General features: G+C 37.5%; 3 protein-coding genes across 4 annotated transcripts; 1 reads left to right on the top strand and 2 right to left on the bottom strand.

The window, feature by feature from the left end:
- Positions 1-29,106: 29,106 nt before the first annotated feature.
- On the bottom strand, positions 29,107-32,027 carry LOC146572066 (ras-related C3 botulinum toxin substrate 2-like). Its single transcript, XM_085278447.1, has 5 exons — positions 31,941-32,027; positions 31,662-31,724; positions 31,104-31,263; positions 30,664-30,797; positions 29,107-29,457 (listed from the first exon to the last, which is right to left on the bottom strand). Exons 1-4 carry the CDS (start codon positions 32,025-32,027, stop codon positions 30,667-30,669), a joined length of 441 nt encoding a protein of 146 aa, XP_085134573.1. The 3' UTR covers positions 29,107-29,457; positions 30,664-30,666.
- On the bottom strand, positions 31,873-35,656 carry LOC146572065 (somatostatin receptor type 3-like). Its single transcript, XM_085276084.1, has 3 exons — positions 34,880-35,656; positions 32,407-32,522; positions 31,873-31,983 (listed from the first exon to the last, which is right to left on the bottom strand). The coding sequence occupies exons 1-2, from the start codon at positions 35,654-35,656 to the stop codon at positions 32,502-32,504; spliced, it is 798 nt and encodes a 265-aa protein (XP_085132210.1). The 3' UTR covers positions 31,873-31,983; positions 32,407-32,501.
- Positions 35,657-50,489: 14,833 nt separating this feature from the next.
- On the top strand, positions 50,490-54,282 carry LOC146572064 (serine protease 1-like). 2 transcript variants are annotated; one of them, XM_085278578.1, is made up of 6 exons: positions 50,490-50,566; positions 50,924-51,110; positions 51,366-51,545; positions 53,279-53,340; positions 53,628-53,767; positions 53,861-54,274. In XM_085278578.1, exons 1-6 carry the CDS (start codon positions 50,527-50,529, stop codon positions 54,002-54,004), a joined length of 753 nt encoding a protein of 250 aa, XP_085134704.1. In that variant the 5' UTR covers positions 50,490-50,526; the 3' UTR covers positions 54,005-54,274. The 2 variants fall into 2 exon arrangements, with proteins under 2 accessions (XP_085134704.1, XP_085134705.1); XM_085278579.1 differs by lacking the exon at positions 51,366-51,545 and having other exon boundaries at positions 53,861-54,282.
- The last annotated feature ends 16,142 nt before the right edge of the window (positions 54,283-70,424 follow it).

Below are 70,424 nucleotides of genomic sequence, written 5' to 3'. Positions count from 1 at the left end.
ATTTGCAATAAACAGACCTCAGTGCAAGAAAGTTACTTAACAGCAATTGAAGACATACATACAGACATAAACATTATAAGACATAAAAACAAGTCAAAGATATTTGCAACAAACAGACCTAAGTGCAAGAAAGTTACTTACCAGCAATACAAGACATAAATACACATATAAACATTATAAGACATAAAAACAAGTCAAAGATATTTCCAATAAACAGACCTCAGTGCAAGAAAGTTACTTACCAGCAATGCAACACATAAGTACAAATATAAACATTAGAAGGCATAAAAACAGGTCAAAGATATTTGCAACAAACAGACCTCAGTGCAAGAAAGTTACTTAACAGCAATTGAAGACATACATACACACATAAACATTAAAAGACATAAAAACAAGTCAAAGATATTTGCAATAAACAGACCTCAGTGCAAGAAAGTTACTTACCAGCAATACAAGACATAAATACACACATAAACATTAGAAGACATAAAAACAAGTCAAAGATATTTGCAACAAACAGACCTCAGTGCAAGAAAGTTACTTACCAGCAATTGAAGACATACATACAAATATAAACATTATAAAACATAAAAGCAAGTCAAAGATATTTGCAACAAACAGACCTCAGTGCAAGAAAGTTACTTACCAGCAATTGAAGACATAAGTACAAATATAAACATTACAAGACATAAAAACAGGTCAAAGATATTTGCAACAAACAGACCTCAGTGCAAGAAAGTTACTTACCAGCAATACAAGACATAAGTACAAATATAAACATTATAAGACATAAAAACAGGTCAAAGATATTTGCAACAAACAGACCTAAGTGCAAGAAAGTTACTTACCAGCAATACAAGACATAAGTACAAATATAAACATTATAAGACATAAAAACAGGTCAAAGATATTTGCAACAAACAGACCTCAGTGCAAGAAAGTTACTTACCAGCAATACAAGACATAAGTACAAATATAAACATTATAAGACATAAAAACAGGTCAAAGATATTTCCAATAAACAGACCTAAGTGCAAGAAAGTTACTTACCAGCAATACAAGACATAAGTACAAATATAAACATTATAAGACATAAAAACAGGTCAAAGATATTTGCAACAAACAGACCTCAGTGCAAGAAAGTTACTTAAGAGCAATTGAAGACATACATACAGACATAAACATTATAAGACATAAAAACAAGTCAAAGATATTTGCAACAAACAGACCTCAGTGCAAGAAAGTTACTTACCAGCAATTGAAGACATACATACACACATAAACATTAAAAGACATAAAAAAAGGTCAAAGATATTTGCAATAAACAGACCTCAGTGCAAGAAAGTTACTTAACAGCAATTGAAGACATACATACAGACATAAACATTATAAGACATAAAAACAAGTCAAAGATATTTGCAACAAACAGACCTAAGTGCAAGAAAGTTACTTACCAGCAATACAAGACATAAGTACAAATATAAACATTAGAAGACATAAAAACAGGTCAAACATATTTGCAACAAGCAGACCTCAGTGCAAGAAAGTTACTTAAGAGCAATTGAAGACATACATACACACATAAACATTAAAAGACATAAAAACAAGTCAAAGATATTTGCAACAAACAGACCTCAGTGCAAGAAAGTTACTTACCAGCAATACAAGACATAAGTACAAATATAAACATTATAAGACATAAAAACAGGTCAAAGATATTTGCAACAAACAGACCTCAGTGCAAGAAAGTTACTTACCAGCAATACAAGACATAAGTACAAATATAAACATTATAAGACATAAAAACAGGTCAAAGATATTTGCAACAAACAGACCTAAGTGCAAGAAAGTTACTTACCAGCAATACAAGACATAAGTACAAATATAAACATTATAAGACATAAAAACAGGTCAAAGATATTTGCAACAAACAGACCTCAGTGCAAGAAAGTTACTTACCAGCAATACAAGACATAAATACAGACATAAACATTACAAGACATAAAAACAGGTCAAAGATATTTGCAACAAACAGACCTCAGTGCAAGAAAGTTACTTACCAGCAATACAAGACATAAATAGACACATAAACATTATAAAACATAAAAGCAAGTCAAAGATATTTGCAACAAACAGACCTCAGTGCAAGAAAGTTACTTAACAGCAATTGAAGACATAAATACACACATAAACATTATAAGACATAAAAGCAAGTCAAAGATATTTGCAACAAACAGTCCTCAGTGCAAGAAAGTTACTTACCAGCAATACAAGACATAAGTACAAATATAAACATTATAAGACATAAAAACAGGTCAAAGATATTTGCAACAAACAGACCTCAGTGCAAGAAAGTTACTTACCAGCAATGCAACACATAAGTACAAATATAAACATTATAAGACATAAAAACAAGTCAAAGATATTTGCAACAAACAGACCTCAGTGCAAGAAAGTTACTTACCAGCAATACAAGACATAAATACACATTTAACAGCAATACCAGACATAAATACACACATAAACATTATAAGACATAAAAGCACGTCAAAGATATTTCCAACAAACAGACCTCAGTGCAAGAAAGTTACTTACCAGCAATGCAACACATAAGTACAAATATAAACATTATAAGACATAAAAACAGGTCAAAGATATTTGCAACAAACAGACCTCAGTGCAAGAAAGTTACTTACCAGCAATGCAACACATAAGTACAAATATAAACATTATAAGACATAAAAACAAGTCAAAGATATTTGCAACAAACAGACCTCAGTGCAAGAAAGTTACTTACCAGCAATACAAGACATAAATACACATTTAACAGCAATACCAGACATAAATACACACATAAACATTATAAGACATAAAAGCACGTCAAAGATATTTCCAACAAACAGACCTCAGTGCAAGAAAGTTACTTACCAGCAATGCAACACATAAGTACAAATATAAACATTAAAAGACATAAAAACAGGTCAAAGATATGTGCAACAAACAGACCTCAGTGCAAGAAAGTTACTTAACAGCAATTGAAGACATAAATACACACATAAACATTATAAGACATAAAAGCAAGTCAAAGATATTTGCAACAAACAGACCTAAGTGCAAGAAAGTTACTTACCAGCAATGCAACACATAAGTACAAATATAAACATTATAAGACATAAAAACAGGTCAAAGATATTTCCAATAAACAGACCTAAGTGCAAGAAAGTTACTTACCAGCAATACAAGACATAAGTACAAATATAAACATTATAAGACATAAAAACAGGTCAAAGATATTTGCAATAAACAGACCTCAGTGCAAGAAAGTTACTTAAGAGCAATTGAAGACATACATACAGACATAAACATTATAAGACATAAAAACAGGTCAAAGATATTTGCAACAAACAGACCTCAGTGCAATAAAGTTACTTACCAGCAATGCAACACATAAGTACAAATATAAACATTATAAGACATAAAAACAAGTCAAAGATATTTGCAACAAACAGACCTCAGTGCAAGAAAGTTACTTAACAGCAATACAACACATAAGTACAAATATAAACATTATAAGACATAAAAACAAGTCAAAGATATTTGCAACAAACAGACCTCAGTGCAAGAAAGTTACTTAACAGCAATACAACACATAAGTACAAATATAAACATTATAAGACATAAAAACAAGTCAAAGATATTTGCAACAAACAGACCTCAGTGCAAGAAAGTTACTTAACAGCAATTGAAGACATAAATACACACATAAACATTATAAGACATAAAAGCAAGTCAAAGATATTTGCAACAAACAGACCTCAGTGCAAGAAAGTTACTTACCAGCAATGCAACACATAAGTACAAATATAAACATTATAAGACATAAAAACAGGTCAAAGATATTTCCAATAAACAGACCTAAGTGCAAGAAAGTTACTTACCAGCAATACAAGACATAAGTACAAATATAAACATTATAAGACATAAAAACAAGTCAAAGATATTTGCAACAAACAGACCTCAGTGCAAGAAAGTTACTTAACAGCAATTGAAGACATAAATACACAGATAAACATTATAAGACATAAAAACAGGTCAAAGATATTTGCAACAAACAGACCTCAGTGCAAGAAAGTTACTTAACAGCAATACAAAACATAAATACACACATAAACATTATAAAACATAAAAGCAAGTCAAAGATATTTGCAACAAACAGTCCTCAGTGCAAGAAAGTTACTTACCAGCAATACAAGACATAAGTACAAATATAAACATTATAAGACATAAAAACAGGTCAAAGATATTTGCAATAAACAGACCGAAGTGCAAGAAAGTTACTTAACAGCAATTGAAGACATACATACAGACATAAATATTATAAGACATAAAAACAAGTCAAAGATATTTGCAACAAACAGACCTCAGTGCAAGAAAGTTACTTAACAGCAATTGAAGACATACATACAGACATAAACATTAAAAGACATAAAAACAAGTCAAAGATATTCGCAATAAACAGACCTCAGTGCAAGAAAGTTACTTACCAGCAATACAAGACATAAATACAGACATAAACATTACAAGACATAAAAACAGGTCAAAGATATTTGCAACAAACAGACCTCAGTGCAAGAAAGTTACTTACCAGCAATACAACACATAAGTACAAATATAAACATTATAAGACATAAAAACAGGTCAAAGATATTTGCAACAAACAGACCTCAGTGCAAGAAAGTTACTTACCAGCAATACAAGACATACATACAGACATAAACATTATAAGACATAAAAGCAAGTCAAAGATATTTGCAACAAACAGACCTCAGTGCAAGAAAGTTACTTAACAGCAATTGAAGACATAAATACACACATAAACATTATAAGACATAAAAGCAAGTCAAAGATATTTGCAACAAACAGACCTCAGTGCAAGAAAGTTACTTAACAGCAATTGAAGACATAAATACACACATAAACATTATAAGACATAAAAGCAAGTCAAAGATATTTGCAACAAACAGACCTCAGTGCAAGAAAGTTACTTACCAGCAATACAAGACATAAATACACATTTAACAGCAATACCAGACATAAATACACACATAAACATTATAAGACATAAAAGCACGTCAAAGATATTTCCAACAAACAGACCTCAGTGCAAGAAAGTTACTTACCAGCAATGCAACACATAAGTACAAATATAAACATTATAAGACATAAAAGCAAGTCAAAGATATTTCCAACAAACAGACCTCAGTGCAAGAAAGTTACTTACCAGCAATGCAACACATAAGTACAAATATAAACATTATAAGACATAAAAACAAGTCAAAGATATTTGCAACAAACAGACCTCAGTGCAAGAAAGTTACTTACCAGCAATACAAGACATAAGTACAAATATAAACATTATAAGACATAAAAACAGGTCAAAGATATTTGCAACAAACAGACCTCAGTGCAAGAAATTTACTTAAGAGCAATTGAAGACATACATACACACATAAACATTAAAAGACATAAAAACAGGTCAAAGATATTTGCAACAAACAGACCTCAGTGCAAGAAAGTTACTTACCAGCAATACAAGACATAAGTACAAATATAAACATTATAAGACATAAAAACAGGTCAAAGATATTTGCAACAAACAGACCTAAGTGCAAGAAAGTTACTTACCAGCAATACAAGACATAAGTACAAATATAAACATTATAAGACATAAAAACAAGTCAAAGATATTTGCAATAAACAGACCTAAGTGCAAGAAAGTTACTTACCAGCAATACAAGACATAAGTACAAATATAAACATTATAAGACATAAAAACAGGTCAAAGATATTTGCAACAAACAGACCTAAGTGCAAGAAAGTTACTTACCAGCAATACAAGACATAAGTACAAATATAAACATTATAAGACATAAAAACAAGTCAAAGATATTTGCAATAAACAGACCTAAGTGCAAGAAAGTTACTTAAGAGCAATTGAAGATATACATACAGACATAAACATTATAAGACATAAAAACAAGTCAAAGATATTTGCAACAAACAGACCTCAGTGCAAGAAAGTTACTTAACAGCAATACAACACATAAGTACAAATATAAACATTATAAGACATAAAAAGAGGTCAAAGATATTTGCAACAAACAGACCTAAGTGCAAGAAAGTTACTTACCAGCAATACAAGACATAAGTACAAATATAAACATTATAAGACATAAAAACAAGTCAAAGATATTTGCAACAAACAGACCTCAGTGCAAGAAAGTTACTTAACAGCAATTGAAGACATACATACAGACATAAACATTATAAGACATAAAAACAAGTCAAAGATATTTGCAACAAACAGACCTCAGTGCAAGAAAGTTACTTAACAGCAATTGAAGACATACATACAGACATAAACATTATAAGACATAAAAACAAGTCAAAGATATTTGCAACAAACAGACCTCAGTGCAAGAAAGTTACTTACCAGCAATACAAGACATAAGTACAAATATAAACATTATAAGACATAAAAACAGGTCAAAGATATTTGCAACAAACAAACCTCAGTGCAAGAAAGTTACTTAACAGCAATTGAAGACATAAATACACACATAAACATTATAAGACATAAAAGCAAGTCAAAGATATTTGCAACAAACAGACCTCAGTGCAAGAAAGTTACTTAACAGCAATACAACACATAAGTACAAATATAAACATTATAAGACATAAAAAGAGGTCAAAGATATTTGCAACAAACAGACCTAAGTGCAAGAAAGTTACTTACCAGCAATACAAGACATAAGTACAAATATAAACATTATAAGACATAAAAACAAGTCAAAGATATTTGCAACAAACAGACCTCAGTGCAAGAAAGTTACTTAACAGCAATTGAAGACATACATACAGACATAAACATTATAAGACATAAAAACAAGTCAAAGATATTTGCAACAAACAGACCTCAGTGCAAGAAAGTTACTTAACAGCAATTGAAGACATACATACAGACATAAACATTATAAGACATAAAAACAAGTCAAAGATATTTGCAACAAACAGACCTCAGTGCAAGAAAGTTACTTACCAGCAATACAAGACATAAATACACATATAAACATTATAAGACATAAAAACAGGTCAAAGATATTTGCAATAAACAGACCTAAGTGCAAGAAAGTTACTTACCAGCAATACAAGACATAAGTACAAATATAAACATTATAAGACATAAAAACAGGTCAAAGATATTTGCAATAAACAGACCTAAGTGCAAGAAAGTTACTTAAGAGCAATTGAAGACATACATACAGACATAAACATTATAAGACATAAAAACAAGTCAAAGATATTTGCAACAAACAGACCTCAGTGCAAGAAAGTTACTTAACAGCAATACAACACATAAGTACAAATATAAACATTATAAGACATAAAAACAGGTCAAAGATATTTGCAACAAACAGACCTAAGTGCAAGAAAGTTACTTACCAGCAATACAAGACATAAGTACAAATATAAACATTATAAGACATAAAAACAAGTCAAAGATATTTGCAACAAACAGACCTCAGTGCAAGAAAGTTACTTAACAGCAATTGAAGACATACATACAGACATAAACATTATAAGACATAAAAACAAGTCAAAGATATTTGCAACAAACAGACCTCAGTGCAAGAAAGTTACTTACCAGCAATACAAGACATAAATACACATATAAACATGATAAGACATAAAAACAAGTCAAAGATATTTGCAACAAACAGACCTCAGTGCAAGAAAGTTACTTACCAGCAATACAAGACATAAGTACAAATATAAACATTATAAGACATAAAAACAGGTCAAAGATATTTGCAACAAACAAACCTCAGTGCAAGAAAGTTACTTAAGAGCAATTGAAGACATACATACACACATAAACATTATAAGACATAAAAACAAGTCAAAGATATTTGCAACAAACAGACCTCAGTGCAAGAAAGTTACTTAACAGCAATTGAAGACATACATACAGACATAAACATTATAAGACATAAAAACAAGTCAAAGATATTTGCAACAAACAGACCTCAGTGCAAGAAAGTTACTTAACAGCAATTGAAGACATACATACAGACATAAACATTATAAGACATAAAAACAAGTCAAAGATATTTGCAACAAACAGACCTCAGTGCAAGAAAGTTACTTACCAGCAATACAAGACATAAATACACACATAAACATTATAAGACATAAAAACAGGTCAAAGATATTTGCAACAAACAGACCTCAGTGCAAGAAAGTTACTTACCAGCAATTGAAGACATACATACAGACATAAACATTATAAGACATAAAAACAAGTCAAAGATATTTGCAACAAACAGACCTCAGTGCAAGAAAGTTACTTACCAGCAATACAAGACATAAATACACACATAAACATTATAAGACATAAAACAGGTCAAAGATATTTGCAACAAACAGACCTCAGTGCAAGAAAGTTACTTACCAGCAATACAAGACATAAGTACAAATATAAACATTATAAGACATAAAAACAGGTCAAAGATATTTCCAATAAACAGACCTAAGTGCAAGAAAGTTACTTACCAGCAATACAAGACATAAGTACAAATATAAACATTATAAGACATAAAAACAGGTCAAAGATATTTGCAATAAACAGACCTCAGTGCAAGAAAGTTACTTAAGAGCAATTGAAGACATACATACAGACATAAACATTATAAGACATAAAAACAAGTCAAAGATATTTGCAACAAACAGACCTCAGTGCAAGAAAGTTACTTAACAGCAATACAACACATAAGTACAAATATAAACATTATAAGACATAAAAACAGGTCAAAGATATTTGCAACAAACAGACCTCAGTGCAATAAAGTTACTTACCAGCAATACAACACATAAGTACAAATATAAACATTATAAGACATAAAAACAAGTCAAAGATATTTGCAACAAACAGACCTCAGTGCAAGAAAGTTACTTAACAGCAATACAACACATAAGTACAAATATAAACATTATAAGACATAAAAACAAGTCAAAGATATTTGCAACAAACAGACCTCAGTGCAAGAAAGTTACTTAACAGCAATTGAAGACATAAATACACACATAAACATTATAAGACATAAAAGCAAGTCAAAGATATTTGCAACAAACAGACCTCAGTGCAAGAAAGTTACTTACCAGCAATGCAACACATAAGTACAAATATAAACATTATAAGACATAAAAACAGGTCAAAGATATTTCCAATAAACAGACCTAAGTGCAAGAAAGTTACTTACCAGCAATACAAGACATAAGTACAAATATAAACATTATAAGACATAAAAACAAGTCAAAGATATTTGCAACAAACAGACCTCAGTGCAAGAAAGTTACTTAACAGCAATTGAAGACATAAATACACACATAAACATTATAAGACATAAAAACAGGTCAAAGATATTTGCAACAAACAGACCTCAGTGCAAGAAAGTTACTTAACAGCAATACAAAACATAAATACACACATAAACATTATAAAACATAAAAGCAAGTCAAAGATATTTGCAACAAACAGTCCTCAGTGCAAGAAAGTTACTTACCAGCAATACAACACATAAGTACAAATATAAACATTATAAGACATAAAAACAGGTCAAAGATATTTGCAATAAACAGACCGAAGTGCAAGAAAGTTACTTAACAGCAATTGAAGACATACATACAGACATAAACATTATAAGACATAAAAACAAGTCAAAGATATTTGCAACAAACAGACCTCAGTGCAAGAAAGTTACTTAACAGCAATTGAAGACATACATACAGACATAAACATTAAAAGACATAAAAACAAGTCAAAGATATTCGCAATAAACAGACCTCAGTGCAAGAAAGTTACTTACCAGCAATACAAGACATAAATACAGACATAAACATTACAAGACATAAAAACAGGTCAAAGATATTTGCAACAAATAGACCTCAGTGCAAGAAAGTTACTTACCAGTAATACAAGACACAATTACAAATATAAACATTATAAGACATAAAAACAGGTCAAAGATATTTGCAACAAACAGACCTCAGTGCAAGAAAGTTACTTACCAGCAATACAACACATAAGTACAAATATAAACATTATAAGACATAAAAACAGGTCAAAGATATTTGCAACAAACAGACCTCAGTGCAAGAAAGTTACTTACCAGCAATACAAGACACAAGTACAAATATAAACATTATAAGACATAAAAACAGGTCAAAGATATTTGCAACAAACAGACCTCAGTGCAAGAAAGTTACTTACCAGCAATACAAGACATACATACAGACATAAACATTATAAGACATAAAAGCAAGTCAAAGATATTTGCAACAAACAGACCTCAGTGCAAGAAAGTTACTTAACAGCAATTGAAGACATAAATACACACATAAACATTATAAGACATAAAAGCAAGTCAAAGATATTTGCAACAAACAGACCTCAGTGCAAGAAAGTTACTTAACAGCAATTGAAGACATAAATACACACATAAACATTATAAGACATAAAAGCAAGTCAAAGATATTTGCAACAAACAGTCCTCAGTGCAAGAAAGTTACTTACCAGCAATACAAGACATAAGTACAAATATAAACATTATAAGACATAAAAACAGGTCAAAGATATTTGCAACAAACAGACCTCAGTGCAATAAAGTTACTTACCAGCAATACAAGACATAAATACACACATAAAGATTACAAGACATAAAAACAAGTCAAAGATATTTGCAACAAACAAAACTCAGTGCAAGAAAGTTACTTACCAGCAATACAAGACATAAATACACATATAAACATTACAAGACATAAAAACAAGTCAAAGATATTTGCAACAAACAGACCTCAGTGCAATAAAGTTACTTACCAGCAATACAAGACATAAATACACACATAAAGATTACAAGACATAAAAACAAGTCAAAGATATTTGCAACAAACAAAACTCAGTGCAAGAAAGTTACTTACCAGCAATACAAGACATAAATACACATATAAACATGATAAGACATAAAAACAAGTCAAAGATATTTGCAACAAAAAGACCTCAGTGCAATAAAGTTACTTACCAGCAATACAAGACATAAATACACACATAAAGATTACAAGACATAAAAACAAATCAAAGATATTTGCAACAAACAAAACTCAGTGCAAGAAAGTTACTTACCAGCAATACAAGACATAAATACACATATAAACATGATAAGACATAAAAACAAGTCAAAGATATTTGCAACAAAAAGACCTCAGTGCAATAAAGTTACTTACCAGCAATACAAGACATAAATACACACATAAAGATTACAAGACATAAAAACAAATCAAAGATATTTGCAACAAACAAAACTCAGTGCAAGAAAGTTACTTACCAGCAATACAAGACATAAATACACACATAAACATTATAAGACATAAAAACAAGTCAAAGATATTTGCAACAAACAGACCTCAGTGCAAGAAAGTTACTTACCAGCAATACAAGACATAAGTACAAATATAAACATTATAAGACATAAAAACAAGTCAAAGATATTTGCAACAAACAGACCTCAGTGCAAGAAAGTTACTTAACAGCAATTGAAGACATAAATACACACATAAACATTATAAGACATAAAAACAGGTCAAAGATATTTGCAACAAACAGACCTCAGTGCAAGAAAGTTACTTAACAGCAATACAAAACATAAATACACACATAAACATTATAAAACATAAAAGCAAGTCAAAGATATTTGCAACAAACAGTCCTCAGTGCAAGAAAGTTACTTACCAGCAATACAACACATAAGTACAAATATAAACATTATAAGACATAAAAACAGGTCAAAGATATTTGCAATAAACAGACCGAAGTGCAAGAAAGTTACTTAACAGCAATTGAAGACATACATACAGACATAAACATTATAAGACATAAAAACAAGTCAAAGATATTTGCAACAAACAGACCTCAGTGCAAGAAAGTTACTTAACAGCAATTGAAGACATACATACAGACATAAACATTAAAAGACATAAAAACAAGTCAAAGATATTCGCAATAAACAGACCTCAGTGCAAGAAAGTTACTTACCAGCAATACAAGACATAAATACAGACATAAACATTACAAGACATAAAAACAGGTCAAAGATATTTGCAACAAATAGACCTCAGTGCAAGAAAGTTACTTACCAGTAATACAAGACACAATTACAAATATAAACATTATAAGACATAAAAACAGGTCAAAGATATTTGCAATAAACAGACCTAAGTGCAAGAAAGTTACTTACCAGCAATACAACACATAAGTACAAATATAAACATTATAAGACATAAAAACAGGTCAAAGATATTTGCAACAAACAGACCTCAGTGCAAGAAAGTTACTTACCAGCAATACAAGACATACATACAGACATAAACATTATAAGACATAAAAGCAAGTCAAAGATATTTGCAACAAACAGACCTCAGTGCAAGAAAGTTACTTACCAGCAATTGAAGACATAAATACACACATAAACATTATAAGACATAAAAGCAAGTCAAAGATATTTGCAACAAACAGACCTCAGTGCAAGAAAGTTACTTAACAGCAATTGAAGACATAAATACACACATAAACATTATAAGACATAAAAGCAAGTCAAAGATATTTGCAACAAACAGACCTCAGTGCAAGAAAGTTACTTAACAGCAATTGAAGACATAAATACACACATAAACATTATAAGACATAAAAGCAAGTCAAACATATTTGCAACAAACAGTCCTCAGTGCAAGAAAGTTACTTACCAGCAATACAAGACATAAGTACAAATATAAACATTATAAGACATAAAAACAGGTCAAAGATATTTGCAACAAACAGACCTCAGTGCAATAAAGTTACTTACCAGCAATACAAGACATAAATACACACATAAAGATTACAAGACATAAAAACAAGTCAAAGATATTTGCAACAAACAAAACTCAGTGCAAGAAAGTTACTTACCAGCAATACAAGACATAAATACACATATAAACATTACAAGACATAAAAACAAGTCAAAGATATTTGCAACAAACAGACCTCAGTGCAATAAAGTTACTTACCAGCAATACAAGACATAAATACACACATAAAGATTACAAGACATAAAAACAAGTCAAAGATATTTGCAACAAAAAGACCTCAGTGCAATAAAGTTACTTACCAGCAATACAAGACATAAATACACACATAAAGATTACAAGACATAAAAACAAATCAAAGATATTTGCAACAAACAAAACTCAGTGCAAGAAAGTTACTTACCAGCAATACAAGACATAAATACACACATAAACATTATAAGACATAAAAACAAGTCAAAGATATTTGCAACAAACAGACCTCAGTGCAAGAAAGTTACTTAACAGCAATTGAAGACATACATACAGACATAAACATTATAAGACATAAAAACAAGTCAAAGATATTTGCAACAAACAGACCTCAGTGCAAGAAAGTTACTTACCAGCAATACAAGACATAAATACACACATAAACATTACAAGACATAAAAACAGGTCAAAGATATTTGCAACAAACAGACCTCAGTGCAAGAAAGTTACTTAACAGCAATTGAAGACATAAATACACACATAAACATTATAAGACATAAAAGCAAGTCAAAGATATTTGCAACAAACAGTCCTCAGTGCAAGAAAGTTACTTACCAGCAATACAAGACATAAGTACAAATATAAACATTATAAGACATAAAAACAGGTCAAAGATATTTGCAACAAACAGACCTCAGTGCAATAAAGTTACTTACCAGCAATACAAGACATAAATACACACATAAAGATTACAAGACATAAAAACAAGTCAAAGATATTTGCAACAAACAAAACTCAGTGCAAGAAAGTTACTTACCAGCAATACAAGACATAAATACACATATAAACATTACAAGACATAAAAACAAGTCAAAGATATTTGCAACAAACAGACCTCAGTGCAATAAAGTTACTTACCAGCAATACAAGACATAAATACACACATAAAGATTACAAGACATAAAAACAAGTCAAAGATATTTGCAACAAACAGACCTCAGTGCAAGAAAGTTACTTAACAGCAATTGAAGACATACATACAGACATAAACATTATAAGACATAAAAACAAGTCAAAGATATTTGCAACAAACAGACCTCAGTGCAAGAAAGTTACTTACCAGCAATACAAGACATAAATACACACATAAACATTACAAGACATAAAAACAGGTCAAAGATATTTGCAATAAACAGACCTCAGTGCAAGAAAGTTACTTACCAGCAATACAAGACATAAATACACACATAAACATTATAAAACATAAAAGCAAGTCAAAGATATTTGCAACAAACAGACCTCAGTGCAAGAAAGTTACTTACCAGCAATACAAGACATAAATACACACATAAACATTACAAGACATAAAAACAAGTCAAAGATATTTGCAACAAACAGACCTCAGTGCAAGAAAGTTACTTACCAGCAATACAAGACATAAATACACACATAAACATTAGAAGACATAAAAACAAGTCAAAGATATTTGCAACAAACAGACCTCAGTGCAAGAAAGTTACTTAACAGCAATTGAAGACATAAATACACACATAAACATTATAAGACATAAAAGCAAGTCAAAGATATTTGCAACAAACAGTCCTCAGTGCAAGAAAGTTACTTACCAGCAATACAAGACATAAGTACAAATATAAACATTATAAGACATAAAAACAGGTCAAAGATATTTGCAACAAACAGACCTCAGTGCAATAAAGTTACTTACCAGCAATACAAGACATAAATACACACATAAAGATTACAAGACATAAAAACAAGTCAAAGATATTTGCAACAAACAAAACTCAGTGCAAGAAAGTTACTTACCAGCAATACAAGACATAAATACACATATAAACATTACAAGACATAAAAACAAGTCAAAGATATTTGCAACAAACAGACCTCAGTGCAATAAAGTTACTTACCAGCAATACAAGACATAAATACACACATAAAGATTACAAGACATAAAAACAAGTCAAAGATATTTGCAACAAACAGACCTCAGTGCAAGAAAGTTACTTAACAGCAATTGAAGACATACATACAGACATAAACATTATAAGACATAAAAACAAGTCAAAGATATTTGCAACAAACAGACCTCAGTGCAAGAAAGTTACTTACCAGCAATACAAGACATAAATACACACATAAACATTACAAGACATAAAAACAGGTCAAAGATATTTGCAATAAACAGACCTCAGTGGAAGAAAGTTACTTACCAGCAATACAAGACATAAATACACACATAAACATTATAAAACATAAAAGCAAGTCAAAGATATTTGCAACAAACAGACCTCAGTGCAAGAAAGTTACTTACCAGCAATACAAGACATAAATACACACATAAACATTACAAGACATAAAAACAAGTCAAAGATATTTGCAACAAACAGACCTCAGTGCAAGAAAGTTACTTACCAGCAATACAAGACATAAATACACACATAAACATTAGAAGACATAAAAACAAGTCAAAGATATTTGCAACAAACAGACCTCAGTGCAAGAAAGTTACTTACCAGCAATGCAACACATAAGTACAAATATAAACATTATAAGACATAAAAACAGGTCAAAGATATTTGCAACAAACAGACCTCAGTGCAAGAAAGTTACTTAACAGCAATTGAAGACATACATACAGACATAAACATTACAAGACATAAAAACAGGTCAAAGATATTTGCAATAAACAGACCTCAGTGCAAGAAAGTTACTTAGCAGCAATACAAGACATAAATACACATTTAACAGCAATACCAGACATAAATACACACATAAACATTATAAGACATAAAAACAGGTCAAAGATATTTGCAATAAACAGACCTCAGTGCAAGAAAGTTTCTTACCAGCAATACAAGACATAAATACACATATAAACATTACAAGACATAAGAACAAATCAAAGATATTTGCAACAAAAAAAACTCAGTGCAAGAAAGTTACTTACCTGCAATACAAGACATAAATACACATATAAACATTACAAGACATAAATACACATATAAACATGATAAGACATAAAAACAAGTCAAAGATATTTGCAACAAACAGACCTCAGTGCAAGAAAGTTACTTACCAGCAATACAAGACATAAATACACATATAAACATGATAAGACATAAAAACAAATCAAAGATATTTGCAACAAAAAAAACTCAGTGCAAGAAAGTTACTTACCAGCAATACAAGACATAAATACACATATAAACATTAAAAGACATAAAAACAAGTCAAAGATATTTGCAACAAACAGACCTCAGTGCAATAAAGTTACTTACCAGCAATACAAGACATAAATACACACATAAAGATTACAAGACATAAAAACAAGTCAAAGATATTTGCAACAAACAAAACTCAGTGCAATAAAGTTACTTACCAGCAATACAAGACATAAATACACATATAAACATGATAAGACATAAAAACAAGTCAAAGATATTTGCAACAAACAGACCTCAGTGCAATAAAGTTACTTACCAGCAATACAAGACATAAATACACACATAAAGATTACAAGACATAAAAACAAATCAAAGATATTTGCAACAAAAAGACCTCAGTGCAAGAAAGTTACTTACCAGCAATACAAGACATAAATACACATATAAACATTACAAGACATAAAAACAAGTGAAAAATATTTGCAACAAACAGACCTCAGTGCAATAAAGTTACTTACCAGCAATACAAGACATAAATACACATATAAACATGATAAGACATAAAAACAAGTCAAAGATATTTGCAACAAAAAGACCTCAGTGCAAGAAAGTTACTTACCAGCAATACAAGACATAAATACACATATAAACATTACAAGACATAAAAACAAGTGAAAAATATTTGCAACAAACAGACCTCAGTGCAATAAAGTTACTTACCAGCAATACAAGACATAAATACACACATAAAGATTACAAGACATAAAAACAAGTCAAAGATATTTGCAACAAACAAAACTCAGTGCAAGAAAGTTACTTACCAGCAATACAAGACATAAATACACACGTAAACATTACAAGACATAAAAACAAGTCAAAGATATTTGCAACAAACAGACCTCAGTGCAAGAAAGTTACTTACCAGCAATACAAGACATAAATACACATATAAACATTACAAGACATAAAAACAAGTGAAAAATATTTGCAACAAACAGACCTCAGTGCAAGAAAGTTACTTACCAGCAATACAAGACATAAATACACATATAAACATTACAAGACATAAAAACAAGTGCAAAATATTTGCAACAAACAGACCTCAGTGCAAGAAAGTTACTTACCAGCAATACAAGACATAAATACACACATAAAGATTACAAGACATAAAAACAAGTCAAAGATATTTGCAACAAACAGACCTCAGTGCAATAAAGTTACTTACCAGCAATACAAGACATAAATACACACATAAAGATTACAAGACATAAAAACAAATCAAAGATATTTGCAACAAACAAAACTCAGCGCAAGAAAGTTACTTACCAGCAATACAAGACATAAATACACACATAAAGATTACAAGACATAAAAACAAGTCAAAGATATTTGCAACAAACAAAACTCAGCGCAATAAAGTTACTTACCAGCAATACAAGACATAAATACACACATAAAGATTACAAGACATAAAAACAAATCAAAGATATTTGCAACAAACAGACCTCAGTGCAATAAAGTTACTTACCAGCAATACAAGACATAAATACACACATAAAGATTACAAGACATAAAAACAAGTCAAAGATATTTGCAACAAACAGACCTCAGTGCAATAAAGTTACTTACCAGCAATACAAGACATAAATACACACATAAAGATTACAAGACATAAAAACAAATCAAAGATATTTGCAACAAACAGACCTCAGTGCAATAAAGTTACTTACCAGCAATACAAGACATAAATACACACATAAAGATTACAAGACATAAAAACAAGTCAAAGATATTTGCAACAAACAGACCTCAGTGCAATAAAGTTACTTACCAGCAATACAAGACATAAATACACACATAAAGATTACAAGACATAAAAACAAATCAAAGATATTTGCAACAAACAAAACTCAGCGCAAGAAAGTTACTTACCAGCAATACAAGACATAAATACACACATAAAGATTACAAGACATAAAAACAAGTCAAAGATATTTGCAACAAACAAAACTCAGCGCAATAAAGTTACTTACCAGCAATACAAGACATAAATACACACATAAAGATTACAAGACATAAAAACAAGTCAAAGATATTTGCAACAAACAGACCTCAGTGCAATAAAGTTACTTACCAGCAATACAAGACATAAATACACATATAAACATGATAAGACATAAAAACAAGTCAAAGATATTTGCAACAAACAGACCTCAGTGCAAGAAAGTTACTTACCAGCAATACAAGACATAAATACACACATAAAGATTACAAGACATAAAAACAAATCAAAGATATTTGCAACAAACAAAACTCAGTGCAAGAAAGTTACTTACCAGCAATACAAGACATAAATACACACATAAAGATTACAAGACATAAAAACAAGTCAAAGATATTTGCAACAAACAGACCTCAGTGCAAGAAAGTTACTTACCAGCAATACAAGACATAAATACACATATAAACATTACAAGACATAAAAACAAGTGAAAAATATTTGCAACAAACAGACCTCAGTGCAAGAAAGTTACTTAGCAGCAATACAAGACATAAATACACATATAAACATTACAAGACATAAAAACAAGTGCAAAATATTTGCAACAAACAGACCTCAGTGCAAGAAAGTTACTTACCAGCAATACAAGACATAAATACACACATAAAGATTACAAGACATAAAAACAAGTCAAAGATATTTGCAACAAACAGACCTCAGTGCAATAAAGTTACTTACCAGCAATACAAGACATAAATACACACATAAAGATTACAAGACATAAAAACAAATCAAAGATATTTGCAACAAACAAAACTCAGCGCAAGAAAGTTACTTACCAGCAATACAAGACATAAATACACACATAAAGATTACAAGACATAAAAACAAGTCAAAGATATTTGCAACAAACAAAACTCAGCGCAATAAAGTTACTTACCAGCAATACAAGACATAAATACACACATAAAGATTACAAGACATAAAAACAAATCAAAGATATTTGCAACAAACAGACCTCAGTGCAATAAAGTTACTTACCAGCAATACAAGACATAAATACACACATAAAGATTACAAGACATAAAAACAAGTCAAAGATATTTGCAACAAACAGACCTCAGTGCAATAAAGTTACTTACCAGCAATACAAGACATAAATACACACATAAAGATTACAAGACATAAAAACAAGTCAAAGATATTTGCAACAAACAAAACTCAGTGCAAGAAAGTTACTTACCAGCAATACAAGACATAAATACACATATAAACATGATAAGACATAAAAACAAGTCAAAGATATTTGCAACAAAAAGACCTCAGTGCAATAAAGTTACTTACCAGCAATACAAGACATAAATACACACATAAAGATTACAAGACATAAAAACAAATCAAAGATATTTGCAACAAACAAAACTCAGTGCAAGAAAGTTACTTACCAGCAATACAAGACATAAATACACACATAAACATTATAAGACATAAAAACAAGTCAAAGATATTTGCAACAAACAGACCTCAGTGCAAGAAAGTTACTTAACAGCAATTGAAGACATACATACAGATATAAACATTATAAGACATAAAAACAAGTCAAAGATATTTGCAATAAACAGACCTCAGTGCAAGAAAGTTACTTACCAGCAATACAAGACATAAATACACACATAAACATTATAAAACATAAAAGCAAGTCAAAGATATTTGCAACAAACAGACCTCAGTGCAAGAAAGTTACTTACCAGCAATACAAGACATAAATACACACATAAACATTACAAGACATAAAAACAGGTCAAAGATATTTGCAATAAACAGACCTCAGTGCAAGAAAGTTACTTACCAGCAATACAAGACATAAATACACACATAAACATTATAAAACATAAAAGCAAGTCAAAGATATTTGCAACAAACAGACCTCAGTGCAAGAAAGTTACTTACCAGCAATACAAGACATAAATACACACATAAACATTACAAGACATAAAAACAAGTCAAAGATATTTGCAACAAACAGACCTCAGTGCAAGAAAGTTACTTACCAGCAATGCAACACATAAGTACAAATATAAACATTATAAAACATAAAAGCAAGTCAAAGATATTTGCAACAAACAGACCTCAGTGCAAGAAAGTTACTTACCAGCAATACAAGACATAAATACACATTTAACAGCAATACCAGACATAAATACACACATAAACATTATAAGACATAAAAACAGGTCAAAGATATTTGCAATAAACAGACCTCAGTGCAAGAAAGTTTCTTACCAGCAATACAAGACATAAATACACATATAAACATTACAAGACATAAATACACATATAAACATGATAAGACATAAAAACAAGTCAAAGATATTTGCAACAAACAGACCTCAGTGCAAGAAAGTTACTTACCAGCAATACAAGACATAAATACACACATAAACATTACAAGACATAAGAACAAATCAAAGATATTTGCAACAAAAAAAACTCAGTGCAAGAAAGTTACTTACCTGCAATACAAGACATAAATACACATATAAACATTACAAGACATAAATACACATATAAACATGATAAGACATAAAAACAAGTCAAAGATATTTGCAACAAACAGACCTCAGTGCAAGAAAGTTACTTACCAGCAATACAAGACATAAATACACATATAAACATTATAAGACATAAAAACAAGTCAAAGATATTTGCAACAAACAGACCTCAGTGCAAGAAAGTTACTTACCAGCAATACAAGACATAAATACACACATAAAGATTACAAGACATAAAAACAAATCAAAGATATTTGCAACAAACAAAACTCAGCGCAAGAAAGTTACTTACCAGCAATACAAGACATAAATACACACATAAAGATTACAAGACATAAAAACAAGTCAAAGATATTTGCAACAAACAGACCTCAGTGCAAGAAAGTTACTTACCAGCAATACAAGACATAAATACACATATAAACATGATAAGACATAAAAACAAATCAAAGATATTTGCAACAAAAAAAACTCAGTGCATGAAAGTTACTTACCAGCAATACAAGACATAAATACACATATAAACATTACAAGACATAAAAACAAGTCAAAGATATTTGCAACAAACAGACCTCAGTGCAATAAAGTTACTTACCAGCAATACAAGACATAAATACACACATAAAGATTACAAGACATAAAAACAAGTCAAAGATATTTGCAACAAACAAAACTCAGTGCAATAAAGTTACTTACCAGCAATACAAGACATAAATACACATATAAACATGATAAGACATAAAAACAAGTCAAAGATATTTGCAACAAACAGACCTCAGTGCAATAAAGTTACTTACCAGCAATACAAGACATAAATACACATATAAACATGATAAGACATAAAAACAAGTCAAAGATATTTGCAACAAACAGACCTCAGTGCAAGAAAGTTACTTACCAGCAATACAAGACATAAATACACACATAAAGATTACAAGACATAAAAACAAATCAAAGATATTTGCAACAAACAGACCTCAGTGCAAGAAAGTTACTTACCAGCAATACAAGACATAAATACACACGTAAACATTACAAGACATAAAAACAAGTCAAAGATATTTGCAACAAACAGACCTCAGTGCAAGAAAGTTACTTACCAGCAATACAAGACATAAATACACATATAAACATGATAAGACATAAAAACAAGTGCAAAATATTTGTAACAAACAGACCTCAGTGCAAGAAAGTTACTTACCAGCAATACAAGACATAAATACACATATAAACATTACAAGACATAAAAACAAGTGCAAAATATTTGCAACAAACAGACCTCAGTGCAAGAAAGTTACTTACCAGCAATACAAGACATAAATACACATATAAACATTACAAGACATAAAAACAAGTGCAAAATATTTGCAACAAACAGACCTCAGTGCAAGAAAGTTACTTACCAGCAATACAAGACATAAATACACACATAAAGATTACAAGACATAAAAACAAGTCAAAGATATTTGCAACAAACAGACCTCAGTGCAATAAAGTTACTTACCAGCAATACAAGACATAAATACACATATAAACATGATAAGACATAAAAACAAGTCAAAGATATTTGCAACAAAAAGACCTCAGTGCAATAAAGTTACTTACCAGCAATACAAGACATAAATACACATATAAACATGATAAGACATAAAAACAAGTCAAAGATATTTGCAACAAACAGACCTCAGTGCAATAAAGTTACTTACCAGCAATACAAGACATAAATACACATATAAACATTATAAGACATAAAAACAAGTCAAAGATATTTGCAACAAACAGACCTCAGTGCAAGAAAGTTACTTACCAGCAATACAAGACATAAATACACACATAAACATTACAAGACATAAAAACAAGTCAAAGATATTTGCAACAAACAGACCTCAGTGCAATAAAGTTACTTACCAGCAATACAAGACATAAATACACATATAAACATGATAAGACATAAAAACAAGTCAAAGATATTTGCAACAAACAGACCTCAGTGCAATAAAGTTACTTACCAGCAATACAAGACATAAATACACATATAAACATTATAAGACATAAAAACAAGTCAAAGATATTTGCAACAAACAGACCTCAGTGCAAGAAAGTTACTTACCAGCAATACAAGACATAAATACACACATAAACATTACAAGACATAAAAACAAGTCAAAGATATTTGCAACAAACAGACCTCAGTGCAAGAAAGTTACTTACCAGCAATACAAGACATAAATACACATATAAACATTACAAGACATAAAAACAAGTGAAAAATATTTGCAACAAACAGACCTCAGTGCAAGAAAGTTACATACCAGCAATACAAGACATAAATACACATATAAACATTACAAGACATAAAAACAAGTCAAAGATATTTGCAACAAACAGACCTTAGTGCAAGAAAGTTACTTACCTGCAATACAAGACATAAGTACACATATAAACATTACAAGACATAAATACACATATAAACATGATAAGACATAAAAACAAGTCAAAGATATTTGCAACAAACAGACCTCAGTGCAAGAAAGTTACTTACCAGCAATACAAGACATAAATACACACATAAACATTACAAGACATAAAAACAAGTCAAAGATATTTGCAACAAACAGACCTCAGTGCAAGAAAGTTACTTACCAGCAATACAAGACATAAATACACATATAAACATGATAAGACATAAAAACAAGTTATTAGATTATTCTGTTATTATATGTTACCTTATATATGTAATCAAAGTAGTTGAATTAGAATACTGCTGTAGATCACATTATACCCTTTAATATAGAGTGTGTGAGCTGTATGTAGTTTAGTTCTCATTATACTTTTGAGTTAACAGAACATATTCACATATTAGTTCATTAGATAAATGTGCATCACTCTGTATCCTTGATCTGCTGGGAATGTGTTACACTGTTTTCTTGACATGCTTAATTGTTGAATCATGAAGAGAAGGTTGTAAGCAGGAGACTCTGTGTCTAAAGACAGGGGAGATAGACAGACCACATTCCACACCCCCACCTTACAGAAAGCAGAGAAACAACTGCCGAGGTCATAACTTAGGCGCTGTAACAGAGAAAAAATGTGATGTTTTGGCTTTTACGACTAGCTGGGGGCCACTAGAGACTATAAAAAGCTGAGCAACCCGTCACCATTCTGAGACATGTGCCTGACCCTCTGGTAGCATCTCTCCCGTCCGGACGTTGTAATGCTCTTATTGTTGAATTGTATGGAAATAAATGATTGTTGATTGAGCATTGATACACCGAGTATTGTCCTTCCTTCAGCCCAAAGATTCAAAGAATTGGGAGAATTCAACAAAGTGAAAAATATTTGCAACAAACAGACCTCAGTGCAAGAAAGTGGGGACGGGGGACTGTGCCTCACTGCCCTCCCCTTCTCCAAGAAACCCGTCTTCAACCGAGTCGAGAGAGCCGGGAACTTGTGAGGTGTGCATGTCCTGGTGAGCCTCCACCGTTTTATGGGTGGGTGCAGCCTCGACTGTACAGAGACAGACCAGACCAGCTGCACCACACAGACACTTCAAACCTCATCTGTGGACAAAAAACATATACATATATATATATATATATTTACACACACACACACACACACACACACACACACACACACATATATTCAAACCTCAAGGACAAAAACCAGAGGACAAAAACTACAAGAACAATATAAATATGGAGAAAACTAACCTTAGAAACATGCAGGGTGACAGGAGACATGAGGACAGACAGACAGTTAAGGCTGTGTGAGAGTCAAGTTCACTCCTATATATGACCTCCTATCGCAGAATGCGTTACTGTGACAACGCAGGCTTTGTGCTTTGAAGTGTGGTGATTGGTGACGTCATTGGAACGGCCTGTGATCTTACGTCACACTAGGCCGGATCAATTTGAAAAAGGTGTTTTTGTCTGAAAATGCTCGTGTCCAAACTACCGTTTTGACAGAGTTGTTCCAGCACTGCGCATGCGTGAAACGCAAGGTGACTCGACCTGCCTCATTTCTGTCTGCCGTTTATTTACTTTCCGGCTCTTTGAAACATGCAGCAAAATGAAAAGGAAAAGCGACTAGTTTTTTAAATGGACTAACAATGAGGTGGAGTTGTTGCTGCAAGTAATACAAAAGTACAAAGTTACAAAAGCGATTGAGAATTAAAGAATTTGAAGAAAAGCTATCTGGAGGATGTACAAACTGATATTAATCTTTAACGGGGCTGTCACAATTTATCACATGATTGCATCACTTGACTAGGCTATGTCCACATGTATGGGTATTTTTGAAAACGTAGATTTATCTATGCGTTTGTACCTTTCGTCCACTGAAAACGGAGAGTTTAAAAAATTCCTGCCTGGGTGGAGATTTTCAAGAACTCCGTTTTTGCGTTTACTATGGACAAGGAAAACGGAGAAAACGCAGGGTCAAAGGTGTGCGCCTTTTTTGACGTCACACTGTGCGCCAAGTTATTGTTTCGGTGAAATTAATTTCTACAATGGCGGACTTAGACAAAATACTGTTAATTTTACTCTCTGTAGTGTTTAAATGCTTACATACACAGACAGTTACGGTCCCTCCACACATAGTACTCGGTTCTGCTTCTTTGCGCCGCCATCTTTGTTTACTCTTTCCCGCCCAGGCGTCTAGACATCTGATTGGCCAACATTTCTACACGGTTAGGAATATAGCGCCACCTGTTGCTTTGGCATGCTCCTGGCAGCATTTTCCTTCGTTTTTGGTGTTGAGGTGTGAATGGGATTTTAAAAAAAAACGAAAAATCTCAGTTTTCAGAAATACCCGTGTATGTGTGGACGTAGTTTACAATGTGTCATTGTTTTTAAAAAGGCTCCAGTTCGCTTTCCACAATGCTATGCGAAAACGGCGTCAAATGTATACGCTTTGGAGAGCGTTTTCAAAACGCTGCGCTTTCCTTGACCGAAAACGCTGTCTCAGTGTGGACGGAAGGCCAAAACGGAGAGAAAAAGATGCGTTTGAGTGATGAGTCATGATAGCATTATAGGCTGTTCACTTTTAAGTGTGGTAATTAGAAATATTGCAAAATAAAATACACACAAATATACTGTAAGAAAAGGCTTTATTTTTTAGTATATGCTGAATTATCAGTTTCAAAGCTACTCTACCAGAGTTTCACTAAAAAATGAAACAAAGGATATGTTTTAACCCTTTCATGCATGAATTATGACGACCTCTCAGCGAATAGCTTCTCTAAAATCAATAGAAACCCAACATTAAGTTCAGCTGAAGGTCAAACTGCAACAAAAAACTCTATAATCAACAGTTTACGTTAAAAACAGCTTCTTCTTTTGGAAAATAAAAACAAAAACGAACAGAAATCCCAGTACAGTACAGTTCCTTTGTATCGTGCTGCTGCCACCTGCTGCTCTGGGGTGGGAACAACAACACTTTGGATTTGCGTTCGTTATCAGCAACAAATGAGTTTTACTTTTGAGGCTGCAGTTTTTAGTTATGTTTATTTGTTGGATTCCATCAGTTTTTCTTCGAAGAGCCGAAAGACTTTCAGTTACTTATGATAAACTGTTTGTCTTATACAAACAGATAAATACAGAAAACAAGGAAGAAAACAAAGCTTGTATTCTATTTGATTTTCAAGATATTGAACTTTATTTTTTCCATTTCACCGAGTTCTTTTTTCCATGTACTTTTTGTCCAATAATTTTTTTTAATAATCAGATTAATGTTTATTTTAAAATTAAGAATTATTTATATTTTTTCTATTTGCTATATACTGAGCTGAAACATCCTTCTGTGTAGTCATGTAACACATTATTTTAAAATAATATATTTTAAACAGGTGGATGCAGGAATTAAGTGTTAAAACAGAGTCTTGTTCCATTTAAGCTATCTTTATTTCACATTTATTTGTACGCAATAAATACAGTTAAACATCCATGGGTGTGTAAATACGACGCCTGGCAGCCTCCGCATAGCCGACGCTGTAAAACGTGGGAGTTTTTACGTCCTTTTTTAAAAAAATGAATTTCAGATTCTGACTTGATGCATAATCAAGACCAGTAAACAGGTTAACAAAAAATTCTCTAATGGAAAAGAAACTTTAGGTATTCTTTTAATACAACAGGGTAAATGCAAACTTCAAAAATAAGTTTGATGTCATTCAGATCTCAAGGAGATCAACGAGAACGCAGCGTCACAGCTGACGGATACCTCTTTTCCTCTGATCAGATTCAGCTACGGTTTAATTGTTTTTCTTTTCTTAAAATCTTAATTCTAAAAACAAAAAAGGGGAAAAAAGCTGTGCCATTACTTACACAGATATCCATCTCTAAGCTCTCCGTAAATTATCAATACGATCGATAAGTCATATCTCAATCAAAGACACTACAATGGCTATTTACGGCTAAATAACAGGAAGTATTGATACCAATATGGCTGGTAAACAAACATCAAAAAGGAAATATTGAACAAAACATCCACAATACTGAAAAGGAATAAGAAGACATCAGAAAGTGCTTCACTATAGATTTTAAACTGGACAGCTAGCAGCTCAGGATGGTTTCCTCCTTAAAAATAAAAGGCATCTTTAAACTGCACATGCTCAGTGTAAACTGTCCTCCCCAACAGCGACTGTTACTGGCATCATTAGTGTCGTAAAAACAGTTTTTCTCTGTATTATGCAACATAAAAACAAAAGAGTTAGACTGTGTGTTGCCTCTTTCATATCAGATTTTGTATGTTAACTGAATTTTTTTGTGTCCTTTCTTAAACTGATGGTGATTTGCTAATAGGGTCATTTTGTCTCAACTCAAACAATTTTTAGAATTTTTCCTGGTCCTTCCAACCATGAAATTAAATCAGGATCTGTCATCAGGGAAATGTACCACAAAAAAATTCTAGGTATGGTCTAGTTAAATTATATTATTAAAAAAAAATTATTTAAGGTCCCATATTTGAGCAAACACCAAAAAGAATTTGAAAAGTACTCTACATGCTTTATTTTGTCCATTCGTCCATTGTCTTCTGTGTATCCTTAATAGGGTCATAACTATAAACCATTCAGAAAAGATTACCAAATGTTTTGCAGTGTGGCGGTCCACGTCCATGTTGATTTCTTGTCTATGGAATTAATTTCTGTTACTGTCAGTCTCCTGAAAATTACAATACCACTACAATACAATACTAACTGGCAAGAGAAAATATTTTGTGAATGAAACATAATTCATGTTCATTATTATTATTATTATTATTATTATTATTATTATTATTATTATTATTATTATTACATGAATGCCTATACTTTCATTGATATTTGGAAAGTAGTAAAATATTTTTTACTACTACTGTATAGTTAAGAGTTTAATGATAATGTATTATCATATATCATTGCTTATTTATTTTTACAGTATCCACTAGAACAGCGGCATATGGAGCCTCTTGCAGAAAGGCAGAGAGGATGACAGTCATCATCCTGGCAAACTAACCACAAAATATCAAAGTTAACCTAATAATTCAAGAGGAAAATATTCCACATCAGTTTTATATGGACTAACATTACTGTTCTGTTATGAGTTTAAGATTGAGCTTCTTTTAAATGCTTTATATTCAGTTTAATCTTCAGTCGCACTGGGGATTAATAAAGTAAACAATCTCTCTGTATGCCTGTGTAGCTATCTATATTATAAGACATTAAACTGTATTAATTAAATAACAAATAAAATCACAGCTGAAGACTTGAGCACCATGTGACATGATTAACTGTTCGCAGGATTACTAAAATGATTGAAACATGAAGGTGTTTTGGCAAAAAAGCTGGTCAAACATTAAACTGCAAAACTGAAAGTGCTGTTTGAGTCTGAACATTTTCAACCCACCACCAGAAAAAGATGCTGTTCTCCACAATATGTAAATAAGGATAGAGTATAGGCGATATCAGCAGCTGTATCAAAATGAGAATTTTATATCCCCCATAGTTGAGTATAGGCATTCAATCCAAAAGGTCACATGTTGTGGAGAAATAATGTGAATCTTTTGTGCAATCAAATGTTTTATTTTTATTTTAATAGCACAACAAATAATACATTTGTTAATAAATCTTATTCAGACACAAGTTTGCTTGTTGCTTGCTTCCTCACAAACGACCATTTCTGCTCCTTACATTCATCACCCTGAAAACAGCACAGTGAACAAATCATACTGAAACACTGTGTTTATTTCAGTTACAAAAGTTATTTTTATTTTAGGTTTCATGAAACACATATATATTGTTGGCAGTACTTTAGATGAAGGCAGCATGCTGCTCTCAGACTTACACTTAAACTCAAAGGGTCTATAATCTCTAAACTGATATATTTTACAAAGAAATCCTGTCTGGGCAGCGTCTGGATTTGGACTGAAGAGCTCGTTGGCATTTCTAAAACAATAGCAAACCTGCACACCATACATTGTTTTGTTTTTTGTTTTGTTTAAAGTTGTAGATATACATTAGAGACATGGCAGATTTGCATATATTCTTCAGGGTCTGCAGTCCTTTTCTCTTCTTCTGTGCTCCTGTGAGAATCTAAAACAAAGGTCACATAAATCATGGGGTTAAATTGATGCCTGTGGGACAAAATTACTCCAACAATATTCAGGACAAATTTATTTTTCCTCTGCAAAAAAATGAAATTGAGTACAAAGCATGTGAAACTTTTCTGTCTTGTGTTGTGTTCATTTATGTCTTTTCTTTTCTCTTTAATGTTTCTGTCCATTATATGTGCAAGAACAAACTTCTGAATCACCTCTTAGTGATAAGTGTCTACAGTTTCCTTTCTCGTTTGGCTCTGGACGAAGGCAGTCGCACTTTTCTCCTCTCCCTCTTCCTTCTCTTTCCTGCTTGGCTTCTCAATGTCCTTGTCTAGTCTCGTCTACTTTTCTACTTTTGCCCTGGATGACTCTCACGGTCTGTTACAACCTAAAAGAGGAATTATGGATTTGAACAACTGGTCCCTGAATGCAATTGACACGCTCTTCTCAACGAGAAGCCTGGGCTTGAGTAAGTCCGAGTGTCCTAGAGGGACGTTCCCCTCTGGATACACAATGGACGGGTGGAGGAACTGGAGGGTCGTGTGCCTGGCGGGACTGTCAATCGAGGACATTGTAGACATCTACCTTTTCGGAACCATGATAACAGGGTTCTTGCTGTTCGGAGTTGGCTTGGCCCTGGCTTATCAAGGAAGGCGGAATTGGCTTTCCAAAACCCCACAAGGCTGCCCGCTATGATGGAAATGATGGGACGGGTCGTGACTTCTCAAAATGGGCTCATTGAACGCAGCACGGATAAGATCTTGGAGAAGCTCACGGCAGTCTCTGCTCTCTGAGCACAAGATTGATAACATCTCAGAGAAGCTCTCCAACGGGAGACTGAGAGACCAGTGACGGACTGTTAGACCAACTGTGAAATTGACATGCAGTTGTTCGCACTAAAGGAAAACCACCATCATTTCATGCAGCTACCGTATCGGTGTCAGCTGTGGTCTCAAGGCTGGAGCTGATACGTATGTATGTTCGGGGGGTCCAATTTCACTGCAGATGTAAACATTGCATGTGACAAATAAAAGGCTTGATTGAATAGCTTCAGACTTATGTTCAAAGAAAAGAAAAGAAGCCCTCAAACCTCTACTCTACTTTATGTGTTGATTTAATGAGCGAGTTCACTTTGTTTCTCTCTTCTCTCAAACGTCTAATCTCTCTTCCTCCTCTTCCTCTGCGTTTTATTCAGTCGTACCGTTTACAGCAGCGAGCAGGGCTTCTTCTTGACCTTGGCGGGCTGAGGGCAGAGGACGGCACGAATGGCCTCATCAAACACAGTCTTCAGACCACGCTGGGTCAAGGCTGAGCACTCCAGGTATTTGACTGCATCTATACATGCGAAGACACATATATGTTAATAAAAGAAGAGAAAGAACTACAAAGACAAAGTAAGAGAAGAAAGGTTTGCTGGTAGTGGAGAAGAATAAGTTCAACTTTCAAAGAACACTATAGTCAACTACAGCTACTATACTTTTACTGTGATGCCAGGAAATGAGGGGAATAACAAAAATTTGCAGAGGCAGTCAGGCTACAAAGTTCTCTAGCATCTTCATCTGCTAGTTTCATATCTTCACTGGTGAGGAGAGCTTCAAATCTTAAAGTGCTTTTCAAGCAAATAAAGTAAGAGTGACTGACCTATCTCCTTAGCCAGAGCTAGGCCCTGTGGATAGGTGATAGGCGCCAGCTTCTTGTCCTTCAGTTTCTCAATGGTATCCTTTTCATCCCTCAGATCCAGCTTAGTGCCAACCAGGATGATGGGCGTGGAGGGGCAGTGGTGACGGACCTCAGGGTACCACTGGCAGAATACAGAGTAAAGGAAAACTAAATAAGAGGCAAGAAAGGGGAACACGCAAAATCAAGGAACGTGTTAGAGGCAAAAAACAGAATCAAAGGTGGAGGGAGATGAAGCTCTGATGCCAGGTGTTACAGAAAGGTGGATGAAGGCATGAAAAACAAATGATATGCTGTAGCTATTAAAGATGAGAGAAATACATCATCCAACTTTCACCCACAGCATCAATCATTCATTCACATCAATTATTAGACCTGTTTAGGCTTTTTCTCCATTTTGTAATCCAAGTACCTATTTTTTTTCTCTATAATAAATTCCTGCTTTTGTTCCGTTTGTTCTTTTTTACATTTTGTTCCTCGGCAGCTGAGAGACAGGCCTCATAAAAAACAGCCAAAACTCACCTTAGCTCTGACGTTCTCATAGGATGCCGGGCTAACCAGGGAGAAGCAGATTAGGAAAACATCCTGGATGGAGAGACAAGGAGACAAAGAATTAGAATAGCTGCTGCAGTTTTAATTAGCTGACATGTTATATAAGTTCTGTCTGTGTAACTTTATGTCCATTAGTTACTGTGTGTGCCTGTGTGTGTATGTGTGATTCTGTACCGTCTGTGGCTAGGACAGTGGGCGGAGCCTGTCATAATCTTCCTGTCCAGCTGTATCCCAGAGGCCCAGGTTGACCGGCTTGCTGTCCACCATCACATTAGCTGAATATTTGTCGAATCTGTGGGGAGAGTAGAGAAGGTCAGCGATCAGCCAACAAGTCATAGGCAACCTTTCATTTCATTGGTTATTCATTCATTCAACAATCTTTCAATTCACTGATTGTTTAACCAGTGAAACTCCTGTAATGGAGAAAAAAACAGGACCATACTTGAAATACCACTGTTCACAAAAACATTAACCAACAACATTACTTTGGTTAGTTTGACACAAAAGCCATCCTAACCATGTCTAGTAAGAGAGAATAATACATAATAAGGCAGGGCTGCCCCCGTGTGGTCTCATAGTAGAATAACAGTTTAATTTCTCATTTTTAAAAACTTGAGAAATTTCATCCAAAATGTATTCAGGCTCAAATGAAACTGATAACACAAATGTTTGCAGACACAGATGTTTTTTTACAGAAAGAAAGAGACTAGTGTACCAGATTAATCCTGTTTTATGGCCTGTCCGAGGTCTACCCCGCCCTTTGCCTAATGACAGCTGGGATGGGCTTCAGTCTCCTTAATGACCCAGTAGTTAAAAAGATGGATGGATTTCCTGAAATAGAAAAGTCACTGAAATAACGTAAACTGTCAAACATAGAACAACTATGACAAACAGTCAACACTATCTGAGATCCTGCTGGTGGTTAGGGAGGATATACGTGATTCTGTTTGTTGTTTAAACATATTTATAGAGTTAAGAGTTCAGATTGCTGGAAGAACAACATTCACGCAGTCTGATTGCTGTTTTTCTCCCAAAATGTAGAAACACCTGCTAACCATGGCACACTCTGCTTTTCCATTAGGTCTGTGCAAATACTACTTAAGTACACTCATCCTCCTGTGCCATTAGTGATATTAACAGAGTGTAGTCCATTTACGTTGGGCTTCAGCATCTACGCACATGTTGGCAGATTTTCTGAGTAATGTAAGTTTAGGAGGACGTCACTGTGGAGAGGAGTGAGGTTCTTTTTTTTAAACAAAAATAACCGAGACAGAGTTTTAGTGTGGAAGGAGCCATTATGTTCCCAAAGTTCATTTATGTTTCCCACAGATGCAGCAACATGATTCACAATGAGTCAACATGAGCAATGTTAATCATGACTGCAAAAAGATTAGCAACTGTGAAAGTGGAAGATGAAAAGTTATAACCTTGTTTACATATAAACAAGTTACAGTAACAGTGTACACACACACTCATGCAGATACCGATCAGGGATAACATTATGACCACAGGTCCCCCTTTTGATACCAAAACAGCCCTGAAGCATGGACTCCACTGGAGCCCTGAAGGTGTGCTGTATCTGCAACAAGATTCTAGCAACAGATCCTTTAAGTTCTGGAAGTTGCGAGGTGGGGCCTCGGAGCTTCTCAACCTTAAACATGTTGTTGTACTCTTTAAACCAGTCCTGAAACATGTTTGCGTTGCTGAAAGAGGGCACAGCTTTAGAGGCCATGTATTTCTGTTGCTCCGTGGTTCAGTTCTGATGCTCATGTGCCCATTTTTGGTGCTTTCATGAATGGACAGAGGTCAGCACGGGCACCCTGACTGGTCTGCAGCTATGCAGCCTCATGCGCTGCACATGACCCTGTTGCTGGTTCACCACTGCGCCTTCCTTGGACCACTTTTGATAGATACTACTGCAAGCCGGGAACCCCCCACAAGAGCTGCAGTTTGGAGATGATCCAGCCATCACAATATTAATATTATTAATATTGCAGACTTACTCAAATCCCTGTGCTCGCCCATTTTTCTGCTTTTAACTCATAAACTTTGACTACAAAATGTTCAGTTGCTCTGTAATATATCCCACCCACTAACAGGTGCCCCGATAAAGAAATAATCAGTGTTATTCACTTCACCTATCAGTGATCATAATATTAAGCCTCATTGGTGTATACTGTTAAAATTAGATACTCATGTTAAACATGGCCCAAATTTGTAAACCTTGTGGCCAATGCATGTGCAAGTAATCGCTGTGCACAGTGAGGTTTAGGACAGTGTTTACTGCTTGTTTATCTGTGTAATATGTGGGGACATCGTTAATATGGTCATCTCACAGCTCTGGCTGTGAACACAGCCACCGCCTGCTCTTTCAACCTGTTTATAATGAACAGAAGAAAGCTGGCTTAAAGTGAGGGTGGCTGTTATAACCCTAGCAGGCTCCCACAGGTTCAGCTGCCGCCCATTTCTCCTGAGGAGCCAGTGTATAGCTGGATACAAGCTTGTGAAGAGCTCCTTGGTGTACGCCAGTGTCAGTACTGTGGTGACCTTAGGTGTTTGTTTCCCAGCCTGCAGAGGCTTGTGTAGTGATGTGCTTTGACGTATTTGACGATGAGTTTAGCGCTGTGTTTGAGCTAGTAGTGAGCAGCCAGTGCCCTATGTGAGAGTGAAGTTTTTCTTTGATTACCCATTTCTTGTCTTTTCAGCAGATTCTAGTCTGTTGACATCCTTTGTTGGAGTGATATAACAGTATAGTTGACTCGTTATCTGTCCCCTGAGCTTATCATTGTTAATCCCCTCATCCCCTAGCCCTTTCCTGAGGGTGTAAGAGTGGCCTTAAAGGAAATGGCTTTTTTTAGACAGTGGATGAACAGTTAAATGTCAATCATAAAATGTCAATCAAGTACATCAACATTAGTTGACTGAAGCCACAATACTCTTAAAACAGTTTGCAGCTGAAATCGGTTTACTTGTGGACTCTAGTTTGATTTAAGGTGACCACGACACTAATGCTGCGGTGTTTTAATCAACAATAAAAGGCTCCTACTTCACTATTGCTCATCTGAGTCAGACTATGTAATATTTTTAGAAAAGAGTATTGAATAGACTACACTTTTTCAAAAATGTCTCCAACTTCCTCCTCTATCTTAAAAACTCAAATTATTTCAGTGTTACTCTAAAAGTCATACCTTGATGACGATCAGCGGGTAGCACAAGCAGATGACCAGCAGGGGGCAGAAGAATCCAACAGTGCACGTGTAGACAATAAACGATGTCTTCCACACTTCTGCTGGTTCAGGCCACACGATGCTGCAGTTCCCATCATCCTTCAGCACATCCGCGAACACCACTACCGGCAGCACCACCACAAAGGACACCGCCCAAACGGTGCCACTGATAGCCTTAGCCACGTGGGGGCGCCGCCACCAAGAAGAGCGGATGGGATGCACCACAGCCAGGTATCGGTCCACTGACATCACAGTTAGACAAAAGATGCTGGTAAACTGGTTGATGGCATCCACTGTCATAACCACTCGGCACATCAGAGAGCCGAAAGGCCACGAGAGCAAAGCGTTCTGTACCGCCAAGAAGGGTAGGCCCAGCATGAAAAGCTCATCTGCAATGGCTAGATTGAGTATGTAGATGTTTGTGACTGACTCGTGTTTTGTGTAGTTGACGACAACATGGATGACCAGAGTGTTTCCCACCAAGCCAACGACACAAACGATGCCATAAATGAGTGGGATGAAGATTCCAGCCAAGCCAGGGAGGGATCCTGGTTTACTTTTGGTGCAATTTTGACAGGAGCTGTTAAGGAGAAATGAAGTGTCATCTTGGTTGAAGCTGTGAAGCGGTTCGGAGGGAGTAGAAAGGAGCAGGAAATGAGAGTAGGAGGGGGCAGAGGTGTTGCTCCAGGTAGCTGTAGGGACTTCCTGAGGCAGCAAAGCAAACTGGATGAGCTCCATCGAGGCGTTAACGACTATCAGGCAACAGTTGTTGGTAAGCTCACATCAGTAGAAGATCAGCAGCCCTACAGAAAGCAAAGTTAATTAATTTAGCACACTTCATGTGGACATGAAATATAAAGCAATTAATGCATTAAAGGTGTATTCTAACATTTCGGAGATGTCCAGTTAATCAACTCTTCCAACAAATCAGCCGTGTTGGTTGTTTGTCCACTGAAATGTGTCTGTAAAGCTATAAAGTTTCTTCTGGGACCTTTTCTGAGTTCTGTTTTCAGTTTCTGTTCGAGCAGATCTGTTGTTGGAGAAAATGCGTCATCCTTTGTAACATCCTTTACATCAGGGGTCCCCAATCCCAGTCCACGAGGGCCGGTGTCCCTGCAGGTTTTAGATGTGTCCTTGATCCATCACAGCTGATTTAAATGGATAAATTACCTTCTTAACATGTCTTGAAGTTCTCCAGAGGCCTGGTAATGAACTAATCATGTGATTCAGGTGTGTTGACCCAGGGTGAGATCTAAAACCTGCAGGGACACCGGCCCACGTGGACTGGGATTGGGGAACCCTGCTTTACATGGTGGAATAAATCAAATCAAATCACTTTTTTTTTATTGTCACATCACATGTGCAGGTACATTGGTACAGCACATGTGAGTGAAATTCTTGTGTGCGAGCTTCACAAGCAACAGAGTTGTGCAAAATACAATAATGTAAACAAGCAAAATACAAGAATGGCTACATCTGAAACTAATAAATATATGTACAATATATAATAGTATATGCATTTCTGGATGTGTATACTAAATATTTTTCTACGTGTGTGTGTGTGTGTGTGTGTGTGTGTGTGTGTGTACACATATTTTACAAATTAAATAGAGTAAACAATAAATAAAATATATAAAATAAAATATACAGAGTTGAATATGTGCAAAACAGTGGCATTACTGTACAGTATGGAGTGCATAATGTTAAAGTTCCAGTTGTGAAGCTGAGGTGTCTATGACGTGTTCAGCAGTCTGATGGCCTGATGGAAAAAGCTGTCTCTCAGTCTGCTGGTTCGGGACCGGATGCTGCAGAACCTCCTTCCTGATGGAAGCAGTCTGAACAGTTTATGGCTGGGGTGAATGGAGTCCTTGATGATCCTCCCCGCTTTCCTCAGGCAGCGCTTCCTGTAGATGTCTTGGAGGGAGGGAAGCTCACCTCCAATTATCCGTTCAGAGCACCGCACTACTCGCTGGAGAGCTTTGCAGTTGTAGGCGGTGCTGTTGCCATACCAGGTGGTGATGCATCCAGTGAGGATGCTCTCAATGGCACAGTGATAGAAGGTCCTGAGGATGCGGGGGCTCATGCCGAATCTTTTCAGTCTCCTGAGAAAGAAGAGGCGCTGCTGCGCCTTCTTCACTGTTTTGTTTGTGTGTACTGACCACGTAAGATCCTCAGCCAGATGTACTCCAAGGAACCGGAAGCCGCTCACTCTCTCCACAGCAGCGCCGCTGATGGTGATGGGGGTGTGTACTTCTCTGCACCTCCGGAAGTCCACTATCAACTCCTTTGTCTTTGCGACGTTGAGTGTGAGATGGTTGTCTTGACACCAGTGGGTCAGGGCGCTGACCTCCTCCCTGTAAGCCGTCTCATCACCGTTGGTGATAAGACCCACCACTGTAGTGTCGTCCGCAAACTTCACAATGATGTTGGAGTTGTTAGTGGCTGTGCAGTCGTAGGTATAGAGTGAGTACAGGAGAGGGCTCAGTACACACCCCTGTGGAGCACCAGTGTTCAGTGTGACGGGGGATGAGGTGATGCTGCCCAGTCTGACCACTTGGCGTCTGTCAGACAGGAAACTAAGGATCCAGCTGCAGAGGGAGCTGCTCAGTCCTAGATCCTGCAGTTTCCTATCCAGCTTCGAGGGAACGATGGTATTGAATGCTGAGCTGTAATCTACAAACAGCATCCTCACATACGTGTCTCTCTTCTCCAGGTGTGACAGGGCAGTGTGTAGTGTCAGGGCTATGGCATCATCAGTGGACCTGTTGTGGTGGTATGCAAACTGTAGAGGGTCCAGTGAGTCGGGTAGTGCAGAGCAGATGAAGTCCCTGACCAGCTTCTCGAAGCATTTGCTTACGATGGGGGTCAGGGCTACAGGTCGCCAGTCGTTCAATGAGGAGATGGTGGAGGATTTGGGTACAGGGACGATGGTGGCCATTTTGAAGCAGGCTGGGACTACAGACAGAGAGAGGGAAAGGTTGAAGATGTGCGTGAACACTCCAGCCAGCTGAGCCGCGCATGACCTGAGGACGCGGCCGGGAATCCCGTCCGGACCAGTAGCTTTGCGTGTGTTCACCTTCCTGAAGCACCTCCGCACATCCTCCTCAGACACAGTGTGCGCACTGACGTCATCCGCTGTGCGTACACTGTCCGGTCTCATGGTGTTCGCTGTGTCGAATCTAGCGTAGAATACGTTTAGATCCTCACACAGAGAGGCCGTGGTCTGCGGTGTGCTGGTTTTCCCTCTAAAGTCTGTGATCGTGTTTAGTCCCTGCCACATACTCCGAGGGTTGTCAAACTGTTGTTCCACCCTGTCCCTGTACTCACGTTTGGCTGCTTTGATCATCTTCCGGAGTTGGTAATGTGTGTGTTTGTAGTCCGATGTGTTCGCGGAGGCAAAGGCGGTGCTCCGTGCCGCGCGAACATCTCCGTTAATCCAGGGTTTTTGATTTGGGAAGGATTTAACTGTTCTGGATGGGACGACATCTTCCACGCATTTCCTGATAAATCCGCAGACTGAGTCTGTGTATTCATCAATGTCCCTAGCAGCCACGTGAAACATTTCCCAGTCCGTGTGATCAAAACAGTCCCGCAGCGCAGACTCCGATTGGTCCGTCCAACAGTGCACCGCCCTCCGGGTTGGAGCTTCCTGTTTCAGCTTCTGCCTGTAGGCGGGCAGGAGCAGGATGGAGCGGTGATCTGATTGGCCGAATGGGGCGCGGGGGAGGGCTTTGTACGCATCCCGGAAAGAGGTGTAGCAGTGGTCGAGTAGCCGATCTCCACGGGTGTTAAAATGGATGTGTTGGTGGAGTTTGGGTGAGACTTTCTTCAGGTTTCCCTTATTAAAGTCTCCGGCTGTGATAAACGCTGCCTCTGGGTGTGCGGTTTCCTCGCTGCTGATCGCGCTGTACAGTTCCCTGAGTGCACGGTCAGTGTCGGCTTGTGGGGGAATGTAAACAGCCGTAATAATCACTGCTGTAAATTCCCTCGGTAGCCAGAATGGCCGGCACTTAATCATCAGGTACTCCAGGTCCGGTGAGCAGAAGGATTTGACCGAGTGCACGTTCGCATAATCACACCAGCTGTTGTTGATCATGAAACACGCACCACCGCCTCTGCTTTTCCCAGTAAGATCCTGTGACCTGTCCGCGCGATGCATGGAGAACCCCGGTAGTTGTATTGCGGAGTCCGGTACCTTGTCCGATAGCCAGGTTTCTGTGAGGCAGATCACGCAGCAGTCCCGCATCTCTCGCTGGAATGAGATCCGTGCCCGAAGCTCGCACAGCTTGTTCTCCAGAGACTGCACATTAGCCAGTAATAAACTGGGTAACGGTGGTCTGTTAGTGCGCCGTCTCAGTCGAACCAGAACGCCAGATCTTCTCCCTCTGCGTCGGCGTTTGCGGCCTCCAGGGCCAGAGAACAAAGGCGTCTCAGGTGAGATGAATGGGGGGTCTGCAAACGGAGCGTCCGTGTTGCAAAACTTGAACTCCGGAAAGTTATAAGAAAGACCGTCTTTTATGTCCAGTAAGGTTTGTCGGTCGTACACAAGGAGACATGTGCTACTCGCGAAAAAATGAAGGAAAAGTAAAATTAAACACAGAAAAAAGCTGTTGCTTGGGGGAGCTCGCGACAAGGCTGCCATACTCTAACTAAATGCGACGATGGGTTCCACTATCAGCAAAGAAAGAAAGAAAGAAAGAATGAATGAATGAATGAATGAATGGAAATAAAAAACAAACTGACTGACTGGTAAAAGCTGACAAGACTTGACCACGACTCAAGGTTAACCCCCACCTGACAAAGGTGCAGACGAATTTATGTGCTTGTTTTTACAGGAGCAGAAAGATGACAGCAACATTCGAGGTTGCATGACGATTTAACCTTTTAAATGCCACTTTCTGTGTCTGTGCATCTTCCAGGGGGTGTTATTCACTATCTTGTGTTGCTTACAGAGGTAACTGTGACAAAGTATGCATACGCCTGCGCAGCGCTAACATTTGCATTTTCTTTTCTACATCATTACAGTTTTTCATGTGTTTGATCATGTGATTTATAAGAGGACTAGTTAATCTTTTTCTACTACAGGATTTCTGGGTTTATGTGTGAAGAAAACTGTGTTTAGAGGTTATGAATTGGTGATGCTGTTACACTGTGTTGTTGGGAAAATGTGAAGGTTACTTTGATGATGTGAATAACATTCTTTCCACAGCTATGGATGGCTAACTTTAGGGGTTTTTTATGGCACCTCTGGAACCTGTCGACCTGCATCTGAACACGGTCAATGTGTATTGCTAATGTTTGTTTTTCTAAGAGTACATGTAGAGGATTCAGCAGAAGCGGACAAGTGACATGAGAAAAACAGATAAGAGATGCAGTGTTTATGGAATAGTTTAATATGGGGCTCATTAGCTGGCCACTTTTGAACTCATAGTGATTGATGAGTGGAGTAACTGCTTAAGAGAAGTCACCGATTACATTAATGTTGACTGAGTACATGGGATGATCCATGTCTGAGGCAAATTATGGAAATAATTGTAGTTTACTGAGAAAACCTGCGCATGACACTTGTCTTGCTGATGCTGAATGCTTATTACTCTTATGATATAATTGTTTATAGGTGTGAAGTTTGATTTCACTTCCAACTGATCTTGCTTTCCAGGCCATGATGGTGTGTATGCAGGCTCCTGGCGGAGCCAGTTTTTAAGCAAACTTAATATGCAAAGCACACTGACATCTTTTATTGCAGGATTATAGGTCCAGGGTGGTGCTGCTCCAGAGGAGGAGATGCCCTGATGTTGCCTGGGACATGATCTAGCTAACCTTTTTCTTTAAGACAGGAATCTGGTTTTGATGAGTTGACTCATGGGAGTGTCCATGTGTCAAGAGGAGGGATCCAGGATTAACATGAAACAATGAATTAACATTAAATTTTGTTTTATATGATTTTTAGGATTTTGCAGCGATTTATGAGATTAACAGTTCATTCAACGGGTATTAAACCTATGCAAGTGGTGCATCCATGTTCAGATGAGGCTTTGATGGCCTATAAGTGAAGTTCACTGAACAAAAGAATGTGGTTTGATGATTGTTGACATGCTCTCCAAATAGAAGTTTTTCCTCCTAGCAAGGAAATACAGGTGCAGCAGTAATCTCCTGAGAAATCTTCAGAGGCCCAGTGAGAAGCGAGAACCATTCCAGGCATAGCTGACAGCCCAGGCAGTGGTTGAGGTCAAAGGTCGAGCTGGTTGGGGCCCATCATGAGATCAGACTTTGGAGCCACAGCAAGGACCATGAAACTGCGTTGGAATGAGAGCCGTGCCAAGGGGGATTTCCAATAATAATAATAATAATAATAATGGATTAGATTTATATAGCGCTTTTCAAGGCACCCGAAGCGCTTTACAATGCCACTATTCATTCACTCTCACATTCACACACTGGTGGAGGCAGCTACAGTTGTAGCCACAGCTGCCCTGGGGCAGACTGACGGAAGCGAGGCTGACATATCGCGCCATCGGCCCCTCTGGCCAACACCAGTAGGCGGTAGGGTAAAGTGTCTTGCCCAAGGACACAACGACCAGGACAGAGAGCCCGCGGATCGAACCGGCGACCTTCCGGTTACAGATACGCTTCCCAACCCCCTGAGCCACGGTCGCCTTTCCAGAGGCCAATAGAGGAGATTGTGGACAACGGATGGGCACATGAAGGATGAGGGGAGCGTGCCAAGCTCCATCGACAACGCAGAGGGAGTCTAAGGATGGCATCATGATTCTGTGAAAGCACAGGAACCAGAAGCCATGGTGGTGATGACAGCAGTTTCCTATGAACATCACTTAATGCTGTGTCACTATACTGTGCATACGATGGCACACTGAAGACTGCTGGGATCATAACAGCAGTAAGATAACTGGACCCAGCACCCTTTCCACAGAGGGGTTTTTCTGCAGAGCATGGACAATGGAGGAGTCATAAGTATCCCCCTCGCAGGATGAAGGCCTAAAGTGAGGTGATGGGGGTTGATAGAGGCCAATTCAAGTGCTTCTGACCACTCCAACTGCCTGCAAAATAGCGGAGAGATGTATCCTCCTGGATACATCAGAGCCACTGCAAAAAGGTTGAGGTCCCAGGAAACCCCGGCACCCCCAAGACAGCACATTAGGGAAATCTCACACTTGGTTGTTTCAGTGGTGAGGGGGGAGTGCTGATTGAGCCCCCGTAGTGTAAGCTCGCACTTCAACCTCCAGCCTCTGATCAACTCTAGGGCAACCAAGTGCGAGGTGTGACGGACCTGTGTGCAACCATGGGAAGGTGGACCCTCCTGGTTACCTTGACTACGACGCTCACCTTTACAGGACAAAGACAGAATCGGCAAATACAGACTATTATGTCTGTTCTCATATGCCAGTACGTCAACACACCCCACACTATATGTTCCTGGACCAACTCCCAGGGAAGAATTACTCCATGATACTAGCAGAGAAAGGGGACTTTGCGTCCTCTTCAATAACACATGCTGCACTTACATACTGGACGATGTACACTCATTAAACATGACTGACGCCCTGAATGTTTTGAGACAGATCCAGCAGGCCCAAAATCAGGACTATGTAAGTGATACAAGTGACTGGTTTTCGTGGCTCTACACTGGCTCCTGGTTACAGGTGCTAAAAAGACTACTCATCGGAGTTGGGATATTTTTACTTTTATTTTGTGTCTTTGTAACGTGTATATTGCCATGTCTAAAACTCATGATTAACCGCATAATATTTTCTACTGTTGCTGCATACATAGCCATGACAAGTGATGATGATAATGACCCCGACCTGTTGGAACATGAAGACTTTGTGTGATTAATGGCGATGTGACAGAAAATGTACAACAAGATGTTACATACTGATATCTCATTTAAATTTTTTACTGACAACAGAAGGGAATGTTAATAGGAAAATTGTACTTAGTAGTCAGTCTATAATCTTTTAACGATATGAGTTTGCATATGGTAGAATGCTGCATGTAATCATTTGTGTGTAGAAGTATATAGTTGGTGGCATATTGAAAGAATGTCTCATCCTAGGAGATCTGTAACATTCCAGGGTGTTCACCCCCACATCCTAGGAGCATGAGAGAGGTCGTACCTTGTCTTATTGTTTTACGGTAGGATTAACGTAGCTATGTCAGTTTTAGTTTAAGTGCCTTCTTTACATATAGATGAACTGTTGGATTTTCCAGACCAGCAGGTTAAGGGAAGTTGTTTATGGGGCCACACTCTGACCACACACACACACACGCGCGCGCACACAGACACACGTACGTACACCTCCACATTCCAATGTAAGGAACAAACGCTCACTGAAGTATAAATAAAGACCGGGGCAGTTTCTCAGCACGAGTCTCAGTTCTGGAGGCTGCCCTTGCTAGCTAGAAGTTCTGTGTGTTTCTCTTCTCTGAGTCTTTACTGAAGAAGTGTTTTAGAGTATATTTCTTGACACTTCTGTTTCAAAATATTGTATAAAGTCAGCAGAGCAGAGAATAGACAGCACACAATTATGAGAAGAAAAGTGTATGAATACACATTGATATCTCTGATTTGCTTTCCTCGGCTGTGGTTTGCACTGTGTACAAAGATCACATTTCTATTGATAAGATAATGACAAGAGCAAATTTTTTACTGTGGAACTGATACTGATATTTCCAAGAGCACATCAGCAATATAACATCATGAAGACAAAAATGCTCCTTTGTCCTGATATCAGCCTATAAGGTCGATTTGACTTGCAAATGGCATTAAGGAGTTCTGTCTAAGTAGCAGCTGCTTCAGTACTTACTTATCTTTCACCACTATCAGGAACTGTGGGCACAGCAACATTAACTGCTAAAAAAAAGAAGACTGTCTTTTCTCTTCCACCTCGTGCTGTTACTGGTTGAACTTTGATCTTTTAAAGAAACATGTTTTTCCAATTCAGTTCCAAATTTTAATCAGTTAAGCAACATCTCAAAATTAAAAACACTTCTGGAGGAGAAGAAGGCACATCTGGCTGCCCAAAATATATCAACACACCAGAACCTGTATGACAGTGAATGACCTGGACAAAGTGCTTTTAATAAGTAAATACTGATCATTCATATGAAATAAAATAAAAATCAACCAAATTTAATTAATTAAAGTCAACAAGTAAAGGACCTTTGAACTTAATTGGAGAGAAAGAGGGAGAAACAAATGTTTTTTTCCACTTTAACCCATTTCTCAAATTAATGTATTTGCACTATTTCCTGATTTCTAATTATGTCGCACATTTGTTATGATTAAATTTGTCAGATCAAATAAAGGTTGATAAAAGTCAAAGGTAACAGAAGTAAATAGAAACAGCAGTTTTTAAATGATGAATTCATTCATTAATGGAATAAAGTTATCCAAACGTGCCTGGCCTACTGTGAGAAAGAGGCTCAGGTTAACTGGCTTGTTGTCAGCGGCCACTTTAGCTGGTTGTTGTAAAATCTGTGGGGAGCAGAAAACATCAGCCGTTAATCAGTCTTTCATTTTATAAAAACGAATCAGTTGATTTCTCAGTGCCACAGACACTATCATACTGTACAGGCACTCATAATAAGACTTCAGTCCTCTGAGATCTGAGAGGAGACGGTTTGTATGAACTAAACCATGAGAAACAAAGTTTATCTGGACAAACTGACAGACAAAAGATTAACAAGCAACCTGACAATTAATAACAATATGAGACAATATAAGTTCTAGTCACTCGTTTTCTTTATTATATATTTAAAAAGAGGAGATGTTGAGTAATACATTTGTACATTTATGCAGCACAGCTTGTGTTATCACACCAAAACACAACAGGTTTGAACTTTGATCATTTCCTGAACTTTGACCTCAGTACTTGTTGCTGAAAGTTTCCCCTGAGGGTTTAAATGCAGAGTCATTTTAAATTTTAAATTTATTTTCAGTGAAATATTTACTAACACATGTTACCTGTTATTACTCATCATACAGTTTTACAGATGTTAGGATTTTGCATCTTAATAAAAAACATTTTAGTATAATTTGTGTAATACGTCATTTTAAAGCCTGACATAGAATAGATTATATGTTTTATGTCCTGATACGTTAAACTTTAGAAAGAAGGTATCTTCAATTTTTCCTTAATTAAATGCCGGATACAGGGTACAACCTGGACAGGTCGCCAGTCTGTCGCAAGGCTCCTAATAATAATAGCCTATGCAAAATAAATGACTAAAAATCTGCTTCCCAGATTGTTAGTGACTTAAATTGCAGTATTAATTTCCAGTATCTATATTTATGTATTATGTTAGCTAGTAAAGTAGCACTACACTGAGAATACCAAGATTAGAGCAACCAAAAGTCAAACATAATGCTGAAACCCTTTATGCAAACAAGCAAAAAAGTACAGATTTACACAGGGACATCTTTTCACCAGATTTTCATTGAATGCATCCTTTCTGTATCTCAGCCACACTGCTGCTGTCTCCACATTTCTTACTATAAAACAAACACTTGCAGACTGGCAAGTCGGAACAACACTCTTACAAACTCATCATGTGGATCAAGTCACAGAACATTTGCTTGTTATCTGAGTCTTTGCACATATGCAAAGACTCAGATAACAACACAATGAAGCGCTCGCTTGCATGCAAAAGTCACTCAGATCCAGGTGAGAGATTAGAGTTTGGAGGGAAGCGAAAACCCCCACCTGCATACACACAGTAGGGAACTTTAGAGTGCATTTATGCTGATTTACATTCCCACAGTTCTGCTCAAACAATATTAGACAGAAAAAGGCCCTTTGACCAGAAGAAGAGAGGATAACAAGTTTTACAGCTAAAGAGGCCAATTAAAAAAAATAAATTAATACATGTTAAAAAAAACTTTTTTCACAGAGAGCGTAGAAGCAGACAGAGAAGTTTGATGATAAAATGAAAGCACTGAATGAATGAATGAATGTGTTTTTTGTTATTGTATGTAGAACTGAATTACAGTGTCCCTCCTTTAAAAATTGCAAACAACCATGCATACATATATATTTGCATATTTACTCATTTACTTATAATTCACCAAATAAATAGATTAAATACACAGTATAAACAGAGAGATAGATGTCAGAACAAAAGAGCTGTTGGTGTTTCAGGTGGGACTGGAGGAAACTTATTCACCTCTTTTTTCCTTCTGTCCTCTTTCTATCATTTTTCCTGTGACATCTTTACATCTTTTCTCATTTCTTCATCTCATGTCTCTGTTATCCACCTACTTTCTTACTGGTGTCACATCTTCCCTCTCTGCTCTGAGTCATCCCTCTTTATATTCTCTCCTTTTCCCCATGTCCTTCTCTATTCCTTTTTCATTTTCCTTGTCCAATTCCATCTTATAATATTCTCAGTCAAACTCACAGCCTCTCGGAACAATCAGTCAATATGATCTGTCATCAAACATTAAAGCCTGAAGGTTAATATTACAACAACTTCTGAAATACCTTATATAATATTTTTAAAGATAATACTGATATTAAAAACATTTTAAAAAATAATAAAAACAAAGTGGGCTGAATGAAATGTTTAAATGTTTGTGGTCAAAGTAAATTATTGTATTTGTGTGTAAAATCCCAGTCATAAAAAGAGCAGCCCACAATAGTCCACTGTTACTATAATGTATCTTTCATCAAACACGCACTGATGTTAAAGCACAATGCCAGTTTGACTCTCTTTGATAAGCCAACAGCAGGAGAACCCATTATACTAACAGAGATAGAGATAAGCACCTGCTAATCATCTGCAGGCAGACTGGAAGTAAAACAGCTGCTGCAAACTCAAGTTTGGTCAATGATCACAAAAAATACTCTACAGCTTTTGCCATGACATTGAAAATTGAGCACAGGTGCTTCCTGTTTCCACTGATCATCTTTCAGTTAAAATGTCTTGATGCATGTAGAATCATCCAGTAAACCCCAAAAGGTTGATTCTGTTCATCTGGACATAGCGTTTTCAGTGGGAGAAACATTTCATCACTCATCCAAATGACTTCTTCAGTCTCAGCTGACTGCAGGTTTCCCCAGTCTTATAAACAGTACATGAAACTAGCACCACTGAAAGAATGAACATTCAGTGGTGCTAGTTACCCTGTTATCAGGATAAGACATTGCATATACAGTAACTATGAGACTTTAGTAATATCACACAGCATTAGTCCTGGCTTACATCTGGAATTGGGCACCAACTTTGCAGTGTCCACCCACTGCTCGTCTGCCACTGTGAAATTCATGGATGTTCCATCTTTTCAAAATATTGTAAATAAACAGCAGAGCAGAGAAGAGATAGCACACAATGGGCACCGGGAAGTTTTTAATTTGTCTTCCTGTCTTACTGCTGTGTTTTACACTGAGTACGAATGACCACATTTACACTGATAAATTGGGTTAGGGTACATTTTTTTACCTTAACCCAATGAAAGGAGTACAATGTTTACAGTGAAACTGATACTAATATTTCCATCAGCAATATAGCAAACATCATGAAGAGGAAAATGCTCATTTGACCTCTTACCAGCCGTATCAAAATTAAGGAGTCGCATTTGGCTGCTGGGTGTATATTAACATGCCAGATCCTTATTGATAGGGAATGATCTGGACATAGTGCTATAATTACTGATCAATCACACTAAATAAATTTGAAATGAACCAAACTGAATTAATATAAATAAAGTACAAGATCTCTTAGTCAATATACTGAACTGTGCCTGACAGAGCCACACTGGTCTCCAGCTCTTAAACAAAGCCAAATCTCCCTTTTTAGGGTGAAGAGGGAGAACAGCATGTTTGCATGTTGAAATGAGCGGGAGTTACGTCAAAGTGGGAAAGTCAACATCCACAGAATCCATTTTCATTAGAAGACATTAATGCCAAATGTGAGACTAACAGGCCACACCTCCGCAGGAGGACAAAGTATTCATTTTGTGTGTTAACATTTTTTCAAGCCGATAAAAAAAGGTATCATAACAGTAACAGTAATAAAAATATCAAACACTTTATTAAAAAGTAATAATGATTTCAATCAAGATTATAAGATGTACTAAACAGTAAAACAGTCTCGGCCGTTGTGTCCTTGGGCAAGACACTTCACCCGTTGCCTACTGGTGGTGGTCAGAGGGCCCGGTGGCGCCAGTGTCCGGCAGCCTCGCCTCTGTCAGTGCGTCCCAGGGAAGCTGTGGCTACAATGTAGCTTGCCATCACTTGTGTGTGAATGTGTGTGTGTGTGAATGGGTGGATGACTGAACAGCGGCAGCAGTGTAGCATCCCAGCCACACTGCTGCCTTCATCCACATTTCTTATTAGAAAATTAACAGGAGGTAAATGTGGTCACAGAATGTCTTTTCCAAGCCACACATATGCATAGACTCAGATAAACATCCAGTACAATGGGCTGCTCATGTGCACAAGTCATGTAGCACCAACAAACTGATGCAACAATAGGAGAATGTGCAGCACCCACTGGACCAAAGTGCACATATAGAGTGTCCTTTTAGAAAAGTACACACAGTGTTTGAGTGAATTTATGCTGATATACATGCCACAGTCTGACACAAATAATATTAGCAACAATTTCCTTCTATTCCTTCTATTCTGCCCTTGGTACTTCTCCAGCTTCTCAATTTCCTTCTTCCTGACGTAGTTGTCATTCTGTATTGCTACGTCTATCACTATAGCCGTCTTCCTCTGCTTGTCCACCACTAATATCACTATTATGTCCGGTTGCTTAGCCATCACCATTTTGTCCGTCTGTATCTGGAAGTCCAGCAATATATTTGCTTGGTCATTCTTGACCACCCTAGGGGTGTCTCCCATTTTGACTTTGAGAGTTCCAGCCCATACTCAGCACAGATGTTCCTGTACACTATGCCGGCCACTTGGTTATGGCGTTCCATGTATGCCCTGCCTGCTAGCATCTTGCACCCTGCTGTTATGTGCTGGATTGTCTCAGGGGCATCTTTACACAGCTTGCACCTGGGGTCTTGCCTGGTGTGGTAGACCCCAGCCTCTATGGATCTTGTGCTCAGAGTTTGTTCCTGTGCTGCCATGATTCGTGCCTTAGAAGTTATTTTGGTAACAGAGATAAACATATCCATATGCTGATCTAAAATTTCATTTTCTGTTGTTTTACTTCTATTTGGTGTGAGTGCAGATACAAATGTGTACCCTCAAACACTTACATGTTTGCCTTTCTAAGCTTTACTTACGACTATCTTCTTTTTTACTGAAGAGGTACAGACTCCTAGGTTTAATTTTCCTAAACTGTTTTCTTTGTCAGCCTATGGAATTACTTCTTGCTGCCCTAACATTAATTCTATTGAGAAGTGAGATTAAAACCTTGGAAAAAAATATGAGGCTTGGTATACTATATTGCCAAAAGTATTCACCCATCCAGATACAGCTTGTCGTGGAATTTTAGTTAATAAAATGCAAACACTTGATGAGTGTCTTTGAAGACAAATAACATTCCACAGCACTTACACATAGCCACATATCATGTTGCAGGTCTATATCTTCAGCTCATCCTTGAACCGAGAGATTTACAGCTTTGTTTTTCTCTAACAAAGTCAGGCTCATAGAGGTATACCTTCTGAGGCCTCCACTAGTGAGGCAACCCTCCTAATACTGGAGATTTCTTCACTTGCAAATACACCTTGAAAACCTTACGTGCAATAATGCTAATGTTTCTATTCTTCATGTCAAATAGCTGACAAGCAAATCTGGAAAACCTGCAGTTTCCATAATGCCACACATCATCACTTTCTCTAAGACTTGGCTACATGCTGTTTTTAAAATGATTTTTAAATAATGTAGAAAATAAAGCAACACACTGTTTATTCACCTCTGAATAAAATAAAAATAAATTTGATAATAGAAATTATCAAATAATTTCCTTTTAAGCATCACAAATACTTGATATTTATTAAAAGATCATAGTTTGTACAATGGAATGATCAATAATTTTATCAAACTCTTTACAGGTTGCCCAGTGTGATCTCCTCTGAGAGGGTCTATCAAAACATACAAAGTTAAAGCATGACATACGCTACTAGTTAAAATACAGGAATTTCAGATTTCTTCTGATTGTCACACAACAAAATATATGTATGGATTGTACTTTTTTCATATTTTGTAATCCTGTAGATACAAAGATACAATGCTGTGAGTTAATTTTTTTAAACACTGTATTTCCATCGATTTTTAAAAATTTCTTAAGCTAAGGTATAAAGGCAATATTTGTAAGAAAGTGCAGTTTTTCCCAGTAAGAAAGGTCTATGGATTTTTTTTTAATAGTTAAAAAACTGTTCAACAGTTTCATTCAGGATGATACTTGCAGTATAGGGGAGGGGCCTACACAGCAAATGTTCATCTGATTTGATTAGTAATCAAATGTATGCAAGTTCAGTGTTTGTGGCCAATGGGTTAGTGTTGATAAAACTTTAGGAGGGTATTAGTGGCTTGTGGGCCAATAGGAGAACATGTACAAATTTAAAAAGGGCCACTTTGACACTGGTTCAGTCATTGAAGTAGAAGGTAGTAGTAAGGTCAGCAACAGTGATGACTCACCTCACTTTTCTTCTTCTTGTGCTGTGGCTTGGTGAGTATGTATTTCTTCAAATTTGTTACATATTTATATTAAAAAAAAACATGTTTTGGGTACGAGTCAATTACATTTTTGTAATTACACAGCAAATAGTTTCTGAGCTTCTTTGAATTTCTCTCTGTGCTGCTCAAATAGCACAGAGTGTCTTTTCAAACAAGTGTGTGCATTCAGACAGGTCTAGGCTGCATGAATAAAGAATAATAATGCTGAATATGCATTTGTTTTATTTCACCAACAAGTAACAGTTTGTCACTGCAGGTAACTCACCTGTTTTCATCTCTTAAGATTAAATGTGCTGCTTGTTAAACAACTGTTGTAACCAGTCCCTTGATGCCGGATCCTCTGTTTCAGGTGTCACACTGAGCACAGCAGTGGATCTGCAAAAGAGAATTTATAATGGAAAAGTCTGTGACGAAAGTGAGCAACGGTACCATGTCAGCCTGTCAACCGAACCTGATGGAAAACCCGGTTACTGTGGTGGCTCTCTGATCAGTAAACAATGGGTTCTAACTGCAGCTCACTGCAAGAAGGATCCAATGTGAGAAAAAAAACTGTTTTTACTGAGCAAGTTACCATGATATTTATATATAATTCTGGAAATATTTATTATGAAAACTGTGCTATAGTTGACATAACATTAATGACAAATTTGTTCCTAATGAAGTAAAAACTAAAGTGCTTTTAGCTGTTACTTCACATCTGTAAATGTGAGGCAGCAAGTCCATGCAGTTATCTATACAGATAAATACATTATGCTAAACTTGGAGGTGAATGTTGTTATCATTCCTTACAGGTATGTAGTTGTAGGTGTACATCAAGGTCAAGGAACAGCAGTGAAAATTGACCAAAAGAACATATTTCCACATGATCAAAAAGATGACATCATGCTCCTGAAGTTACCAAACGCTATTACTGGTGTTGAACCTGTTGATCTTCCTACCTGCAAGGATAAGCACAATAAAAAGCCTGAAGAGTGAGTTAAGGTTATTTTAATCCTTTTAAATCTTAAAAGTTACATCTATGATGTAAGAACCAGTTTTCGATACCCACCCCTAGTAACGAGACAGGGGGAAGCAAAACTGAATACACTGACATGAGACATGGACCTCCAAAGTAAAACAGGAAACAATCCACAAAGGCGCAGATTTGACACTGAACTAAACCTACACAAAGTACGAGGGCACAAGACATAAAACCTAAGAACAAAACCCTAAACCAGAATAAACTGAAACATGGAATTAAAACAAGACAATCAGAAGACATAAAAACCATAATACATAAAAATATAACAAACTGAAAATGCTGGGTCAAAATGACCCAGAACCGTGACACCTTATACTGTACACATTAACATCATTAACAACATTAAAAATAGTATTTCTGTGTCTTTTAGACAGTGAATTTCATTCAGCAAGTGGAATATGAAACATGAATGAATATAAAAGAGGACCATTTAAGAAAAATAATATAATATAGTAATAATAAACATACTAATACCAGTTTAAAATAAATGATTATCATTTTCATTCATTCCCTCTAAAGAATAACTCTGTACTCTGTAGTCTGTTTGTAACAGGCAGCAGGTTTTTGTCCTTCCCAGGTTTGTATGTCTGGAGTTTAACCTCTGGCTCTGTTTCCCTTCTTATTTTGGTAGTCTCAGTGTGTGTTGTGTTCAGTTTTGCTCCCCCTGTTGTTTGCCTGATTGAGTTCACCTGTGTTACCTCATGTGTCCCATCTGCCTGATTACTTTGTGTGCATTTAAGTCCTTTGTTTTGTACTTTTGTTTGTCTGGATCTCTTTCTGGCTGTGTCCTGTTTGTCTGTTGCAATAGCCGAGCTAGTATCGCCGAGTACTCTATATTTAAAGCTGCTTTTGAGTTTAGCCCTGGATATTGGATCTGCCTGTCACACAGTGCATTATGAGAGTAACGGGTAAATAAGTCATTACGGAAAGAAATGGGATTCCTGTTAAGGCTGCTTGACTAAAGTGAAAATCATACAACATATTGAACTTCTAATCTGTCTTCATAGAGGTGTCCTTTAACAAATATGAATTTAAAAAACAGTGAATAAGCTTTGAGATTGTATATAAGATCATCTTGTAGGGAAGTCATGGAATCCATTACCCACAACTAATAAGCAGGGTAATAAGAAAATATAATTTGATATAATATTATAAATGAAACCATGAAAGCCACTTACAGTGTTTGTTGCTCTAACTGATAACACGAGGCTCAGTGAAACAAAAAATGTATCCAACCATGGAACGGTTTTCAGAACGGGACTTAGAAAGGTTCAAACAAGTTAATGCAGCAGGAGAAGATGGTTATCACGCAGGTCAGGGCAGTAGTCCATCAACAGGATGACATCATACTTGTGAAGTTTCAAACCCATGACTGACATTATACCTGCATCTCCACCTGACTGACATCAACGATAATATCACTGAGCCTGGATCAAGAGTTAAGATTCCTTGTTTTGATTTTAGGAGTTACATCCATGACACGCAGTGAATGACAATGAAACACGTGTGGCAAACAGTGATGTGTGATATCTGAACCCTCACAGTTACTCAGAGTTAGTAGCTGTAGCTGGACTGGAAATCCCCAGCATGCAGTGTACATCATTATGATTTATTATTTTATTCTGTGTTCACAAGACACGTGTGGATGTGGAATTAATTTGTGACAATTTTTTCTGTTTCTAGAAATGACGTCGTTCAGGTGGCAGGCTTTGGGAATTACCAGGTAGATAAGAACAAGAAAGAAAGTAAGAATAATTTTTCTTGATTAGCTCAGTTTATTTTAAAATCTCATTTTGGTTTCTGTGTTATTATAGTTATATTTAATTTGTATGAAAAAAAGTTGTTTTTTTTGTTTTTTTTTACAGTGTATATGTTTAAATGCCAGGTTCCCACCTTTTTAGATGCAGTTTTTTTTAAGAAAACATTTTGCTTGAAAAATATTTGAATTGTTTGTAGAAATAAAGGAAAAGATCATTTTCCTTAAGATTTTAGTTTTTGAAAGGTTATGAATGACTTTTGTTCTTTTCTCTAGTCGATGGCCAACCACCTCATCTCCAGTGTGCAAACATGCATGTTGTTGACTGTGAGCCTACCAGAAACGCTCGATGTTTTTCAGTTGTGCCGTATGACAACAGGCTGTGTCTGAAAGAACCTAATGTAGATATACTTCGCGTAAGTTGACTGCTAACATTACTGTATATCATCTCTGTATGTTTTAGATCTTTTGGAAGAAACTTGAACACAAACTATATTTTTCTCTCTCAGGGTGATTCTGGTGGTGGAGTGATTTACAACAACATGATTTATGGTGTAATCAGTGGCAGTGGTGTACGTGCCTGTACTGGACCAGCTGTTACTGTGAATGTCTGTCCTTACATGAAATGGATAAACCAGATAATTTATCCATAAAGTAATGGAAAATAACTGAATGAAAATAACATTCAGAATAAACAATCATCTCTACATGAAACTTGTGTGCTGTGTGTTGTTTCTGCTCTAGAATATCTTCATGTTAACTGCAAATTGTGAACCTTTTTCTTTGGTCTAAAATATTGTGTCAGATTTGCAGCTTGTGTGTGTTTGAATGTGGTGTCAGGTGTGTAGCAGCTCATCCTGTTGTTCAGAAACTCTCAGACTCACACTGTGAAGATGCAGAAAGGCTTTCTGATCAGACATGCCACCAATCAGCTGCAGGGCCTGAACATGATAAACTTCATGAATCAGAGCTGATTGTTGAGGCTGAAAATGTTTACGTGGAGGCTGTTGGCTCATTGGTGGCAGATAAACTTTTCTTTTAATCACTGAGCTATAGAGAGCATTAAAATAAACACAGTAACTATCAAAATAAGTTTTGTTGATAAAATACATTTCTTGAAATTGTCCATTGTTTTGTCCCAAATCTAAACAATGAATCCAGTTTTCAAACTAAAAACCGTGTTTAAAAAATACCCCAAAACAAAAAAACTAAAATAATTTAAATTAAATTGTAGTTCATGGAGACATATGTATTTCATATCTCATAAAACGTCTAAATTCATTTCCATCTTATCTTCATTTTATACTTCTAAGAAAAAAGTGAATAATAGACGTTTCATACTCACAAAGCTCATAAACACTATTGCTCCACCAGATGTCGCTGCTACACAAAACAATTTCACTCTACTGCTTCTCTTTTGTAAATGCTGTTCTAACTACTCTCATGAACAATAAACTGAGAATGTGTTCCACCTCATCAAAGCTCTGAAACATTTAGTTTTTTTAATATATTGATTGTTATCAAATTAATATGAAGAAGAGCCGACTTTCATCATTTGAAAATAGGTTTCAGGATTTCATCATGATTCAGTTTTCATATGAGGCTGTGCTTTCAAATTTAATTTGTACAGTGACATTTCAAAGTAGATATCACTAAATCCTAAAGTAAACAATTTATTTTAAATTGAATCAAATATTATCTTGCTGAGCAATAAAAGCACAGCTCAAAGACTTCTAGCATGAAGCATCAACGTGAAGTTTAAATGTTGTTTGTTATTACAATAAGAGACTAACTTTTTTTGAACACTTCAGTTTTCTCTCTTGATGCTTCTGTTTGTTTCCTCCTCCACTTGTATTTTTCTGCACTTCAGTGAATGTGCATAGCGCCCTCTGTTGTATGTTTGACACATCTGCACTGCATTGTCATGACATGAAACTGTGCAAAGGTGGAACATGAGCAAAGGAAGCACATGAAGTGAAGAAGCTTCTTGGATCAGAAGTTTAACATCATCCAGAACCTTAAAGAAGTGAAGTCGCTTTCTTTCCAGGCTCCTTAGACAACCATGACCTGGATGACTGAGAACCTACAAATACACATGAGCAGCAGTTTATTTCATGTGGACCCGAGCAGTGCCCAAACCAACAACCAACAATATTTAATGTACCCTACTTAAGCCAATCAGCAGTCTACATCTGTTTCAGCATCAAAAACACAACCACACCTTGAAGAGAGGTGAGAGATCTGCACACCCCCACACACACCGTCAAATGTAAACACACATCACACATGATAAACATGGATCATAACATATTTGACTATTTATGTAAAGCCTGGCACTAAACTTCTGTCATGCTGCATTTACTTTATATACATAACATATACAAAGCACAATAATTAAGCTGTTAACAATTAAAAATAATAATAATAATAATAATAATGGATTAGATTTATATAGCGCTTTTCAAGGCACCCAAAGCACTTTACAATGCCACTATTCTTTCACTCTCACATTCACCAGGTGAAAATGTCTTGTATAAGTATTTTATTTTAAATACACATTCATTTATGCATTGATGTTTCAAAGCAAGACTGTGCCTGAAGGGGACTCCAATACAAAACATTTAAAAAGTTAATTATGTAATTTAAAAAAAAAAAACCCTCAAAAGAATCAGCTGTCCAGTACTCATTACTTCAGCTTAAACTTGTTCTCGACGCAGACAAAACATAGCTCATCAAGGAAATGGGCCCAAACAATCCCATCAGTAGCCACTCTTGAAGGTAATAAAATAGAGTTGGTTCACAGATTTTATTTTCAAAATAAGTTGTGTTTCTCTTTTAATACAAAGCAATATTTTTGCCTGTGCTGGATTATGGAGAAATTCTGCTTCTGCTCAATGTCTTCGAATGGTTGATACTGTGTCTCTGAGGTTCATCACTAACCCTAAATTTCAGACTCACCACTGTGAGTTATACTCTCAGGTAGGATGGCCAGCTTTGTTGCTTTCTGTTCCATTTGCCCGAACTGAATTTGGTAAAAGAGCTTTTGTCCATTAAGCACCCTCGGCTTGGAACAAACTGCAGAACGAATGGAAAATGACTTAATTCATTTCATTAAGTGCTTTTAAATCTAAACTACGAATCCTTGAAGTCCATAACATGCAACTGTTTCAATTAAAATGATTGTCATTTTAACTGATTTTTATTTTTATTTGAATTTTATTGAATTTTGCTGAATTTTATTGAATTTTATTTTTTCATTTATTTTTGCATGTGTGTTGTTGCTGCCTGTGTTTAATTGAGTAATTTCTGTAACTGTGAGACACTTGCTGCTGCCTATCGTGGCCAGGTCTCCCTTGAAAAAGAGGTTTTTAATCTCAATGGGGTCTTCCTGGTTAAATAATTGGATAATGTATTTGGAAAATACAAATGTTCCAAATTGTATAAGTTGATCACAGGAAATATTTCTTAGAGCAGATTTTAAATAAATGGGGACAAAAAAGAGGTTGGCTGAAGTGAATAAATAAAGCACTTTGGTGGTAACACTCTTGATGCAGCCTGTCTTCAGTGATCGAGGCCTTTGAACCTCTGTGCACATCTGTCTGTGGAGGCGGGGTAAGGGAAAATAAGTTGCTACATAAAATTATGATCTTCAGTTGGACTAATGTCGAGTGTAGCTCAATGTATGGGCCTCTTTCAGGACTGTACAAATGCATAAATATGAATTATTTATAAACACCTTTTGTAATCGTATCACCAGACCTGCGACCATATGTTCTGCAAGGTGGTTGGTGCCTGCCGTGGTGGTAATCCCCGAACCAAATGGTGGACACCAGAGGTGAAGGGAGCCACCAGGCTGAAGAAGGAGTCCTATCGGGCTTGGTTAGCCTGTGGGACTCCGGAGGCAGCCGACAGGTATCGACAGGCCAAGCGGAATGCGGCTCGGGCAGTGGCTGAAGCAAAAACTCGGGTGTGGGAGGAGTTCGGAGAGGCCATGGAAAAAGACTTTCGGACTGCCTCGAAGAGATTCTGGCAAACCGTCAGGCGTCTCAGGAGGGGAAAGCGGTGTTCTACCTGCACTGTGTATAGTGCTGGCGGAGCGCTGCTGACGTCGACTGAGAAAATTGTCAGGCGGTGGAAGGAATACTTTGAGGACCTCCTTAATCCCACTGACACGTCTTCCGAGGAGGAAGCAGAGTCTGGGGATAAGGGGAATGACCCGCCAATTTCCGGGGGCGAGGTCACTGAGGCAGTTAAACAACTCCTTGGTGGCAGAGCCCCTGGTGTTGATGAGGTCCGCCCCGAGTTCCTGAAGGCTCTGGACAATGTAGGGCTGTCCTGGTTGACACGCCTCTGCAATGTTGCGTGGAGATCAGGGGCAGTACCCGTGGACTGGCAGACCGGGGTGGTGGTCCCCATCTTTAAGAAGGGGGACCGGAGGGTGTGTTCCAACTACAGGGGGATCACACTCCTCAGCCTCCCTGGGAAAGTCTATGCCAGGGTGCTGGAAAGGAGAGTTTGTCCGTTAGTCGAACCTCGGATACAGGAGGAACAATGCGGTTTTCGTCCTGGTTGCGGAACACTGGACCAGCTCTTTATCCTCTCCAGGATACTTGAGGGTGCATGGGAGTTTGCCCAACCAGTCTACATGTGTTTTGTGGACTTGGAGAAGGCATTCGACCGTGTCCCTCGGGGTGTCCTGTGGGAGGTGTTGCGGGAGTATGGGGTGTCTGGCCCATTGCTACGGGCCATTCGATCCCTATACAACCGTTGCAAGAGCTTGGTTCGCATTGCTGGCAATAAGTCGGACTCGTTCCCGGTGGGTGATGGGCTCCGCCAGGGCTGCCCTTTGTCTCCGGTTCTGTTCATAATTTTTATGGACAGGATTTCTAGGCGCAGCCAAGTGGCAGAGGGCTTTCTCTTTGTTGGCCTCAGAATCTCATCTCTGATTTTTGCGGATGATGTGGTTCTGTTGGCTTCATCAGGTGATGGCCTCCAGCTCGCACTGGAACGGTTCGCAGCCGAGTGTGAAGCAGCGGGAATGAGGATCAGCACCTCCAAATCTGAGGCCATGGTTCTCAGCCGGAAAAGGGTGGAGTGCCCACTCCGGGTCGGGGATGAGTTCCTGCCCCAACTGGAGGAGTTCAAGTATCTCGGGGTCTTGTTCGCGAGTGATGGGAGAAGGGAGCCGGAGATCGACAGACGGATTGGGGCTGCAGCTGCAGTAATGCAGACGCTGCACCGGTCCGTCGTGGTGAAGAGGGAGCTGAGTGTAAAAGCGAAACTCTCAATTTACCGGTCGATCTACGTCCCTACCCTCACCTATGGCCACGAACTGTGGGTAGTGACCGAAAGAACGAGATCGCGGATACAAGCGGCAGAAATGAGCTTCCTCCGAAGGGTGGCTGGCCTCTCCCTTAGAGATAGGGTGAGAAGTTCGGCCATCCGGGAGGGGCTCAGAGTAGAGCAGCTGCTGCTCCACATCGAAAGGAGCCAGCTGAGGTGGTTCGGGCATCTGACAAGGATGCCCCCTGGGCGCCTCCTGGGTGAGGTGTTCCAGGCATGTCCCACCGGGAGGAGGCCCCGGGGCAGACCCAGGACACGCTGGAGAGATTATATCTCTCGGCTGGCCTGGGAACGCCTTGGTATTCCCCCGGATAAGCTGGAGGAGGTGGCTGGGGAGAGGGAGGTCTGGGCCTCTTTGCTTAGGCTGCTGCCCCCGCGACCCGGCCTCGGATAAAGCGGATGAGGATGGATGGATGGATGGATGGACCTTAGTGTTAAGATAAAATAAGATAAGATAAGACTTTATTGATCCCACAACGTTTATACAGGTAATAATAAAGGAACCAAAAGTTCACATCTATAGCTTTAAATTTGGACAAATCTGTCAACACAACCATCATGAATAGAATAAAATACAAACAAAGACTGAAACTAATGAGAGCTTACACATGATATATGAACTGTGGAAACGAACTGAAAACTAAAATTCAGAATAAAAAAAACTCACAAATTATATAAAAGTTATAACAGAGTAAACTTTCAGTTCAAGAAAATAACTGAAGATAAAATCTTGGGGATGAAGCACCAAACAGACTTGAACTGCCTTTAGTGACTTTTTACTTGATACATGATCTGAAATATTGATTTGAAATCTCAAACATGATTTCACATCGTCATCGACTTGTCTGAACTTTTCTCAGCTGACCTGATCCAAAACACTGAAAACATCATAAGTTCATAAATTCAAACAATGTTTTGGAGTATAACTAACAAAATAGTAAGAGTGCTTTAAAAAAGTGCTGAACTTTTTAGCTCACAATGTCACACAACATCATTGGTCAAAATGATTTATTCTTATGATCCTAAACAGAACAATCAGAGATAAAAAAAAAAAAAAAGACAAATGGATACACCACTACGAAAAGTGAGAGTATATATGTTCAGTGCAGATAGGCATATAGTGTATATAGTTACATAGTTATACATATCATACAAAAATCCACCACAAACTATTAACTATTTTTCTTCCTCACTCCCTTTCCTCTTCATCCACTTGCTCTCTCAACCAAACCTGTTTTATTCTCTCTTCATTCATTTTCCTCAGTGAGGAAATGAAAGATGATATCTTCTAGAAGTATCGAACAGACTGTTAGTGAACACAGGCTTGTAATTGTTACTTTTTATTGGCATTAATCACAACAGAGAACAGAGTAAACTTCAGACTAGTTGCGATCAGGTTCTAAACCTGCAACATAAAGTAGAGACCAACACAGCAGTTTACAACAATAAGAGTTTCAGTTCAAGAAAATAACTGAAGATAAAATCTTGGGGATGAAGCACCAAACAGACTTGAACTGCCTTTAGTGACTTTTTACTTGATACATGACCTGAAATATTGATTTGAAATCTCAAACATGATTTCACATCGTCATCGACTTGTCTGAACTTTTCTCAGCTGACCTGATCCAAAGCACTGAAAACATCATAAGTTCATAAATTCAAACAATGTTTTGGAGTATAACTAACAAAATAGTAAGAGTGCTTTAAAAAAGTGCTGAACTTTTTAGCTCACAATGTCACACAACATCATTGGTCAAAATGATTTATTCTTATGATCCTAAACAGAACAATCAGAGATAAAAAGACAAATGGATACACCACTACGAAAAGTCAATAAGAAATTCAACATCAATATTTAACCAGTTCATTTAAACACTTCATTCTGCCCAGACTGAAGGGGACACTTATTTCCTGTCTGCTAATTTTCACCAGTCCAGCTGAGGGAGACATTGTTGAACAATATGACTGAGGACACATCATCACTGTAACATCAGCACATTCAGTTTGTGTTAAAGCTTTTTTTTCCCTGAAGAAACATGCACACCATCTTTCAAGTATTATGGCATCGGAAAAGATCACAAAATCTTGAGATGCTCCAAAAAGATGCAGACAAAAACACAACAATGTTTGTCATATTCTCTAAGGTCTCCCAGGCTTGAAATGGATTCTTGTATAACAGCATTTTAGTGCAAAGATGGTTAAATGAACAGATATTGTGATATAGCTTAGAAATAGAAAAAGGTGCTAAATAATGCAAAGTTTAATGAGAAACACAAACTGTAAACTAATAATGGAAGCTGTGATTCATCCCAGAGTGTGACAGAGAACAGAGACACTCTACTTATTTGAAAACACAGAATTTGACCATCTAGATCACAGGTGACAAAAAAAGGCATCAAACTTGAAGGCTGGTGTCCTGAAATAACATAAGTAGGTCATTAGCAAGACTATAGAACTTGCATGCTGAGGTGTTCAGCCATTTGAATCATGTTACAGCAGCTCATGAGTGAATAAACATGGTGACAATAAAGGTACATTTTTTCAAACACTTGACTTCACTTTAATTTACTTGAGTAGGGTTAGGGGATGTTACCTTGGCAAGAAGCCAGGTTCTGTACAGTCTTGCTAATAACCTATTAATTTTATTCAGATCTGTTGCAGCAGGGACACATGAAAAAGTTTCAGGACAACGGCCCTCGAGGACTGGAGTTGCACACCCCTGATCTAGATCCACTAAGGAAACACAGCACTGCAAACACAGGAGTAGAGGTGGTGGAAATTTTCAAATATAAGATACTTTTACTCAGATTTTTTACTCTCACTTCTCCTCCATCTTGTGCTGTTTAGTCTTTTTTTTGTTTTAATTTATTTTATTTTATTTTCAGTTGTTACAGACGGGACAGACATGACTTAGGGATAGGAAAGGGAGAAAGAAAGATGAAGGAAAAGAAAAACAGAAGGGAAGAGGGACAGTGAGAAAGGGCACTTAAAAAGAGAAAGAAGAGAAAAAAAATCTCCTGGATCACCTGTTGAGAGAAAAAGAAGAGAAAACAAGCAAAAAAAAGAGAGCAACATACTAAACACAACACCATCACGTTAATCTAGCTAAGTGTAAACAGCAGTAAATACTAAATATTGAATATTGTTGTGCAGCAAGCAAGACCGACAGCGCACAATGTGCTTGGAAATAGCAGCCAAAAAAGGTGTAGTTTATTTCTATGAACAGTGAACACCTGTGTGCACACCTGTGTGGATCAGCGCGCTTGTATTCAAAAGGTTTCCGCATGTAATGGTCTGCAACAGGATGTAGAGAGCCATAGCCCTGTCCCCCAGGGCATGAAGCAGGCATGGAGGAGATCCAGGCTCCAGAGGCCCAAGAGTGCGAGAGCCCAAGGAGGACCACCGGAGGGGCATCCGTGCCACCCTCCTGGGAAGAGCTGAGGAGAGCCCCAGATGAGGGGTCACCCAGTAGCCACGGAGCAGAAGCCAGAGGGGGCTGCACTGGCGTGCCCACCGGCTCTGCCGGCAGCCAGCTGTGCCAGAGTGAACCGAGCCGCAGGCCCAGAGGCCCGAGGGCCCCCTTTGCCCCAGAAAAGGCCTGACCGAGCAACAGGCGCCAGGCCCCGCCAAGTAGTCACCGGGAGTGAGCTGGTACATATCTAAGCACCCAGCCCCGGACACCAAGAACCACCAACGCACTGACCCCTGAGGGCATCAGTTACCGGCAGGGAGTGTGGTGAGGGGAGATAGGCCTCCATACTTTGGAGAGCCTGGGAGTTCCCAGAGAGGTGGAGTGTAAGACCCGACCTGACATATAGACACAGACAAACAGGCACACACAGACACAAACATGCATTCCCACCCTCATGCACACATATACAAATAGTCAGCACTCACCCAACGTAAGGATTGACATACATGGACATGTACACACAATCACACTCCCCAAACATACTCTATACCCCAGGTCCAGGTACCCTCGCCCTGGAGGGGGAAACGGCACCTAGACCCAGGAGGCAAGCAGACCGCCCCAGGCTCCGCAGCAGCAGGGAGGCCCCGCATCCCAGATCCCAATCGGACGGCCAACACCTCCTCGCAGCCCCCCTGCCCCGATGGCCAGCAGAAAACGGGGGTGTGTGAAGACCCCAAACCTCCCTCCTCTCGCTCATGTGTAGTGTTGCTGCGTGTTGTTCTAAGGTGCATTTAAAACACGGGAGAGCATGGTGCTGCTGCCAGAGAGCAGCAGGTGTTAGCACGGCCCCTCCCGAGAACTCTCAATGTCTACATGGATTTAAAATTGAGAGGTGGGCACCGGCGCCAGAGGTGGGGTTGAATACACAGACCGTCCACTGGACGCCGTTAACGTGCCCACCCTCAAGGCCCTATATGTATGTGTTATGAGAGTGTGAGTAATGTGGATGTCTAAGTTGTGGAATAAAATTGTGGCACAGGTGGCCAGAAGGGGACAGGAGGGGGGGGATGCCTCCCCTGCACCCTGGTGACACACCCGCACCCGAAGGCACTACTTGTGTGGGTGGGTGTGTTGGAGCGGGAAGAGGGAGGCAGCCGAGGATGGGGAGGAAAAGAAGGGAGGAGCAAGATGCCCCTCCCTGGGGCCAGCTCCCCCGCTGACCCCAGTAGGCACCCCCGTCCTTTGGCACCCACCAAGGCAGGGGAGCCCAGGCCCATCCAGACCAGGGCCTACGGCAGCCGGAACGCCCAGCCCCACAGGACCCGGGGCAGCCCACCCGACCCCACCGCAGAGGAAACTGTACCCACCCTAACATTCAATCATCTCCCAGACTGCACAAGACAATAGACGCCCAGGTTAAGTTTATTCTCCACCTCTCCTATGACTAGGGTTGCCAACCGTCCCTTAAAAAACGGAATCGTCCCATATTTAGAAACAAAAGTACACGTCCCGTATTGAGCTAATAAGGGACGCACTTTGTCCCGTAATACAGTGAGAATCAAAAGTAGTCTATAAATGTTTATGGAATTAACACTTTGTTTGAAAACATAATTCCCAGCCCCTCTCCTGCTTTGTGACCAATGAGCTGACAGCACACTTATGACAATTTGAGTATGACAATTCAGATTACCGCTCATCTCATTGGTCGAGGAAAAGTCGCTTGCGGAGAAAATACCGGAAGACAACAGATGACCACAACAAGAAGCATGGCCAACAGGGAAACAAACGCCGACACTGCGGTGCAAGTCTCGGATGACAGTACACCTAAAGCTGGGCAGACACTGTGCGATTTTTTCAGTCACGTCATTCAGCTCCTGCTCAAACTGCACGATTGACTCGCAGGGGTTAGAAGTTGGTAGGTCACGATGCAGGGTCTCACACTATACGGCCCGATGCTCTGATGCGACCTGAGTGCTCACACTGTGCCTCCATAACATGAAGGTTATAACAGAAAATCTGTCGCTCGCTCTCTCTGTCTTTCACTCACACAGACATGCCACCACCATCAACTTTGCTAAATTGCTAATGAAAAACATTGATCAGGCAGCTGTGATTGAGCAGCAGTGTAAATCCAACTATTTTCATGGTTATTGTGGTCGTGATAATTTTGTGATGCCACATCGAAAAGGCTCGGGTGAGGTTTCCAAAGTTCTACAAGTTGTGCCTCCATCGTTTGTGTCTAGATCACACGCTGCACAGCTGTGCTGCTCCGTCTTTTTCACAGACGTTTCCGTGTTTGCGCGTGAGCAGTGTGAGCGGCTGTGGTGACACCCTCACGAGCGATTGATGATCGGGAGCTGGTCGTGAGGTGTTAATTGCTTCTCGTTACCCCACGTATACTACACGATGCACGATGAAGGCCAAAATCGAGCCGATCACCAAATCGGTCGCACGACTCAAAAATCGGCTCAAAATGGGCCAAAAATCGCACAGTGTAAGCCCAGCATTAGAGCAGCAATGTTTGTTCCCCTCAGAGAAAGAGAAAAAAGGCTGCAAAAATACAGGGAGGAATGGGAAAAGGAAAACACCTGGCTGGAAAAGTGCACGATAACACCTATAACGCACACTGCACTGTGTGCCGGCGCACTTTTTCCATAGGCATGCTTCTAGTGGTGGGCACATGAAGAACATGAGGGGCGTGAAAGCTCGGGGAACCCTTAACCAATTTTTTGTCCACCAGGCCACGGCAGAAGCAGATATGGTATGTAAACACTGGTTTGTTTTTTTTTAAACCCTCTGGTTAAGGTTAATATGGGCATGTGCAGTGAATATCAGCGCTATGTGGCCAGAAGTGTGATAATAAAATTTATTTTTTGTAATAAACAACTGCAAGGATAGATGATTACAACAAATAGATGACTAATACATAAAAGTAATACATAGATGAATAATGATGATGACTTAAGATGCGTAATCATAGGAACAAGTGGGTTTACAAACAGGAGCAGCTGATTAGCATTAGAAAAGCTGAAATAATACCTCAACTGAAGCCAATTGTACTAAATGCACTATATGTGCACTGTTACAAGAATATTTTTCGTTCTATTGCTTTCTATTAATTTATATAATTTTAAGTTAAGCAGGACAGAGTTCTTTTAAAGAAAGATTTACTTATATTCTCAAAAGTTAAGCATGACAGGCTTCTGTTTAAGAAGGAGACCTGTTTTACTGTGTTAATGTTGTCATTGTGAGCTAAAAATAAATGGCTAAATGATCATTTGTTTCCCATATGGTCATATCACAAAGAATATGCATCTCCTTAAATCAAATTCAAGTCAAATGGTTAAAAAATAATTTCACACACAAAAAAAAAGAGCTACCACACTGGGAAGGGTGAAGACAACTGGGTTGCCCGGCCTTGGCCACGAGGTGTCCCTTATTTATTTTTCAGGGAGTTGGCAACCCTACCTATGACTATCCCCCACCTGCTGTTTAGTCTTAAATGTCTGACTGTGCTGAGAATATGTGTGAGCTATAGTCAGCATTTTACATGAAGTTTATGATGTGGTTATGTGAAAAAAGATGGAACTACCTCTAAGTTCAATCTCTTAGGAATAACTTAGACATTCGTTGAAAAGAATATCTTCAAGTGGGCGACTGTGGCTCAGGGGGTTGGGAATCGCATCTGTAACCGGAAGGTCACCGGCTCAATCCCTGGGCTCTCTGTCCTGGTTGTTGTGTCCTTGGGCAAGACACTTTACCCTACTTGCCTACTGGTGTTGGCCAGAGGGGCCGATGGCGCGATATGGCAGCCTCGCTTCTGTTAGTCTGCCCCAGGGCAGCTGTGGCTACAACTGTAGCTGCCTCCACCAGTGTGTGAATGTGAGAGTGAATGAATAGTGGTATTGTAAAGCACTTTGGGTGCCTTGAAAAGCGCTATATAAATCCAATCCATTATTATTATTAAGTGTTTTGAATATATTAAATGATTTGAAACATATAATTGACATTAGAGCTAAGTCATGATTTTCTCAGGATGTTCCACTCACTCTGTATCATTGTTAAGTAAATTTATGTTCCTATTTTTTTAAATTAAAAGATTAAATACAGATTATTAAATACTGTATGTGTTACTAGATGTGCATCAGTGGGTCCCGCTGTGTCCCAGACACACAGGTTTCCTGTCCACCATCACATTAGCTGAGTAGCTGGCAAATCTGTGGGGAACAGAAAGTCAGAAGTTTCTGTTTTCAGTTGATTTTGACATGCCACAGACACCATCACACTCAGGCACGTGCAGAGGGGGGGGGGGGGGGGGGGCTAGAGGGGCTTGAGCACCCGCCCCTTTCCTGATGGGTGCCCAAAGTGCCCTTTTGTTGAGGCAAGTTTTAAAAATTTTTTTTTTTTTTTATATGTGTGTGTGCGTGCGGAGTCCTGTCTGTGCCCCTCAACAATAATATTTAACTATTAATCACAGTTTTGCTAAATAAAAGGATCTGGCTTGCATCAGTCACATGATCACATTTAACCAATGATCGCCCTTGACGGCAGAACGCGCTGGTTACGAGCCGGGAACGAGCTCACAAAGAGCACGCGCATTTTTAACGGTCCGGAGCTGTAGGAGAAACACAAGTTAACTCAGAGACACAGACTGATGCGACAAAACCAGTAAGTAGGTGTACAGCGTACACTGTAGTGTGTAGCACCCAGGAGTATTAGCTTATTACGTACACGTTGGTAAGCTGTCTTGTTGCAACTGACGAACTGAAACAAACGAGCGTGCTGTGTGTGCAACAGCGCGACAAACATTACCTGACCTTTTATTAACTGCACAAGTAGTGCTGGTCATAGCTGCTGGCTACCTGTGTAAGGCTGTCATGGGTCTGTAGCTCTGTCACCGTTTTAGGGAACATATTTAGTTTTAAAGTATTTAGAAACATATTTAGTTTTAAAGCAAGTTACAGAGCTTTTCCTGCCTTTCTGGAGGGATTATATTTCACTAAAAAACGATCTAATATGCATGTCCACATAATTATGCATTATTATAATTATAATATATTAAAAAAACACACGCTGTATTTTAAAGAACATACATTAAGAAGCAGATTATATTAGATTTATATTTTAAATAAGACAAAATTTGAATTTTACAGCAGTAAAATGATTGTATCTCTACAGTTTAAAAATGTAATAAGCTTTGCCCTGCACAGAGTGGATAGTGAAACAAATGGAATCATCATAAATACATTATTTCATATTTATTACTTCCCCCTCCTCATTGCTTTATTATTGTAGCTCTAGTAATAAATAATAATGTAAGGATTCTGGATCAGCACCATGATGCCCATAGTATATACAGTATTCTGAAGAAGGTCTAAAATGTCACTGTGTGTGCGTGCATGTGTTTGTTTTATTTAGATGGATTTAAAAAAAAATATTACTCATGATATAACATTGTCCAGACATGGCTGGTAAGGACATGAGGAGGAAACAGTAGGAGCTGTGTGAGGCTACTAAAGGCAGGGCTATAACATTAAACTGTCATCATTTTATTATAGATTAAGTGCAAGAGTTGTTAGGTGTGGATAATTAGATTGTAGTTTATAGCAAGTTGTGCCTTGTTCTCAGATAGACAGCAAGTGGAGAGTGATATATGAAATGATGGGATGGAAGGAAGAAGAGAAGCAAAGAGTGATTCACAGGCAGAGCCTAATTCATTTCTCACAGTTTTTTGTTGCCTTATGGTTCCAAGCGCTGTCACCAATCTTTGCATTTTGTTATTATCTCATGACACTTGTTTAATCAGCTACCATCTCTCCTATGGACTTTTTAATGTCTACAGTCTCAGATCAACACAGCCCTGCCCTTCCCATATTAGATTCTTGATGAATGTGTGTTGTTATTATTCAACCTGGTTCAATGTGCCCCTTTTTAACTTTGAGCACCCGCCCCTTTAAACCTCTCTGCACGGCCCTGATCACACTAATGCAAGGACACATAATACGACGGTTTGTATCAAGTAAACCACGAGGAACAAAGTTTATCTGGACATACTGGCATACAAAAAGCTTAACAAACAACACAAACTGACAACTGACCACAGAGCATATAATTAAAGTCATTTTGTTGCTCTGTTGGGCATTTTTAAAGAGACCATGCCTGGTAAGAAAACACAACATTTATATAGCACTGCCCCGTGTGGTCACACCGAAACACAACAGCTTCTCATTTTCGCCTCACTAGTCGTTGCTGAAGGTATAATTTCATCATTCCTTCACCAAAAACAACAAACTAAAATAAAAATGATGAAACTAATCACATTTATTAACTCTTGATGATCTTATTATTAGTTTCTATTATCCACCTACTCTCTTACTGCCTCATCTCACATCCACCCTCTCTACTCAGCATCCTCCAGTTTTTATTTTTCTGTCCTTCCAGAAGAATCAGTCAATATAATCTGTCATCACCAATAAATTCCTGAAAGTTTATATAAGAAGAACTTACAAAATATTTTGTGCAGTATTTTGCAAGACACTTTGGCCAAAGTAAATTATTGTGTTTGCGTGCAAAATTACAGTCATAAAAAGAGCAGCTTATAATAACGTGTTTAAAACTATAAGAATGTAAATTTTATCAAACACACATTGAGGGAGAATAAGTTAACAGCTTTCCTCTGTTTGATAAGCCAACGGCAGGAGTATCACCTGCTAACCATCTGCAGGCTGACTGGAAGTAAAACATCTCCTGCAAACTCAAAACTTACCACTGTTTTACCTTTTTATACAAGTGGCACAAAAATTTAAAGAGACTAAATTTTACTTATAAAATGTTGTTTTTGTCAGTCTGTGAGCTTTGAGTGCAGAAACAGTGAGTACCCTCAAACCCCAAAACACATACTGTGCACACTTTTCCATCTAGAATTCTCCTGTTATTATGTCTCTGGCTTACATCTGGAAGCCAAAATTGCAGCAGCTCCAGTAGTTATTGTGAAATGTATGGCTGTATCTTCTGTTTCAAAAATTGTATATAGTCAGCAGAGCAGAGAATAGACAATAGACAACACAATGAGTATTATGAAAGGAAGTGTATGAATACACATTGATGTCTCTGATTTGCCTTCCTCGGCTGTAGTTTGCATTGTGTACAGATGCAAACTACGATCGTGGGGGTGATCGTGGCTCAAGAGTTGGGAGTTTGCCTTGTAATCGGAAGGTTGTCAGTTTGAGCCCCGGCTTAGACAGTCTCGGTCGTTGTGTCCTTGGCCAAGACACTTCACCTGTTGCCTACTAGTGGTGGTCAGAGGGCCTGGTGGCGCCAGTGTCCGGCAGCCTCGCCCTCTGTCCTTGCGCCCCAGAGTGGCTGTGGCTACAATGTAGCTTACCATCACCAGTGTGTGAATGGGTGGATGACTGGTTGTGTAAAGCGCTTTGGGGTCCTTAGGGACTAGTAAAGCGCGATACAAATACAGGCCATTTACCATGACCACGTTTGCATTGATAAAATAATGACAGGAGCAATTTTTTTTTACTGTAGAACTGATACTGATATTTCCAAGAGCAGTAAAACAGCAATAAAACATCATGAAGATGAAAATGCTCCTGTGTCCTCTTACCAGCCTAAAAGGTGAATTTGACTTGCAAATGGCATTAAGGAGTTCTGTCGGGTAGCAGCTGTTTCTTTTTTCTTTTCTTTTTTTAAAAAAGTACTTTCAGTGCTTACTTACTTATCTTTCACCACTATAAGGAACTGTGGGCACAGCAACATTAACTGCCAAAGAAAAGAAGTCTGTCTCTCACTTCTCCTCCACCTCGTGCTGTTACTGGTTGAGCTTTGGTCTTTTGAAGAAACATTTTTCCAATTCAGCTCCCAATTTTAACCAGTTAAGCAACATCTCAAAATTAAAAACACTTCTGGAGGTGAAGAAGGCACATCTGGCTGCCCAATATATATCAACACAGCAGAACCTGTATGACAGTGAATGACCTGGACATAGTGCTTTTAATAAGTAATTACTGATTATTCACATGAAATAAAATTCATATCAATCAACAAGGAACCTTTGAATTTGAACTAGCACCACTGAATGAACAATGGTCTGGGAGGTCAGTTCCTTGGTAATTAATATACAGATTCTCATGACCATTGATGAACAACTACTGATCAAAGGCCATTGATCAATGGGATCAGTGGTGCTAGTTTCAGTCATTTTGCAAATGTACTGTTTATAAGACTGGGGAAACCTGCAGTCAGCTGAGACTGAAGAAGTCACTTGGATGAGTGACGAAACGTTTCTCTCACTGAAAACGCTACGTCCA

This window comes from Mchenga conophoros, linkage group LG6 (assembly GCF_057382185.1).
Source record: "Mchenga conophoros isolate Kocher_MC1m ecotype Shallow Benthic linkage group LG6, M_conophoros_male_GT1.1, whole genome shotgun sequence".
NCBI lineage: Eukaryota > Metazoa > Chordata > Actinopteri > Cichliformes > Cichlidae > Mchenga > Mchenga conophoros.
This window is presented reverse-complemented; position numbering and strand designations above follow the sequence as displayed.

Bases quoted from the DNA above. Each gene is read 5' to 3' on its own strand.
- LOC146572064 (XM_085278578.1), top strand. From the start codon at position 50,527: ATGACTCACCTCACTTTTCTTCTTCTTGTGCTGTGGCTTG. The intron at 50,567-50,923 runs GTGAGTATGTAT...CCTCTGTTTCAG, and splicing joins TCTTCTTGTGCTGTGGCTTG to GTGTCACACTGAGCACAGCA. The intron at 53,341-53,627 runs GTAAGAATAATT...TCTTTTCTCTAG, and splicing joins AGATAAGAACAAGAAAGAAA to TCGATGGCCAACCACCTCAT.
- LOC146572065 (XM_085276084.1), bottom strand. From the start codon at position 35,656: ATGGAGCTCATCCAGTTTGCTTTGCTGCCTCAGGAAGTCCCTACAGCT. The intron at 32,523-34,879 runs GTATGACTTTTA...TTTCTATTTCAG, and splicing joins ACCCGCTGATCGTCATCAAG to GAAATCCATCCATCTTTTTA.
- LOC146572066 (XM_085278447.1), bottom strand. From the start codon at position 32,027: ATGACTTGTTGGCTGATCGCTGACCTTCTCTACTCTCCCCACAGATTC. The intron at 31,725-31,940 runs GTCAACCTGGGC...CTCTCCATCCAG, and splicing joins TGATGGTGGACAGCAAGCCG to GATGTTTTCCTAATCTGCTT. The intron at 30,798-31,103 runs GTCAGTCACTCT...TCGCATGTATAG, and splicing joins AGCTCTGGCTAAGGAGATAG to ATGCAGTCAAATACCTGGAG.